Source organism: Pyrus communis, chromosome 9 (assembly GCF_963583255.1).
Source record: "Pyrus communis chromosome 9, drPyrComm1.1, whole genome shotgun sequence".
Lineage (NCBI taxonomy): Eukaryota > Viridiplantae > Streptophyta > Magnoliopsida > Rosales > Rosaceae > Pyrus > Pyrus communis.
The window spans coordinates 25,540,317-25,601,264 of NC_084811.1; the positions used below are offsets into that span (position 1 = coordinate 25,540,317).

At 37.0% G+C, this 60,948-nt stretch overlaps 6 protein-coding genes and 1 pseudogene across 6 annotated transcripts; 4 read left to right on the plus strand and 3 right to left on the minus strand.

Moving 5' to 3' along the window:
* Positions 1-6,501, plus strand: part of LOC137744586 (uncharacterized) — a 6,690-nt pseudogene extending 189 nt beyond the window's left edge.
* Positions 6,502-7,522: 1,021 nt separating this feature from the next.
* On the plus strand, positions 7,523-11,500 carry LOC137744587 (subtilisin-like protease SBT4.15). The gene is made up of 11 exons (XM_068484364.1): positions 7,523-7,624; positions 7,818-7,906; positions 8,000-8,097; positions 8,222-8,368; positions 8,584-8,689; positions 8,983-9,490; positions 9,705-9,805; positions 10,031-10,252; positions 10,461-10,569; positions 10,651-10,864; positions 10,956-11,500. The coding sequence occupies exons 1-11, from the start codon at positions 7,523-7,525 to the stop codon at positions 11,498-11,500; spliced, it is 2,241 nt and encodes a 746-aa protein (XP_068340465.1).
* A 1,181-nt stretch (positions 11,501-12,681) lies between these two features.
* LOC137745714 (uncharacterized) lies at positions 12,682-17,377 on the minus strand. The gene is made up of 6 exons (XM_068485714.1): positions 16,296-17,377; positions 15,450-15,647; positions 15,283-15,360; positions 14,539-14,604; positions 14,191-14,256; positions 12,682-14,109 (listed from the first exon to the last, which is right to left on the minus strand). Exons 1-6 carry the CDS (start codon positions 16,644-16,646, stop codon positions 13,228-13,230), a joined length of 1,641 nt encoding a protein of 546 aa, XP_068341815.1. The 5' UTR covers positions 16,647-17,377; the 3' UTR covers positions 12,682-13,227.
* A 6,040-nt stretch (positions 17,378-23,417) lies between these two features.
* On the minus strand, positions 23,418-26,462 carry LOC137745314 (IQ domain-containing protein IQM3-like). Its single transcript, XM_068485253.1, has 9 exons — positions 25,924-26,462; positions 25,688-25,799; positions 25,360-25,425; positions 25,175-25,263; positions 25,008-25,095; positions 24,759-24,905; positions 24,580-24,672; positions 24,331-24,432; positions 23,418-24,151 (listed from the first exon to the last, which is right to left on the minus strand). Exons 1-9 carry the CDS (start codon positions 26,223-26,225, stop codon positions 23,582-23,584), a joined length of 1,569 nt encoding a protein of 522 aa, XP_068341354.1. The 5' UTR covers positions 26,226-26,462; the 3' UTR covers positions 23,418-23,581.
* Positions 26,463-38,995: 12,533 nt separating this feature from the next.
* On the plus strand, positions 38,996-39,688 carry LOC137744588 (putative UPF0481 protein At3g02645). The gene has a single exon (XM_068484365.1). It carries the CDS (start codon positions 38,996-38,998, stop codon positions 39,686-39,688), a length of 693 nt encoding a protein of 230 aa, XP_068340466.1.
* A 670-nt stretch (positions 39,689-40,358) lies between these two features.
* LOC137744139 (large ribosomal subunit protein P2z-like) lies at positions 40,359-42,321 on the plus strand. The gene is made up of 4 exons (XM_068484004.1): positions 40,359-40,473; positions 40,548-40,641; positions 41,538-41,770; positions 42,100-42,321. Exons 2-4 carry the CDS (start codon positions 40,554-40,556, stop codon positions 42,124-42,126), a joined length of 348 nt encoding a protein of 115 aa, XP_068340105.1. The 5' UTR covers positions 40,359-40,473; positions 40,548-40,553; the 3' UTR covers positions 42,127-42,321.
* Positions 42,322-43,793: 1,472 nt separating this feature from the next.
* LOC137744817 (monodehydroascorbate reductase) lies at positions 43,794-47,252 on the minus strand. Its single transcript, XM_068484620.1, has 10 exons — positions 47,095-47,252; positions 46,655-46,726; positions 46,189-46,240; positions 45,938-46,018; positions 45,617-45,735; positions 45,308-45,527; positions 45,082-45,200; positions 44,873-44,998; positions 44,433-44,573; positions 43,794-44,313 (listed from the first exon to the last, which is right to left on the minus strand). Exons 1-10 carry the CDS (start codon positions 47,143-47,145, stop codon positions 43,990-43,992), a joined length of 1,305 nt encoding a protein of 434 aa, XP_068340721.1. The 5' UTR covers positions 47,146-47,252; the 3' UTR covers positions 43,794-43,989.
* Positions 47,253-60,948: the final 13,696 nt, after the last annotated feature.

Genomic DNA, 60,948 nt, shown 5'->3' on the forward strand with positions numbered 1-60,948 from the left:
GAGCCGGAGACAGTTCGAATCGGGGAAGAAGGCTCGAGGAATGGGCCTAGGGTTATGTTTCCATGTTCGACGACTCGGTGGAGAATCACTTCAGAGTTATGGACACCATTGCCAAGCTCTGCGGCGAGGCGGAGGAGGATGGCGGTGTCGAAGACGGGGAGATTCAACGCTTATCGTCCTCAGTTACCTTCCTAAGGTAATAAGAAATTAAATGCCTCTCTGTTGTTAGTGTTTTTGTTGCTTAGTTTTGCAAAGATACGTTTTTTCTTTTGTGTTCATTGTAAAGAAACGTTTTTGTTTGTTATGATGATTGCAAAGAAACGTTTCTGTTGAAGGGAATGGGCGGATTTTAAGTATGAACCTCGAGATGTTCGATTTGCTTGTGGAGTTGGAAGTCCTGAGGGGGTGGATGTCGTCGGCGGGATAAACTTACGGCAATTTTCTTCTGCAACAGTTCCTAAGGTCATATATTCGTCGAATTTATGGTCGGTTTGCCTCTAATAGTTTTGCAAAGAATAAGCTGTTGCAATGTCTCTCATTTTCATATGAGAAACAAAATTGGCATTTGATCTAATTTTGCAGTTTACATGTTAATGCAGGGCAAGGCACTTTCTGGTGGCGCACCATCTCCGGGGTTGAGGTACGTGAATTGGCATTAGCATTGAGGCACTTTGTGACGATTAAGTTGTTTTGTGCTTGTGTTTTTGCGTTTCCTTTGCTGCCCTTCTTTTCAAAGTTCTTGGAGATTGTTGCTTTCGTTGTTTTAATAAATTCAAATTTAAATTTGATGTTAGTCTTGTATATTGGATTTTCAGTGCCACCTAAACAAGGACTGATATATATCTCCAAATGTCCATTATACATTTTTGCAGCCAAGACTTTGTGATGTATGTTGGAGGGCCTGTTTGGGCGTTGGATTGGTGTCCTAGAGTTCATCAAAGTAGCGATAATCATCCAAAATGCGAGGTACATGGTCTTTTTGAGGCCCTTCCTTCTTTTTATTCTTGTCAAAGTCTGTTACTTTAAGGGTCTACAGCTTTCGCTACTTCTCATAGAAGGAAATGTGATGTGATAACTTTTGCTTTTTACGAAGTTATTTTTGTAATATTTGACTTTAACATTCTTGATCATTAGTGAATCGTGATAACTACTTGAACAGATGCCTTCAGAATATTAAGTGCCTTAAATAGTGAACTCTGAAATTTTAGTTTTGAGCAATGTAGGAAACTTCCCTTGACTAGTTTTCTCTCGAATGGATGAGAAGTCCCCTTTTAGGTGATTCTTAGTATGGTTTTCCATCTTGAGGCTTTCTTGGGTTCGGTTTCTTATGTTTACGTCATTAAATTCACTTTAGTTTATTATTCATGCTAGCAAGTTTGAGGCCAATGCCAAATATGTTAGCTTAAATCTTAAATACACATACATTTTGGAAGAGTTGGAACTTTGATGTTGGACCATAGTGATAATTCGTTTTCCTTATCATGAAAAGATACAAAAGCTTAGGACTAGAGTTAAAACGTTTATGCTACTCTTTGTGTTATTATCAGCAACATGTGTAAAATTAGTGAGGTTTATACAACTTAGAACTTTTACCATATTAAAGTAGTTCAAGTCTTCTATATTAGACAACGTTATCATCACCATACTTTGCAGTTTATTGCTGTAGCTGCTCATCCTCCTGGATCTTCTTATCACAAATTAGGCGAGCCACTGACCGGAAGAGGCGCCATTCAGATATGGTGTCTTTTAAATGTTGGTGTAAATAAGGAAGACATACATTCAATAGTAGAAAAGCCAAAGCAGGGGAGTAAGAACAGTGGAGCCAGACAAGAAAAATCAACCGAACCAAAGAAACCTTTAGGGAGGCCTAGAAAGAAGCCAATAGAAGAAAAATCAACTGAACCAAAGAGGCGTAGAGGAAGACCTAGAAAGAATCCAATTGAAGAATCTGCTGACAAAGAGGCCACAGAAGAAAAGTCAACTCGACCAAAGAGGCCTAGAGGAAGACCTAAAAAATATGCAACAGAAGATTATGTTGACAACTTGGATGAGAGCAATAATTACGTTGAGGTTCCTGCCATTGAATATCCAGAGGGATCACTAGAGTTGCCTTCTACGGATTGTGTTCCTGCAAATACTTATGTACATGCTGTACAAAAAGATCATGGTAAACAACGAAAGAGTTACAAACATGTGGCATCTGCACCTGATCCAACTCGGAAATCACATGTTTGGAGGAGAAAATTAAATAATATCGAAAGTGCAGGGAGTGATAACGGTGATACATATCCACCGTTGTTGAATCAAGATGGGGAGAAAGGATCATTTGGTTCAGATTATCATACACAGCGGAATTCAGGACAGGATCCTCATAACTGTTATGCATGTCCACCGTTGTTGGATCAAGATGGGGAGAAAGGACCACTTGTTTCAGATCTGCAGAATTCTGGACAGGATCCTCTTAATATTTATACAAGTCCACCGTTGTTGAATCAAGATGGGGAGAAAGGACTGCCTGTTTCAGATCATCACACACAACAGAATTCAGGACAGGATCCTCAAACAAGTAAAAATGTTCAAAATAATGGTTACTCTGCAGATGGGATGTTCCTCTTCCTCATGCAATTGAAGTTATTTATTCTTCTTCATGTGGTGAGGGCACTGATCCTCGATTTGTAAAATTAGCGCCAGTTTTCAGATGCTCAATGTTGAAGTGTGGTGGTGAAAAGAGGTACCCCAAAAGTATATTCCGCATTTTTGCCAATAGTTTGGAAATTTTCTTAGATTGCCATGTAATTGAGAGCATCATTTCCTAGTTTTTGACAACAATAAAATCATATCAGAACTTCCCCGGCTTATTTTGATTGCTGTGCAAGATTCCCATTCGCATGATATCATCAGTGGAGAATTATTTCATTTGCTGGATAATCTTGTAGAATATTCATGGTTTTCTCACTGCATTCAGATGTCTTTTTGACCATATTATGTGACATTTTATGATTCACTGGAAATTGGAAATCCATTGCTTTGTTTAACAGCATCCCTCTTACTGTGGAGTGGTCACCTTCACCACCTCATGATTACCTACTTGTTGGATGCCATGATGGAACGGTAATTTTCTTGCACCTCAGTCTTTAATGTTTCTTTAATAGATTTTCCTTGTAGACTTTTATCATGCTTTTGCATAGTTTCGAGTAAGATTTCATGTTAACTTGATGAAGGGTTTCCATTAGAAGGATAAGTAGTGTATTTTGTTCTTGAATTTGCTAGTTTCATCTGCTCCATCCCATTCTGCGTCCAGTTGGAAGGAGTCTGTTTCTTGAGTTATTGTTCTTTTTTTTCTTGATAGTAACTAAATAAGTTTTTTTGATATATTCAGGTTGCTTTATGGAAGTTTTCAGTAAGTAATGCATCCCAAGGTATGGCTAACAGAGAACCTAAAAATTGTAGATATGGTTTTACATTTCTGTTGGAGTTGACTTTTAACTATATTAGTAAGTAATCTAAGAATGTTAGCTTCAATTCTCCACTTGTTCAGCAGATAAAAGGCCTTTACTTTGCTTCAGAGCAGATACAAATCCAATTAGGGCACTTGCTTGGGCCCCTGCTGAAAGGTTAGCTATGTTGGAAATCAATTTTATTTACTTCTTTATGTAGTACTTTACAGTTGAAGTTCCGTGCGGGTATGGGTGTTGTAATGGTTGCCTTGAACGTCACTAAATTATGATATAGGGCATAGAGATTGCTATTTCAGGCTCTTTTTTATTTATTTTATCAATTTTATATTTATTCATTCAAATATGTGAAATGGAACTCTGTGAATTTCAGCAATTCAGAGGGTGCCAATCTTATAGCTACTGCTGGACATGGAGGCCTAAAATTTTGGGACCTGTGGTAAGTATAATGGCTTTTTTTTTCTTACGCTCATATGTAGTTTCTCCTCCTTTATAGTTAGTTAAATGATTGTGATTTTCAGCTTGGTAAAGGCTGCATCCGATGACCCTGTAACAGGAAGGGTTGTAACAAAACAACCAGGCCTGCATAATCTCAGTTGTTTGCCCTTTGCTATCTGGAGTGTTCATGCATCGCTATTAACAGGTCTTCCTTGTGCTTATCTATCTGGAGTTGTATTTCAGTTAATTACAAATGTGTGCATAATGCATATGGGGTATGCTATCCTCACACCCCTTTTACTTCTCACACACCCTCTTAATTTCCAGCCGTTGGGTGGAATGAATTGAAGAAGATCTAAGGACAAAAGTTAATAAGGGGTGTGTGAGAAGTAAAAAGGGGTGTGTGGGTATCATAACCATGTATTGATTATGTTAGAGTTGATCACAATGGTACATATCAGTATGGCCTAACGGGAAATGGCTCAACCGTCTGCAACCTGGTGCTAAGTTCAGTGCACTGAGAGATCCATACTCAAAATGAAAAGTGGCCTTATTTTTCTTTTTAAGGAAAAGAAAAAGAAAATTTATGTATAGTACCTGGATCTGGATCTCTGAGGTTCAATAGTCTCCTTGACTGCTGAATTTACATAAGCAGACTGTACATAAGATTAGATAGATACTATGAAATAGTATCAGCTCATTTCTTCTAATTTTCCTTGTTTGGACTTATTCCTCACGTGATTGAAACTGCATAAGCGTTGGCTACTGAATTCTTAAATTTTTTGGGAAAGTGTTGCTGTGTCTGAAATTCCTATTCTCCCTTGATGCTTAGCCTCCTGTCTGCCAAGAATTTTAAATCATTGTCATTGACCAAAATTTCACACAGCGAGCATGCTACTCATATCTGTGGCTGTGCCTTGCTATTTTTTTTATAAATAAACTTTGGGAGCGGGAAGAGTTGTCTGGATTGACCGTGACAGTGGTGGGATTTCCTGATTAATCTACTTTGTCATATACTTCTGTGTAACTTCTGATTCCAGCATTTTTTTTGTATCCTCTAATTGGAGAACTCCACTTTCAAATCTCAGGTATGGTTGCATATTGTGGTGCAGACGGAACTGTTCTCCGCTTCCAGGTGAGTTTTAACTTCTTCCATTGATATCACTTTATCAGACGTTCCTATCTTTCTTGTAGATACGCTTAACATCACTTTTCAGTTATGGAGGTAAAATCTTGAGTTACGGACACTGTATGACTGTGTCTAAATTTTTAGTAACATCAGACATGCAGCAACTGGTTACAGGAATTTGGGGCACATCGAGTACCTTTTCCTTCCCAAAGGAATGAGGGATCTACTTTGTTAAAGATTAGACGGTTTCTAGTTTCTTCACTGATAGATTTAGTTACATTTGGTTATTGAGAGGAGGAGGAGGAGGGTGGGTGGGTGGGAACGTTTTCGGGATATGCGTATCGAACTTGTCAGTTTAGATTACATGGTCGACATTTTTTTTTTTTTTTTTTTTTTTTTAACTTAATAGCGAGTATCATTAACAACGAACCAAGCAGGTTTTGTCTAGTCTTTTTTTGTTCTCATGAACTCGGTTTCTGCATGATGCTTGGACCCCTTTTTTGTTGCGAAGGCTGATGCTAGGATTTGGTAATTGATACAAATGAACTGCAAGTTGTTATATACTTAAATGTTTCGTTTTTGTTTTCATATAATCAGCTTACAACCAAATCTCTGGAGAAAGATCCTCGACGGAACAGAGCCCCACATTTTCTGTGTGTGTCATTGACAATGGAGGAATCTGATATAACCATCAATACTCCGGTATCAAATTCCCCTTTCCCACTGAAGGTAGTTCGCAACAATGCCGACAAAGTGAAAACTACTAATGATAAGACGGCAAAGGACAACACATCGGAAGATCAAAGTTTAGGTAAAGCTTTGTCATTTGCGTAACCCCCGACATTTTCTTTAATCACCCTATGTTCTTAGTTCCATCTTTTGGAATGTTCATCAAATTGTCTCTTTGTTGCAGCTCCTTGTTATGGTGATGATCCGGGTATTGAATCGGACACTGGGGGAAAATTGGCATCTCTCAAAAGCCAAAAAACGCAGAAATCCAAGTCCAGTACGAAAATGCTAGATGATGACTGGGCAATGGTATGCTTAGATGAAGAGCCGACTAATACGCAGGAAGAAGAAACTGGGGTGGCTTCTCTCGAAAGCAAAAAAGCAAAGAAATCAGAGGCAAGTAAGAAAAAGCCAGATGATGACCAAGTATCGGTATGCATGGATGAAGAGCCGACTAATCGAGAAGAAGAAACCGTGAAAGAGCCTGAAGTTTTCCCTGACAAAATAGTAGCAATGCATAGAGTGAGATGGAACACGAACAAGGGTAGTGAGAGATGGCTGTGTTATGGAGGGGCGGCCGGAATTGTTCGTTGTCAAGAGATTGTTTTGTCCGGCGTCGATAAGGCGTGGGCAGCAAAGAGATGAGAAGCCATGTTTCTTGTATATAGTTTTGTCTGTAAAAAGGAAAAGAGAGAACGAAATTAATTTATGAAACAGAGAAGTAATCAAATTTTGAGTTATTTAATGCCATTTCTTCGAATGCAACTTTTACCATTTACCACCGCAAGCGAGGGGCTGCGCCGTCGACGGAAGTCCCCCGCGCTCGCGTAAGCAACTTATGCTAGCAGATTTCTTTGGGAGCTCTTCAACATCGAAAAAAAAAGTATCATCAGGCTAAAAGTGAGTAGGTACAGGCACTTTTAATTAATTAGAGTTTCCGTTATGAGGAACTAGCTAGTCCTTTAGTTCTGTGCAGAATAACTACTAGTTAACATTCTAGTCATGCGTTAAGATAATACTAGCAATTGCACACGTGTTATGCACGTGCTTGTTAAAATTTTGAACATAAAACTTATAAAGCGAGAAAATATAAAATGATCGCTAAAGCTTTTTGGTAACGACCTTCAAACGATTTTTCGTTGCAGAAGAAGTTTCATAGCTTTAACGACTGTTTTTGGATAACTATTTTGTCAATAAAAGTTTATTTTATGTGGGAGAAAAACATGGAAGAGAAAATGGAGGCAACTGATTTGATTACCTGATTGTGAGGCTTTGAAAAGAAAAAAAATAAACTTATTGTTTTTAATTTACTATATTGCCCATAACTTTTATTTTGGTTATTTTTCTTTAGTTTTGTTCATTTCCGACAAGAAGTGGTAAATATCCTGAAGCTAGCTGTAAGATCATTTATATGCATTAGATGTTTGCAGCTAGCTAACCACCTTAACTACATACCCTCCCAAGATCCAAAATCCAAGCCACCAAACTCTCAGACTTATTTGGACTAAAACAGCGGTCCCTTATTCTTTGTTCAACACAGACAAACCAGCTCATTTCACTCTCACTCCCCTCACCATATTTTGCGCAGAGAGAGAGAGAGAGAGAGAGAGAGAGAGAATGCATTGAGAAGAAGATGCAATGTCAGTTATGAAGCTCTCTCCTCTTCCTCTATTTATAGCAAATTAATCAGTCCTTTCACTTGTGTGTTTGACAAAGAGAGACAAAACACACACACATGCGCACGCGCGCTGATTTAGCAAATTGAAATACAATGAGGATGTTACAAAATCTACTGGTGATTCTTGTATTCAGTACTTATTTAGTAGCCACGTTGGGTGAAGGAATACGTGAGAATGGCGACGATGGTAGGAAGGTACGTATGTTCCAGACGATAATATTTTCCATTCCTCTCGGCAGTTCATCATGATTTTGTGCAACAACGTTATCATGTTCAATTGTCAGAATGTAAATTAAGATAATATGATATTCAAATGTGACAATGTAACAAAGTGATTTGGTCAAATGTGACAATGTAACAAAGTGATTTGGATTTGTACTTTTAACAGCCTTACATTGTGTACATGGGAGAACTACCAGCACCCGAAATTTCCGTCATGAGCAGACACCATAACCTGCTCGCGCAAGCGATCGGAGAGTAATGACCAGCTTCTTCCAACCAATTTTTTTCAAATTTTTATATACGGAGCTATTCTTGAGGATCACCGAACATTTTCCCTTCAAATTTCAGTGTCAAAGTAGCCAGAGAATCAAGAATTCATAGTTATGGAAGGAGTTTCAATGGGTTCGTAGCAAGATTGTTGCCACATGAAGCACAGGCACTCTCAGGTTCTTCGAAATATAACTGAATAAATAAGTAAACAAATGATGCTACCCTAATTAGGTCTCGAATTATTATCCGAATCATTAGGCACTGCTATTTATAATTTTTATGATTTTCTGTGATTTGTAGATGATGATAGTGTTGTGTCAGTGTTCCCAAACACCGTGCGCAAACTTCATACAACAAGGTCATGGGATTACCTAGGGTTGCCGTTGAAATCAAAGAAAAGGAACTCTCAGATAGAAAGCAATACAATAGTGGGTGTGTTGGATTCAGGTTGGTATAATCTGCCATTCTTTTCTCTCTTTTCTTTTATTGATAGAACCGTCGTTTATGAGATTTGAACTCCATACTAGACATCATTGAACTAAATGATCATCAATTCATCGGTGTGTTCTGTTATTCCGATTGAAAGACAATAGCAAAAGAAACAAAGTTGAAAAATTGTGAAACAAAATATTTGTAACCTTTTCAAATTCTGTGTGTATTAGGAATTTACATGCAGGCTCCCAGTTTCAACGATAAAGGCTACGGACCACCCCCAGCTAAATGGAAAGGCAAATGTATGAAGGGTGCAAACTTCACAGGCTGCAACAAGTATGTCTCTCCCTCCCTCCCTCTCACTCACTCTAAATCATTAGTTTAAAGACACAGGCCAACTACATACTACTAACTACACCGATGTTTTCTAAATTCTATTAACTTGCATTTTATTACCTGCACAGCACGACATGTCTGAAGGTTTTATCACGAAAGTCCTGTGTAGTTAGAAGTGCAGTCATTAAATAGAGCTATTTAGTTTTGTTAATTTTCCGAGGTGAGATTCTTGTATTCTTCAACATACCGGTCTCGTGAAAACCTTATTTATATGCTTTTTTTTTCTTGAGCAGCAAGGTGATTGGTGCCAAATATTTTAAACTGAACATTGCCCGTACTTGGGGCATTCAAAGTCCAGTCGATGATGATGGCCACGGCACTCACACTGCCTCCACCATTGCTGGTGCAGCCGTCAAAGGTGCCAGCTTATACGGCGTTGCCAAGGGGACTGCACGCGGGGGTGTGCCATTGTCACGCATCGCCGTTTACAAAGTGTGCTGGAGCACTCTTGGCTGCAGTGACATGGATATTTTGGCCGCGTTTGATGAGGCCATTGCCGACGGTGTGGACTTAATATCGATCTCAATTGGTGGTCACTCGCGGAGGTTTTTGGACGATCCCATTGCCATCGGATCATTTCATGCCATGAAAAGAGGGATTTTTGTGTCGTGCTCAGCTGGGAATGATGGGCTTCCGGCCAGTGTGCAGAATGTAGCACCATGGATTATGACAGTGGCTGCTAATACCCTTGATAGGCAGTTACAGACTGTAGTTAAACTTGGCAATGGCCAGAGGATTTCTGTAAGTCTCCCTCCCTCTCTCACTAGGACAATCTGATAATACTCACTGATACTAATTGCACATAAACGCGGTTTTACTCACCCAATCCAGTGCAACTAACGTCAATGGCTATAGTCATATTTTTTGTAGTGTCTATCTCACGCCCAAACACATAAGAGTACAAAATTATCATGCAGTTTGATGATCAGTTAACTGATTATTCAATCAATTGTAGGGAAATGCTCTCAATACCTATTCGCCGAAGAAACTGATGTATCCTCTTATAAGTGGAGCCCTTGCATATAACACGAGTAATGAATTCGGGGGAAATGCAAGGTATGAGTTTTAGCACAGTCTATTGTTTTCACATAATTGTCACTTGTAACACGTTCGATTATTACACAGTACGATTAGTTACATGTTGTGAGAAGGCAAACATATATGTGCTCATAAGAAATATCCTTCAACTATCTTGTAAATTCGCCTTGATAATTTTGTTGGAACTCAATGCAATTTCAAGAATATAAACCCATCAAATGATTTGAAAAATGATAATGGCAGTGCTTGTGATTCCTGGACTCTAAACGCTAACCTGGTGAAGGGGAGGATTGTGTACTGCCAAGGGTTTGGTTATCAGGATTACACTATTCAACGGTTAAAGGGTGCTGGAACCCTAATTTCACGTGATGAACTTAATGATTATGCATATAGCCCTATAATCCCTGGTACCGATATCCTTGTCCAAGATGGGATCAAGATCGACAAGTACATCAACTCTACCAAGTATGGTTGTGTATAGCTCATTTCAATCTCATATTTCACGGCTGATAAATCTTTTTCAAAAGGAAATGATTTCCGCATACCACTTTTTTCTTTGTGCACAACCCTGTCTTTTTCTGGACAAGACGAAAAGGAGTGGGCAGAAATCAGTTTCCTTCTCAAGTATGAAAAAACCTAATAATCTTTGTGGTTTGGAATGAACTAACTCCAGAAACCCTACGGCAGTCATATACAAGACCAGAACTCCTAGTACGACCGCCCCCATCGTCGCTTCTTTCTCGTCAAGAGGACCTCAACAGATAACCCTCAACATCCTCAAGGCATTTCTCTCTCTCTCTCTCTCTCTCTCTCTCTCTCTCTCTACATAGTTAGTTATACTCAGGTACTATTTTCATGTACAGCCTGATATTTCTGCACCAGGGGTAAACATATTGGCTGCATATTCAAGGATACCATCCATAACTGGTTACCCAGAAGATCTGCGCCACAATGTGTTCAATGTGTTATCAGGTACGTCCATGTCTTGCCCTCATGTAGCAGCAGCAGCAGCCTATGTCAAGTCTTTCCACCCGGACTGGTCACCTGCTGCCATCAAGTCCGCTCTCATGACAACTGGTTAGCCTTCCCAAACCGCACAATCAAAAACAATATAATAAAGTCCATCAAAGAAATGCACTAACCAATCTTTTCACTTCACTTGGCTCAGCCACACCAATGAAAAACGAAACAGCAGATACCCAGCTAGCCACAGGAGCAGGACAAGTAAACCCGACAAAGGCGGTGCATCCTGGTCTTATCTACGACATAACCCTAGATGACTACTTTAGTTTCTTGTGCAAGGAAGGTTTCAACGACAGAGACATTGGAAAACTTGTTGGGGATAAAAAGAATTACAATTGCTCAAACTTTAAACCTCCACGAGGCACAGACGGCCTCAACTATCCTTCTATGCATCTTCAGCTTCTCCCGAATGACAACTCTAGCGTTTCAGCAGTCTTCTACAGAAGAGTTACGCATGTAGGGTTCGGTAATTCAGTATACAAGGCAAAGGTGACGAATTCGAATGGTCTGAGGGTGAAAGTCATACCGAATACCTTGACCTTCACTAAGTTGCATCAGAGAAGGTCTTTTAAGGTTGTGGTGACCGGTCGCCCGACGATGACCGAAACAGTTATGCATGCTATACTTCAGTGGGGTGATTCTAAACACAACGTTAAGAGCCATATCGTAGTCTACAAGCATCTCAGTTAGCTCCAGTATTTGGTAGCCCTTTTTTTTTTTTTCCTATTAGTTTTCATTTGTGCTTGTAAATAAACATTTGTTCATCACTAAGTTTCTTTCGTATCGAATTCATTTCAGAGACATACTTCCATATGTACGCTGTCTAACACCACAACAATATATATATATATATATATATAAACAGCCCATAGATAAAATTCATACGAATTGGATCAAGTTACAAAACAAAGATAAGAGATGTGCTCCAGGCCCAAAATAAAAATGGCTTTACATGCAGATAATAATTATCTCATAAGTAGGAAAGAAAATGTGTATTTTCAATCCACAAGAAAAAAAAGGGGGCGTGCAAAATATGAATTCTCATTTGTTTCTGCAACAAAAGAAGGCGGGGACTTTGTAGCTAAGATCATCCAGGAAGGTCTACCTCAAGGTATAAAATATGTTTTGTTAAGTTGTTCATTTGTTTTCTGTGATGTTGTTTTCATGTGTTGCAGACAAAGGTGTTTGTCTTTTTATTTCTGAAGTCGTTCAAACTTCGAAGCTACTAGCCTACTGCCACAAAGAAAATACAGCAATTCACGCCTCTTTCGAGAGAACGCAACTAATTCGCATACAAGGATGAAAATGGAGCTTGCCAACAAACAACCGGAAACGGTTTCTACGCACAAGAAGCTTCTCAAGTGGCAGCCTACTCCTCTGATCATGACGGTCAAGCAATCCTAGCAGCTTTTTAAGTTGGAAGACCAGAAAAGAAGTCTAAATTCCCAAGAAATTCCTGTGGCAGAACAGAGTTCGGTGCATGACGAGTCTACCAATCGAAGAGAACCCCCAAGTTGTTCATTTCTGCTAGCTCGAGAATTTTCCAGCATGGCATGTTTGCGAGACATAGTCATGCGGGAAACGGAGACTTCTGCACGATGGTTCCGGATTTGCACGTCAAAGAAATTTACCGGCATGACATGTTTGCTTGCAGACACGGCGATGCCAGGAATTGGCACAATGATGTCCGCACGTGAACACTTCGAAGCAACAACACTCTTCACCTATGCATTTTAAAGTAGGAAAGGATGGATTTAATCTCCAAAATCTATATAGCCTCATCTTTTTATTGTAATGCATATGCCTAAACTCAATCGAGATTACACTAGACACCTGAAATCATCATTTTCTTTCTTTTTCCATTGTTTCGCTATCAAATGCCAAAAGATCAAAACAATATAATTTAATAAGGACTTTTTCCTGTACTCGCATCATAAACATACGAAACATCTTGCGGAAGAGTATTTATCTGTACTTTTCTGCGGAATCAGGTTGCCTACACCAATTCAAGGTACCGCAAAAACTGCGGGACTGGTTTGCCAAGCCCGCCATTCATCTTCTCAGTATGGTTTCCAATGATTTGGCTTGAAAAGTAAGCCATCTCGGGCTACATTATCTGGTTCTCAACGATTTTATAACAAAAAAACTACCCATACATATTGAAGGGCCAGAACAAAGATTTCCAGTTTTTCGTCTACACCCCGAAACAACATATAAAATACAAGCAAACGCCTTGAAGATGTACCTACGTTGCAGGCCACATCTTTTATGTCAACGACTCAGTAACCTTCTATAATTAAAGGTTATAATTAAGGTTAGGTGACGTGCTCTGGACTCAAATCTCAAAGGAGTCCCCCTAAAGTAAAAGGACCTGCATGAAAACTATGAGAGAATTTATAGTCAACATGCATCCAAGCTCAGCACTGTGTCCGACACTGCCGGCCATGAAGGCTCTTTAGCTTCGTGAGATTTTTCCTCCTCTTTCTCGCCTCAGCTGCTGCATTTGCATCTGCGAGTTTCCTAGTAGGGTAGATGATTGGTTCACTATTCTTGTCTGGCAAGGCAGAGAACTCGTGATAAGAGTTCAGAGTTGTTACAGTGTAATCTGATTCAAATCCGTTCTCATTCTTGATACAAGATGCAACTCCGGAATGGTTGAGTGATGCCGCAGAAGGGAATATTTCCTTGCAACCATTTTCCATCGGGTGAGGTCCTGTGTGCTGATCACCTCCATCCAGAGGAAACTGAGCAGGGGTCTCGTTAAGATCACGTGACAGTCTGCCTTCAATTGAAGGGGAATCTTCTGTTTTTAATCTAACAGGGAAAGAGGACTGGTGGTTGTCCAACTGCGCAACGGTTCTTGAAGATGAACTAGCACTGAACTGGTTATTAAAAGAAGTCTCTTCTTGCTTACTGTTCAAACACAAGGAAGACGGGGGTTGGAGTCCATTCCCATTATCAAAGTGAGGGATGAACCAAGGACACGGAAACACATATAAAGGAGCTCTCGCTCCATTGATGTTTGAGGGGTTGTCTTGTTCAAGAGAAGAGTCAGCTGCACCATTAGCCGGCAATGAGATGTTTGACGGAATGGCTATTGGATTTTGTGGTATGTGCTGCACCTGAGTAGAGTTTGAAGACTGGATGATAGAAGGCCAGAAAAGTGGTGCAAATGGGGGACGGTTAAACAAGAAGAACGGGGAATTTGTAGATGAAGACGGAGGTATCTGCATCTGCACATAGGCTGACATATTTTCACCTGGTGTTTTATCATCCTCTGCCCTTGTCACCTTAGTCATCTGCAAAATGAGAGAGCATGTCAAACATGCGATACCTTATTAAGATAAGACAGCTCTTCAAAGTGTCAGGCATATCTTTACCTGAACTTTCAAGTGCTTATTTGTTTTCTCCAAAGACTGGAACTCCTTTACCGCTAGCTCCTTTTTCTTTGGATTCAAAGATGTGAATAACGTTAGTACTATGGTTAGATAAGTTCTAGACTCGAAAATACAAACCAAAGGTTATAAATATAAGAATGAGAGAATGAACATACAGATAGATAGATAGACCGATGGTTATAAATACGTGTGTGTGTGTGTGTGTGTGAGAGAGAGAGAGAGAGAGAGAGAGAGAGAGAGAGAGAGAGAGAGATGGAGAGGGAGAGGGAGAGGGAGAGGGAGAAGGAAGCAAATCAAGTTTATAAAATTTCATTTGGGACTAATGCCTACCCTTTTCAGATTTTCATTCTCCAATGCCAGATCGGCAGCTTTTCTGGTTAACTCCTCACATAGAGCCTGAAGAACAAGCAAAGATGAATGATTTACTAAAGTATAAATGTATGATATCCAACAAAGCAATCTGCAATGGACACATACCATGCAATTTGAGAATAAGAAACACAACCGGTCAACATCTATTTTTTCAGAAGAGAGAAAAAAAAAAAAAAAGAGAAGGCTAACAAAAACCAATGCACCGTGTCACGCATTTAATTTACTACTGCAATGGCATATTTATACTGTCATACTATGGTTAGAAACTTCAAATAGCCATTAATTGAACAGCAACTACAATCCAAAATTTTTAAACGCATTCATGTCATTAGTTATTCCCGAGACTAGAAAATGCAAGGAGGCCCTCGGGTGATAAATGATTAGTTCAGAAAGGAGAGATAAAAAACAACCACTTCAGGATCCCAAAGAACAAATTAATTATATATCCTTAAGCTCAAGAAACAGACAACAGACTATCTCTCGATCTTAGGACAGGACTAGATCCATCAGAGGCTCTTGACTAGACACCTCATGGTTCTGTAGGGTAAAAGTATTCTCTGTAACTAGTCCTGTCGTCTGCCTAAACCCCAACCAATACAAAGCTCAGTTCCCTTTATTATTTTATACCACACAAACCTGATTTGTCGAACAAAAAAGAACTAGAAGAAAGACATATTCAACTAGTAGAGTGAAGCAGCCTACTTGACGTCGACGAATTGTTTGTCTAGCTGACTCACGATTTGCCAATACTCTGCGTATTCTCCGCTCTTCCTTTTCCTCCTAAACAGCGAAAATATTGATTAACTAATTAGACAAATGTAATCACAAAACACCACTGTAGAGGGAAGAAGTTTAAAAGTTGTCAGTACCTCAGTTAAATTCCGCCTTGACTTGCTGCAACTAAATGAAGGGTAACTTGTAGTGCATATAGGACTTGGCTTATTTAATTCTGGATCATGCTCAGCCCTCACAACCTTTTCACTCAGAACTTGCTCAGTCTTCACCAGTTCTGTAACGACATTTGTGCATACCGTTTCACATTGCCGCAAACCTGTCACCGCTTGATCCTGATATAGACAAAAATATTTCTCAAATCCAGGAGAAAATATTGCGATTTGGTGACTGAGTCCCACACACTTGGGAGTTGGGAGACTGGGTAGCATAAGTGTTAGTGATTGTGAAGTGTTATGTGCAAATTTGAAAAACAATTCAAGCTAAACTGGCCATGGACTCGGTCCCAATACAATGTACTTCGTTTGTCTCCAATCCTAACAAAAACAACATTAAATTCCGGCCATATGTGAACTAATTATGCATCCAAATTGTTGGCAAAACTCGTATTTGAATCAAGCCTTCAAAGGGCAGAAGATAAAGTAAATTTGACGCATACACAAATCGGAATCCTTCCCCGAAAAAGGGTTATCTTATTTTGCAAACATCTTTACTATTTTTATACAAAGAATCAAACTTTAATCCCCAAACGGATAAGTTGCCATTCTTCCCTAAAAGTCCATCATTTCCTAAAACACTCAAGTCAGCACGATCTTTGAATTTTTCCAATACAAGTAAGAATACTAATTTCACCCAATACAAAAAACAACCATTTCCTTTTTCTTTCAAGTTTCAACGCCTACTTTTTCAAAACAATAAATCAAAATAAATGATAATTTCAAAAAAAAAAAAAAAAAAGAATATAAGCAACAAAGACAACGAACCTGAGGAAGATCCGGACATGTGGGAGCCGGGTCAGGCGGGTTCAAACCCGACTGACTCGGCGGAGACCCACTCTTGACTCGCTTCCCAGCTCGCTTCCTTTTCAGCCCCCAATTCCCAGCGGATTCGGCGCCACTACTCTCGCGCATCGCCAAATGCGCCAAATCCGCGAGCGCCTCCGCCGCCTCGAGCTCCTCTTTCACCATCGGATCCACACCGCCGCCGCTTCCACCAAATCTCTCGACCGCACCGTTCGTCGACGACGAATAAGAACCGGAGTCGGGCGACGACGAAGACCCCGCCGCCGTGGACCCCGTCGAGCTCGAGAACGACCGCCCCTGAGAAGAAACCATGGCTTCCCTCTCTCATAAAACACGAAAACACAACCGCACGCAGATGAAGTGTTTGCGTATTTGCGCGACTGAGAGTTCGTACTTGTTTCTTCAGCATACGGTGAGCTACTGAAGCGACAGAGTTAGAGAGAGAGGAGAGAGGAGAGAGAGCGACACAGGGTTACTGGTTCGAAGGCAAAAGACCCGCAGGGTTAGCGACAGAGTGCCACTTGTCGAGCCACCTCAGGCCACGACGTCTTCGCAAAATCGAGCTCCATATATCTCTTCGCGCCACGTTAGCCGAACGCGCAAACGGGGCCTCGCACGTGGGGGGCGTGGGAGGCACCACACACGTGGCCGGGCCTTTAATGTACACGTGGACTTTTGCCTACTCTGCGCTTTTTCGATGCCGTTAATTCGAGTGGCTGGCTGGATACGTGGCGGTGGATATTTTTCGTTACCGCGCGGTGAAAAGCGTTGGTTTTTACTTTTTATCTTGAGTCGACACCTGAAGTGGTAAGTAAAAAAGGTTGCAGTTGTCACCGTGTTGGGTCCCAGTGCTTGGCTGTTGGTTTGCTGGGTCTCCTTGGTCCTTTGGTTTTGAGTCGACCGCCTATGTCTATGTCTACTGTCTAGGTTACTTTTCGTTAAATATTTAATACTCGTTTGATAATTATTTCATCAGTAGATATACAAATTGTGGAGAATAATTGAGATATAAGAAATGGTGGTGGGAGGAATGCAAATGTAATACCCCGTATTTAAAAAAAAAATGATTATATATGCGTGTTTGTATATGCGAAGTTATTTTATGTAATAATTTTATTAGGTTTCTTTTTATACATTATGTGTACAAGAACTTATACTTTTGATATGTATATTAGTGTGAACGTAAGTTCATTTTTGCTACAGGGTTATTTCAAAAACTAACTAATATTATTTCATGTTCATATGTAATTAGATATATTTTTAGTTTGAATTGGAAAAGGAAATTATGATAAGTTTGGCTTGATTTTTCTCACAAACGCTAAGTGAAGTTTTGGCAACCATTAGATAATAAAGAGGAGTTAGTCAATACTCTAGATAGGTTGAGGTGAGATTCTATATCTTATAGAGTATGGATGTGGCCTTTGGGTATTTGTCCACTTTGCATGATAATATTTGTTTATGACTAACTTAACACATGTTGCTTTGTCATATGAACACATCCTATTATCAATGATTAACTTCACATTTGGTGTGTTTCTATTAGAACACATAACATGGCTAATGATTAGCTTAACATTTGTTTTCTTTTTATTGGACCACATATCATGGTTAATGATTAGTGATGATTCATCCCCCAAATTTGGAGAGGTGGGATTCTATATCCTTTAGAGTTTGGACGTGAGGAACATCTTGCATGATATTCATTAGTTCATGATTAACTTAACACTGGTTGTTTTTCTATTGGACGACATTTCATTCTTAATGATTAGGACAACAATTGTTGCTTTGTTATTGGAACACATTTTATGTCTAATGATTGGCACAACACTTGGTTTCTTTCTATTGGCACACTTGTGGAGGTTTTTGAAGAGGAAGATGTCATGCAATCTTTATAAGGAAAGAGCAAGAACCAACGGAGGACATGGAGAGGAGAGAGGAAGAAGAAGAAAAAGAAAAATAATAACTCCAACAAAAAGCCATCCTCCCTTTCATATTACCTCTTTATCTTTCTTTTACATATTGTTAAGGCTTTAAGCCATCTTTCATTGTATTTGTAAGTTTCTCATATATATAGTGAAATACAATGAAAGTGAAGTGGATGTTATCGATTTGGCTAACCACTTAAATCTTGTATTGTTTATGCATTTACATTTGGAGATCATTGCCATGAAAAACATTTCCACCAAACCATCAAAAATCTCCATTTATTTCCCTTGAGAATGATGTACAAAAAGTGTGAGGCAAATCCCAGAAAAATACATGAGACCTTACTCAACAAATCTCTCCACCTCAATCACTGTCATTTTCATCCATCAAAAGAAAGATATTCAAAAACTAGAAATTCGTCCCGCCTATTTAACAGACCAAAACACCAACATCCATAGATTAAATCATAGTACTTTCTTCATGAGAGTTGTTTGTCTGTCTCTCTACCATGATATATCCAAATTTCAGGAAAATCCGACTGTGCGATCGTCCAATATGTTTGAAATACCAACTCAGTCTCTAATCCCGCAGAAAACTGGACAGCCATGTTATGAATACCAAAACCCCATTTTTCGTAGCTCCGATCGAAACACTTCGTTCACAAAAGTTGTTCCTTATCATCTCCTCTATAACATATCTAAAAAGCACGACAATCCAATCTATGTGCTGACTTGTACCCCAGTTCGAACAACTGATGTTCGGTTGAGCTAGCCTTCTTTGCCAACCTCTTTGCATGGTCAACATCTCTTAGTTTCTTTCGCTCACTTTCATGGAAGTTTTTCAGCAATCCGACTCCTATTACATATGTAGAATTTCAGCTATATTAAAAAAGAGGAAGGGAAAGTGGTGAAGGAAGAAAAAAAACAAGAGGGAGGAAATGAAATTGAAACAATAAAAAAATGAGGAAATTGTAATGTATTATTTATCATTTATGTTGATTATTACTTTGTTGTTAATATTATGATTATATTTTTATTGTTACTAATTAATTTGATTTATGTTAAAGCTTACATGGTTGTTAAAGAAAATATGATTATTGATATCTATGTGAACATGACACATACATATGCATTGCAAAGGAAGAAAGAGAGTTCAGTTGTGTTGAGTTGTGTAAAGTGTTTGAGTTGAGAGAATATTCAGGGGCTGAAGTTTGCCTTGAATATAAAATAATGAACCTTGTATACGTCAGGCATCGAGGGAAGGGCTTGAGTATACAACTGGTTGGTTATAAATTAATGAAATCTTGTATATGTCAGGCGTTGGGGAAATGGCTTGAATATACAGGGAAAGTGCTTGTATAATAGAGTCGAACTGAGAATTTAATTAAAAAAATTGGGTTTAAGGGATGAACGGGAGTTAACTCATATTATAAGGTATTCGGAGCCAAATGGTATAAGCATGGTATGGGACGTGCACGCTTCAATGCCTTAGGTATGTGTTAGCGGGATTAGAAGGGAGTGAGTACATTCATCCACCTCATTTGCATATATTTCATGCATTTGAAAGAATTGTTACAATTTAATTATTATTTTGTTGGTAGTTTTTGTTGTAATTTGTGCACTATAATTATTCTGCTGTGTATTCAATAAGTTTTATGTAGTAAACTCAAGCGTTAGTATGTAAAAGTTGTTAACTAGTGTTATAAGATGTATTGTGTAATCAACTCCAAATAATTTAATTATAATTTTTCCACCATATCTTGGTTGTAGAATTTATTTCTACAGCTAAGGTATGCCTCACACCCTATCTCGTGATTAGTCTTTATTCGAGGGTCAGGGCGTGACAACAACAATAACAATCAAGTCTTATTTTAATGAGGTCGGCAGTATAAATACTAGAACGGCACTTTGCTTGGTTTTGCACCAAGTCTTTCGTTAACTCCATATTCTCCATATTTTTTTTTACATTCTCTTTCTAAGCCTTTTTAGGTCTTCCTTCCCTTTTTGACCTTAGTCTCCGTCTTATAGTCGCAAGCATATGTAGGTCTTCAGTTCACGTGTCCAAACTACCCAAATTGATTTTTTCTCATCTCATCTTCAATTACAACCACTCTTATTTGACCTCAAATATTCTTAATTATATCATTTATGGTGTGTCCCCACATCCAATGAAACATTCTCATCTTTGTGACACTCATTTTTCGCACATATTGCTTGTTGATCATCCAACAGTCCAGCAATTGTCCTATTGGCGGTCCGATCGCTCATTCTTCCAGGAATACCTTCCTACAAATATTGTCCTCTAGCTTATGAAAAATAGCGGTGGAAGGGATGAGGAAAAATAAATGAGACAGAATATATAAGAGAATTACACTGAGTTCTTCAACCTACGCGAAAGCATTCGAATTAGTGCGTAAAATTGAAGCATACAATTCTAGCCAACTTACTAAACTAAAGTCTTCAACTTAAAATAATTTTGGTTTTTAGTTTTAACCTTGTCTACATTTCATTACATATTTCTTCTATTTCTTTCCCACAATCTTCCACCACTCTTTTATATCATCAGTTCTACGATGTATTAACCTCTCTATTTCTAACACAAAAATAAAACTTATAAATATAACAAGATGTTAGTTTTTCACGATTGATGAGATTACACCATAAATTAAAGTAGTTTTAAAACAACATTTTTACTTTACAATCTGATATTTTTTAAATAAATATAGGAGGTATCCAACTATACATTGATGGTAGTTTAATTTTTTTTCTTATAAAACCCAATACTAGACACGCATCAAACAATATATCAAAGTAGAGTTGGTCGCCTCAAAAAATGCATTTATGAAAACTTGAATTCGAATTGAGGGTTCTAAAGATTTGGTTGGTTTTAAGTAGACGAATCACGTGGGTCACAACTTATAACCAATTATAACATAATAAATGGGTAGTACCAATGCATCCCCCTAAGTCTGAAAACAGATCGTGTTTGTCGTTTTCGTGTCATACTAATTATCTTAACAAGTCGTGTTATGTCAAATCCGTTATTTTAACGGTTCTTAATAGATGACTCAATAATTATCCAATTCACTAACGGATCCTGTTGTTTCGAGTTAACAAATCATGCAAGAAATTGTTATCCATAATATCTAGACCTGGCAAACAATATCATATTTGGTTCTTAACGCATGACTAAATAACGACTCTATTGTTAACGGGTGCCGATAACGACTTGACTCGTTAACAAGTTGACCTAAAAACAATAATTTCGGATCGTTTTGTATTGAGTTAACAAGTAGTCCAAAAAATTATCAGCTAATCGCTCTCCCATAATGTTGTGTAGTATTTGGGCTTGGGCTATCTTTTATTGGTCCTCTCGAAAATTAGATCTCTCCTATTTCACATGCTTTCCGACACAACAAAATCACACAACTTGTGTATGTAATCTAAACTGTGTACAACCTTGAACAACATATTTGTGGCGATACAATTGCCCACCAAATCTAGGACGATGGCGCAAGTGTACCTCATTTATCTTCATTGGTTTTATCTGATAGAATTCAACTTGTTCACGAGCTCTAAACATCTCGAAAATCAACTTCTTTTTTATTTATTTTTAAATAGGAATAATTGGTGGCAAGCCACGATTTTAAATGAGGACAATTGGTGGTAAATCACGGTTATTCATTCCTTCCGAGGGGACATTTCAACATCTCACAGCAAGTTTCGAACCCGAGACCTCTAATTTTTAGTTTGAATAAAGCCTCGCAATCCGTCATTTACCATTGGACCATCAACTAATGGTTTTTACTATCTTGACTTGAATTTATCCAAAATCGCTTCCCAAAGTAAGGAATTAATATATGATTTTCTTTTTTGCTATCTCGAATCTCCATCTTTAAAATTAGGTTTGATTTTGTTTTACTGAATCTAAAATTGTGATTATCATGGGATTACCAGGACTCGAGGCACAAATCAAAAACTTTGTACGGTCCATGCTTCATGAGGTAATTAACTCTTTATTCTGGTTTCTTTGGTTAAATAATTATGCACATATTAAGTCTTTTTTTTTTTTTTTTTTTTTTCATTTTAGATACGAGAAGAGGGTATTTGAATACAGAACCTAAGGTGCAAGGGTCGACGCTCTGAACAACTTGAGACACAATCCCTTGCTACAAAGACATGGAATATGTACTGGATGTTCTGTGACAACACAAAAAAGGTTAACAGAGTTGAACAAACATTTGTAATCTCAAAAACTCAAATCTCTTGGATGCAATAATATTCTTACTTTGCATTATTCAATTTATATGTATCTACAAGAAGAAAATGTTATGTGTAACCGGTTGTATACATTTATGTTTTTATGTGCTTCGTCATGTAACCAATAAGGTCAATGAGATGTGATCAAAGAACTAATAACATAATTTATATGAGGATTTTTTTTTATTTTTTATCTTTCACTTTTTTATTTTCTTTCTTTCAAGATTAGTGCTTTTATGGTTCCAAGAGCTTCCTTTTCTTTCTTTCTTGTGCATTATCTTTGGAGTTTATTTTTCTTTTTGGTTCAAAAACTGCATCTAGGAAATGATTTTAGTACGTTTATTTTCTTCTTTTGCAAACCCTGATATTTTTGTATATTGATTCCTCTTTAATCTATTCGATCTAAAGATCAAAATTAAATAAGAGTGCGTGGGAAGATATTCGCAGAAACCACTTCCCAGAAAAATCAGGCAGTCATGTTGCACACGAGCTAATAGTTCAAATAATATGTGCTTAAATTTACCTAAAGAGCAAATAAAAATGCTAACAAATAATGGGATACCCTTAAATATCCTGGAACTTTTGTTAATTCATTCATTCTCAGGGGGTTAGAAACTTAAATTACGTCTTTAAACTTGATTGGAAGGAGTTATTGGGGCCACGTGGCTTTTTTGAGCACCAATCTCACACTAATTGGTCTAAGTTCCCGTACTGATTGAGTCAGATAAGCCTGCGTCAATCCAAGCATTCGTCAGGGACAAAAGTGATGACTTTTCAGCGTCAGAGACCGTTTCTAACAAAAATCCGAAGGCAAATGTCAAACTTCACCTTACTACAGTTCACTTGTCACATAATGGATAAATAGAAGCGGTAGTGACTCCGTAAAAACATGACAAGATTTAAGAAAGACAATGCTCTTGACCATTACTCACAAAAGTTGAGTTTGACAGGAAGTTGATGAGATGCAATTATTTACATTCTCTAAAACATCCATTACACATGGTGCATAAAACTAATGGTGACGACGATGATTAGTGCAGTTCAATCACCATATGACGCTGTCTAAACACCGTTATTGACATCCGAGGTGGACTTCAATGTAGGTGATGCGAAACCAGATGTAGGTGATACGAGACCAGAAGTAGGTGATGCGAGACCAGAAGTAGGTGATGCGAGACCAGATGTAGGTGAAGCGAGACCAGGGAACCGCCTGTAGGATGGCGTTGGGGGAGACCTCGGAGATAGGTTAACAAACTCTAAGGCCTGCGTTCTCAGCTCTACCGGGTAGTCAGCAACACAACCAATTCTCGGGCCAGCTCCTGTTGACCACTTGAGTGATAGTTGATGCCCGAGTTGGTATGATTTCGCTGAGGTCTTGGAGTTGATCCTCTCCAGTATCTTATTCTTAGGCACCTCAGGTCTTGGACTATGAAGACCTCCGGATAAAGTCCTTTGGTAATCAGGTTTGGCATCCGGTTGGGGAAGTTCCGTTGGTTCTGGGGATTGGGTTTTCTCAACTTCGCTTAGAATCTCCGGTTGAGGAGTTTCAAAGTTGGCTGTCATTTTAAATGTAGTCCCGCCATTAGACTTGCCATCATCGTAGCTATCAGAATCGTCACTTGCCTTGCGTATCTGGGGAATAAGAGAGTTTAAACACACCATTAGCCAAATGCCGATTAATGAAAACACAGAAGAACAAAATCCCCAAATGTTCACCGAAGTGCCAAAATTTTGTGGTAATCGTAGTTTTATTTTCAAGGTTGCTAATTTAGAACAAAAGCGCTAAAAGAACCATATGTTTTCTCAATTACCTTAACTTCATCAAGGTTCACCCCGTTTTCCTTGAGAACTGATAAAAATGTATCAAGCCTGTCATCTGTTGGCCGGTAATGCCCGCTATATGCAGAGATTGACTGAAGAATCAACGATATAAGGATCAGATGCTATATATCCAACATAGTTCATCAGTACTTTAATTTGGCACTGCCAAAATATTGCTTGTGCATGTTAAGTTCGTTTTTGTTTGCCAAAAGATCAAAGATAACCGCTATAAACAGTACCTTCAGAATTCCTTTCTCTGCCTCTAGCCTTCCAGCGGCTATCGTTGCCCCTCCAGCCAAGAAGCTAGAATGATGGAAAACCCCTTTCTTTTTCTGAAAGAATCAACAATGTATTAGCGACTTTCAGGTTGACAACAAAAAAATTGAAACACGGGAATATTATATCGTTCAATTCTTACCACGCCAGCATAGAGTTTCTTAGATGTGCTCATAACGAATATCCACTTAGCTCCCGGCGATCCATCCTTTGTATCAAGAAGCTCTTCGGTTTGCGAGTGAATAAGTTTCCCTTCCTCAACAATGTACTCATACTGCATTCTCTCTTGCTAAATTCATCAACAGTATCCACAACCATAAAAAGCGTTAAAAGAAAGAACATAAAATTTCATAAATCGTGTAATGGTGAATTGATTCATAGAAGCACATACAGGTCCAAGATACTTGATGCATTGTTGTCGAAGCTTCGATCTCGGGCATTCTTTCAGGTCAATATCTTTTCCATCTCCTATATCCAACCTGCAAAGAAAAATTAAAATAAAAACCAAAACCAAAACCAAAAAAAAAAAAATTTAAGCAAATGGTAACTTTTCCTTACCAGTAAAAAAATGGCTGACCAGCATCCGCTTTAGACCACTCTTCATAATACACATGCAGGCTATGACCATACCTATGCCTTGGATCAATCTGAATTTTACACACGCAAATTACCATTCAGTAAAAGCTTAAGATTGAAAAGAAAAATCCAAAGAAGTAATTTAAGAAAAATAATTACAGGCTTACAGCTTCAATCCAATGCTGAAAAGCCAATTTCTGTGCTTTGGAGTCTTTGGACAGCCCCTGGCCAACCTGCCAAAAGGCCCAACATTATTGCACTACATTTCACATTTTTACCACACAAAACACCTAAATTCGATAACTAAAGTGATTTCCGCACGCTCTTTTGTTTTGTTTTCACGCACGCCTTTTTTTTAATCAAGAGACTGAAGTAAACATAGGAGTGCGCGGAAATCATTTTCAAAACGAAAAACAGCAACTACCCACAAATTATATATCTTTTTCGATCCAAACCCAGAAATTAAAACGTAAGTTAAAAAATACAAAATTTTACCTTAGAAGCATTCTTGCCGACACGGTTCCATCGTTTAGTGGCAGATTCAATTCCATGATCAAAGAACGAAATCGTACTGCGGTTCAATCTCCAAGCATCTATCACTTGCCACCTTCAATAAAAACCCCTCATTTTTCAGTTAATTACATAATGTTCGTGCTTCTGTGTGAGCAATGAAGACTGAAAGAGTTGAAAGATAAGGACATAGCACAGAGATTTGGTACTTTCTCACTCACCAGTACTCTTCGACGACAACGGCGGAGTCGGCTAACCTGCGCCGGGTGCGGTAACTCCGATACACCTTCTGAACCTTCACCGCGGCAGTCGACTCCGACCACTCGCCCCCCGGCGCGTCCGTCTCACTCGCCTTCGCCCCGTTGTCTACCAACGGCGCTAGCACTTCGTAGGCCGCGCATTTCGGGTCAACTCGGGGCATTTCAGAGCTTCGGAAGTCGCGGGAACCGAGGTCGTGGGAGTAAGAAAAGGAAGGGTTGTCGAAGGCGGCTGGGAGGCTCTGAGTCTGAGTTTCCACCTCCATTTTTTTATCAGAGAGAGTTCGAGAAAACGGCCGGAGTTCGGAAGGGTATTCTGATGGTGATGGGCGAGTCCGAGCTGCGGGTGGTTTTACCGGGAAACCTACCTGTCAACCTAAAGCAGTAAGTAGCTGGGTTTCTGAGAGTGAGAGGGTGGGGTGCTACGCGCTTGGGGTATAGATTGGGAACTGTACTCGCTGGAGTGGCTCGAACTGCGAGAGGAGTGTGAGGAATCAAGTGCCTGCTGTTCCATGAATTTATAGGGGGAAATACAGGATAAATTTGTGTGTCACCACCGACCCTACCCTAAAATATTTCTACCATTTATCATCAAAGATTTTTCAACGTGTCGGAAAAACAATTAAATATATCAATATCACAGTACAATTGAATGAAATAAAAAAATATTTTTAACTAATTGTAGTATGACACTTGCTGTACTAAGCGGTGTTTCTAACATATTGAAATTTTTCTATCAATGTCATAATACAAGTGAATAAAATTAAAAAATATTTTTAACTAATTATAGTATGACATTGCTGTACTGAGCAGTGTTTCCAGCACATTGAAACTTTTCTCATCTCTAATAGAGATGATAAGTGTTAACAAACCCTACTTCTATTAGAGATATGGTACAAACGTAATATGAAAATTTATGATAAGTCTAGCGTTGCTTGAATTCTTATAATTAAGTGTTAAGTGGCGGCTCGTGATTGGGTATCAAATTCATGGTTAATAATTTATTATTGAATTCGTTACTTAGATAAGTTGAAGATAAAAATGGACAAGGATACCAATAAACTTACAGTTTATTGCAATTAATATAGACACATAAATATTGACTCACTTGCACATAAAATGAGCGTGATCATTATGTGACCTTAATTATTGATTGGCACATGTTAATAAAAATATATATTTTTAATTTTATTGTAAAAAACTTAATATGTATCAGTTTATAATTAGAATCACGTAAAAACCACACCCATTTTAAGTGCAAAAGTTCTGATCTCTTATGCAGAAGGAGCTAGCTATAATAGAGATAGACTATCATTAATATGGTCAATTTGACTACTGTTGTTATTGATGATTATCGATGATTTAAAGGAGTCAATTCTTAAGTTTCTTACATTAAGATCTTGTATTTAATAAAGATCAATGATTTGCTAATATTTAAATCGCTTAAAAGTATGATTTTTATGAAAAGATATTTTTTATGGATTACACAAAGAAATTTATTTGGTAGGCAAATCAACTATTTAAATGGAATTTTATAAAATACATGACGTGATTGTTGATGATTCAGTTATTACTTAAATGTTAATTAATATGTTTTTTTATTTTTGACGACACATCATATGATTTGAATTTAATTTAAATTGTTGATCTAACCAACGTTACTTTTTTTAATAACTAATGGTAGAGAAGAGATTTGTATTCTCGAGTTTTAAGGTTTGCTATTCAGAACATGACACATACTTTAGATGTTAACATATGACGTAACGCTCTATGCTTTATGCACAGTGAAAAATCTCACAAAGTTTGAGTGTGATTCACGTGTGTGGCTCTCTGCATTCCAGCTTTCCAAGTCAAATTGTATATGGACATGTGGAATGGCACGAAAACCATGTAAAAGATAGCCCCCAACATTGAATAATTAATGTCTCAGACTCTTCAGTCTGCTTATAATTTTTGTTTTTTTTCATTTTTTTACCGGCCACAATTATTTTGCTTTTTTTTTCTTCTAAGGTCAAAGTGGTTGCATTGCGCGTTTTGGGCATTTTCCTGAGTTAGGAAATTTTTTTTTCCTTAAACTCTAAATTTGTGTCCGTATACCCATTTGGAATTCGTATATAGGATATCGAAAGAGTTTTCAAGACAAGAGGTTTTACTAAAAAGTCTAAAATCAAGCTTTCTACCGTCCAAATCAATTTGATTAGTCATTTGTAAAGAACGAGAAATTTTTCATTGTAACCGGAATATAAGTAATATTATGCATTTTAATATAAGTGGTGTGAAATTTTAATATATAAATTATTAATTTTTAACAGTATATTTCGTTATTTGTATAGCAACACGTGGTGTGACATCCCGTATTCTGATCACACTAAAAAATCCCTTGTGAAGAACAGAGGACAATGTATATCAATTTCTATGCAAATTCTCTCATTCCACGAGGACTCGCATAGATGGCGGATTCACATAGGGACTTAGGTGGTTTTGGAAGTCTCTAGTGGTCGGAAGAGAAGTTGGTGAAGGCCTTTTAGGACTCGTTGAATGCTTGATACGAGATCATTGTGTCCGTTAAGTGTTCGATGAAATACAGGTTTAACACACCAAATGGTGAATTAAATGCAATTTGAAAAACATTTGTGAGCGAAAAAGCAATCTTTTACTCTAGGACCCCTGCAGTTAGAATCTGAATCCGCCAGTGCTTGCATCTATTTGATCGTCTAAAGGTCATTCTTCCTGACATAATTTTTTACCACCAAAACGCCTTTGTCCGTAACCGCCAAATCAAGGGCAATCTATTTGTCGCCCATGCAGGCAACCATTATTTTGAACTCGATAAGAAATGGAAGACAAGTGAGATGGCTATGAAACTGAATATGAATAAAGCCTATAGTAGAGTGGATGTGACATTTTGGACTAGACAAGTTGAGGATGGGGTACGATGCTACTTGGGTGGCTTTGGTGATGAGTTGTGTGGATTTGCATTCCATTTAGATCAAAATTGTTGAGGATCCTCACATCTTAACCATTTATCATGCATCGTACGGTCAAAAATCATTTAACTTTCTTTATTTAAAACTAAACATAAATAGTACATGATGAAAATTGATCACATTATGTACAATAAACAATTATGATATGGGGATCTCCACAAAGTAAATTCAAATTGAGGATCCCCACAAAGTGGATCCGGAGAGGATCCTCAATTTGAATTCACTTTGTGGAGTAAATTTTTATGTATGTTGGAAATCCTTATATATATATATATATATATATCTCAATATATAAAGGGTCAAGAATTAGAAAATTCTAGGCCCTCACTTTAAAGGCTCGCCTTAGATTCTCCAAATTCTCAAGATTGGCTCTGGTAGAGGTTGCCCCTTGCTTTCCCACATCTTCTTTGAGAACGATTCACTTTTTTTTTTCCCGCGGACCACCAATAAAAATTGTCGCAACATATTGAAGATATTTGATGATTACAACAAATAATAAACAAACACTAGAATTATAGTTTTGTAGGGTATATGTTTGGATGAGGATTTTACAAGATTCAATGAATTAATGTTAAACTAAGACGAAATGGACCGTAAAATGTAACATGGAAAGGACATTGATACTATTTTTTGGCCACTGGATTAAATAAAGAAAATTTTAACGAAAACTCCAGGTACTGTTCAATTTAACGAAAAGCTCTTACTAAAAAATCAATCCTGATACTATTCACTTTACCTTTTATTTTGACCTTATCGTTAAAACTCAAAGTTTTCAAACTATTTTCATTAGTTTTTCTTTAAATAAACCCAAGAAAAATTAAATGATACAAATTGACAATAGTGTGCAAAATGAAAAAACGAATACATGGAAATTATTTCTCATCTATGTTTATACTCAAGGATATGTGTTTGGTTCCTTTTATTTTCTCTCAGTATCGCTTGTGTAAGAAAAATTAAATAAAACGATGATCATTCAATACAAAATGACATTCTACTTTATGGTCCATCGTCATGAAGTTGGCAAATGTTGTAAAGACACAAAAAGAGATGATGCCAATACAAAATCAAGTCTTGCAAAATTGAAATATAAAACAAATTCATGAGAGGACGGTTTATTTTTTCGAGAAATGTTAAGGTAGAATTTTTCATGGATCCTTTATCACCTTATAGTTTTTTTACAATATTTTATAATATTAATATAAAAATTTACGTTAAACTATGAAATAACAGAAAATTCATATACAAAAGAAAAAGAATTAGCTTTTCTTGAAGGTCTTTGGAAATCGTCGCATGTAACATTTCTCTTTCCAAATATGGATATCTGTATTTGTTATTTTCCTGATAGAATCTCCTCCAAAATCTGTACTGACTTATGGTGTGGCGTTTGATCCGCGGCTGTACGACAACTTACGCGCCTCCAATGGCGAGGTAAGGAAAGGGATACATCTGTGCGTTTGGTCGTGCGCGCGTCCGTGGCAAGGACACTTCCAAATTATGTCGTCGTATTTTCACTTTTATTTTTTGTCTGTACGTTATGTCGTCGTAGTATAATTTTATAAAACGGTAGACCAAGTCTTCAAAACGACACCAAATCTGATGACGAAAAATGGTGAATCCACAGCAATCGAGTGCGTTGTGCCCTGTAGGTTTTGGTCACACGTTGTGCTGGCAAATGAAGACCAACACTCCCTCTTAGTCTTCGTCTTAGTCTTCGTTTGTTGCTTTATCTTCCTGGAACAAACTAAGATTTGTCAGTTGAGGTGAATTGTGGAATTCGATTACACTTATAGCATGTTTACTAACCCGTAATCGAAATGAGAATAAGAAATTTAATTCCAATTACGGATTATACATGTGTTTACTAAATTTGAGAGGAATCAAAAGCGCATGGGGCCCACACAAAAAATGGAATCCAATTCTTGAAATTGGAGGATTTAGATTCCCAACATATACAAGGTATTTGGATTCCGGATTGCACAAGCAATAGGAATGATAATTTTTTTTCCCTTTATGCCCTCACTTACTTTCATTATTTCCAAAATTATCCTTTTAACCCTACTTATTTTTCTGAAAATGCTCCTAACAATTTCTTTCCATGTCCTGCTAGCTCATTAAGCATAATTCTATACTCATTCACATTATGCACAACTCCATACATATGCCGAAGAGAAAAAACTACAACTTGAGCAAGAAAATTTAAATTTTAAAGTCAATACTTAAATTTATAAAAAAAATAAACAAAATCATTTTAGTATGTCTATGAAATAAAAAAGCAATTTAATTTTTTCTTACTAGTATATACTATATCAAATTTTATTAAAAAAAGTATATAAAATATTTGATTTGAGACAAGGACATTTTAGTAATCATACTGGTTTATATTCCTATTCTGCTGAATTAGTAAATAACTTATAGAATTATATTCTGATTCAGGACAGTTTTAGTAAACCACTTCAACAGGAATCTAATTCTGATTACACCTCATTTCAATTCCTCCTCAATCCAATTCCTCATCAATTCAATTCCTCTCAATTTGATTACGGATTAGTAAATGCACTATTAATATATTATATGAACATGGGATCATCAATCATGGATCATGGAAATTGTGGTGAAACATGATACACGGGTTGTTAGGGTTGGCGACTATGAAGTGTTGCAGTCTTATTTTTGGAGAACACTGTAGAGGATTCAAAGGCGTTGTTACGTAGGATCACTAGAACATTAATTTTTTACCCAGTTTTGTCGTCAAGCCAACGATACGACTCACTGTCTAGCTAGCTTGCTCATCATTTTGGTTCCTGTTTTATAACTAGTTTAAGGAACCTCCAAACATCATCTTAGATTTATTGTTGGAAGACTGTATTGAGTCATGGGCGTTTCTTGCACCCATGTTGTACTGTGTTACTACTCCGTTAACACTTGTACAACGCAGGTGGAATTTAGTTGGTATGACAATTGTAGTATGAACTATAAACTTAGATACGAGTTCTACTAATCTCGATTATATACTTATCCGTTGCACATATTGAGCATGCTTCTTGTGATTAGAAACGCCTTCTTTGACCTTTGATATACATGAGGTTGCTGACGAAAATAAATAGATGGATTCATTCTCGATGAGATTGTCATAACTTTTTACTTTGATACATGACGATGAAAAATCGATAGAACTGGCCCTAAAATTTATACACCGTAAATCATTTTAGTCGTTTTTCCATGAAAAATCTGTTGAAAATCTCCGAGAAACTTCCCTTTGGCTAGTGGCAAAATCATGTATACGTAGTTCAAAAGTAGCCACTTATATGGACTGGAAACAAAACTTTAATGGGGTTCTTTCATCGCTAATCTTGGTTGAGACTAATATATACTTCATTTCTTTAACGTCAAGTGAATATGGTTAAGTGGATATAGATGTCACACCACTCCTTTAAGTGTGCCAAATCCACCACAGGGAATTAATATACAGATAAGCCAATGCACAGAGGCTTTTCTTTTGTTTAGACAGATATATTTGTCATTTACCAATGATCAAGCAGAATTTAATTAAATTGAGCTTAAGCCAAAGTAGTTAGAGGGTTTGGTCCACCACTACCGAAATATAAATTTTCTTGTCCATTAATCTGGAACATGAACTAACCTTATTTATGATCTACTTTCTATTAATCACAGCAACTTAATTAGGCTGTTCACAAATAGTTGTGTGGATCACACAAGGTTTCTGAAATTTGGGGGAGATCATTATAGTATAGGCAATGGTTAAACATAGAAATTCATGCTATTAGTTAGTTTATTGGTGAAGTCGAGTTTATTGGTAGTTCCCTTTTCCGTTGGTTAGCTTTATTGTTTTGTGATTTGTGGCTTAGCGGTTTTGTGTTGTGTTGTGTTGCTTCGACGAGTGTGGCCTTGTTATTTCAATGGTGATTGATGTGGCATCGCTATATTTTAGCAATGGTTTCATGTGAGCATTCAGAGCCAATCTTCCACGTCTATTGTCTTTATGATTGACTTGTATCATTTGCTCTGGTTGTTGTAATTCTTGTGGTAGTCATGTATGAATTTTATCTCTTTTGTTATTATGCATATTTCTCTCCAGATCAAGAAATTTATTTACTTGTAAAAAAAAAAAAAACAACTAGTAATTAGGTTACTAACTGAAGGTGTATTAAAACCAAACTCTAAAACTAAAATAAAGGAGAGACAATAGGAAACCCCAGCTCCAAACAAAGAGAGTCAAAATCTTATCTTGGCATGCCTTTGACCTTATAATATATACAACAAGGTGATTGGTCAATGTGGTGTGCTTCCCTTGTACCAACGTACGTTGTCTGTTCTTGCTGCTCCCACATAAACAACTGATATATCTCAAAAATGCAAGACATTCCTTATTCCCTAATCCTTATGGAACAATGCATTATTATATATAAATGAATGCTAATGCTCCATTTTTGAATGTTTAATCCTCTTATGGGATCGCATAAAGCAAAAGCAGGAGTGGAAAGAACAATGTGTGTTCCATTTCTGTAATCCTCAGTCAAATTATTGCTATAACCCTAATATTATAGAACTTTATATATGTGGCCTTTTTGCAGTCTTGTATATTAAAATTCATTAATTAATTAGTTATACCAACATAAATAGGAATCAATATCATCATTTAATCAAACCAATTGGTATTTAAAATTTTAGAAATTAATTTTTTTATGCTTATATTGGTCTTTGTAATCTTGCAGTTCTTGGTGATATCGACATTCCATGAAGTACTTGAAGTCTGCTTATTGCTTTGCAATTAGTCATACTTTATTGTAATATTTTTTTTAAAAATATAATTTGCAGAAACTCGTTTGAAAATAAATGGTTTATGAATTTCTCTGTAATGCCCTTTGCTCAATGATGAAATATTGTACTTTTACTAAAAAAGAAGTTTTTTATGCATGCACGTTCCCACTCGACATTAGCATGTACTGTCTAAAATGTTCTATCATACGCAAGTTACGCATCATAGATATAAGTTGAGTCATGGCTTAATAAGCTGATTGATGCGTGAGGTTTTATTTTAAAATTGTAATCTAGGGAAAATTACTACTTATAAAAAAGTTGGTTCTCTTGATCATTTGAATTGAAATATTTATAATCATTACCATTGCATTTAACATCAAGAGCGAGTATTGAAACATTAAAAACACATTTATTCGTTCTCTACTCTCAATATCCAGTCCAAATGTGAATGGTTTTGTATTTTTTAATCACCCAGTTACAAGGAGAACATTTCTTCTACTTAATAAACCTTTTAAATTCATGGACAATCATCGATCTTTCCACTGTAGTACAATTATATTCGATCCAGCTCCTAATGGAGCAAAACTATACAAGGTGTTGACTAAAGACGAATAATTCTCTGGTGCTGCACAGGAAAATGTAAGTAGGTGAACTTATTTAATTCATCACATGTTTTTGGTGGCCTCGCCATTGTGACCAATCCATGCATGCACTTACTCGAATTTTTTCAAACTTGTTGGGTAAGACCAGAAACCCTAGTGCTCTCCGATCACTTGATCGCTTTCCACATCGATCACTGTGTACATGCACTATGCACATATTATAATTTTCCTATACGTGAACGTACCACGGGCTCATCCTTGGCCTCTTTTGTTTATTATTAGAGAGAGACATGACAAGTAAACTAGTGACATTTTATGTTAATAAAATAAATATATATATCGTTTAGATATTTTTTGTTTTATTAATATGGGACTTTAAATGGCACTGTATTTGTATCAAATAAGGCGTTATAGTTATTGAAAGCAGTGTTTCAAATATCAATCGATGAAAATCTCGATATGCATTTGTGAAAATATCGATGAATATGTCGATATTTGTTGCTTTCAAAGGAAGTTTAAAATGAAACTTTAGAAAATATCAAACATTGGTTTAAATGAAATATAAGAGTTTCTCTGATATTTAACTGATATGTCGAAAATATTAACAAATTTGTGTATTTTAGCTGGAATTTAAAATTTTCCTTATATGAGGTGAAATTTAATTTCAAACACTGATTAAGAATCATGTATATGTGTATAACTACTACACCATGTGGAAAAGTAGATATTGAAAAAAATAAAATAAAAGGAAGACAATGAAAGAAAGTGAAAGAAAATGATGGTTCACAATTTTTCTCTCCATGCAATCCATTCGTTGATTTTTTTAAGGGTGTCAAGAGATAGCGACTCATTGGATAATCAATTTGTAAGTGTAGATGAGCCAGCCAAGTGTGTGCTGTATTTTTTATATTTTAGTTATGAGACCAAACTTGTTCTTAATTTTGTTAGGTTAACAATAGTTTTGTGACAAATTGATGAAGTAAGAACATACGTGGTTTATGCATTTATTTATTGTACAACTAGAAACCTACTACGTTAAATGTATTGTTTTTGTTTGATTTATTTATTTTTACTTTCAAAGGGGAACAACTAGTCGCAAATCACGGTTATCCACCCATTTCAAGGGTCGGGAAGACTCATAGAGGTATTTCAGCCTCTCCCTTGCTACAAATTTGGCTTACAAACCAGCCTTGTTTTTTTTTTTTTTTGATTTATTTAATTTGATAGTAACAAGTAAATAAAAATGTCTGAAAAGTTAAAAAAGACATGTGAAAATCAGTTTTCTTTTCAGATATTGTATATATGAGCTCTTGCACACCTTACAATCTAGTTTTGTTGGAGCAGGTTCTACGTACAAGATTCCTTTACACATGTGCGCGCAATTCCAGTCTGTGGCTCAAGTTGGTGCTGGAAGTGACTCATTTATCTACTCTATTGGGGATCCTCTTAAACAATTTGGCAACTCATTTGTCTACTCCATCAAAGAGATTCTAAGTATACAACTCGTTTCATAATATTCATGTATTGAACTAAGCCACCAACAGTTATTAACATTTCAGAAAATCATTATCACTACGATTAATTATTTGGACTGTCAATGTATTGTTGAGTAGGTGTAGATTGTAGGGTTCAATCTGTATGTTTGTAATGCTTCGCTCTACGTACAAATCAATCACTGATAAACTGCCATACATTGATTCTAGTTGCGCTGGTAGAAATTAAAGATAAAAGATGATCGAACAAGTGAGGTTTGTGTCTAAGGTTTGAGGTAATTTGGATTGTTGAAGATGGTTCACGTAAAATCGCTTGAAATTGATAACTTCCAGCACCGCACCTAAAGTATTTAGGAAGTTTGGGCCTGTAGTGGACCTTGCCTCCACGAAGCGTTAGCTCCTCAGTTCTTATAGGGACTCGGCTGTGCTTTTTTTTTCCCTGGTTATGCTTCATCTTCAACCTTATATTGCTCCAAATTTTAGTATGTTGAGTGTGTTTCCCTTGCATCCGTTAGCTCCTTCATTTACTCCTGTTTACTGGCAACTACCACTTGAGATTGGGTGAAGGTAAATACTAATGGTTCTTTCAGAGATAATGGTTCGGCAGGATATGGTGGAGTGTTTCGAAATTCTAATGGTGTGTGGGTGGGGCCTTTTAGGGCAAATGCACATGTTGCTAGTGCTGTTGAAGCTGAAGTTCTTGCAGGTTTGGAGGCAATCCGTGTGGCATGGGTGCGTGATTGGCACCATGTGTGGTTGGAAACAGACTCCTTTTTATTGTAATGTTATTCATAACATGTTTTTGTACCACATTTTCATATCATCTTGTGTGACATTTGATGTGGACAGTCACATCATTTGAATTAATTAGATTTTTTAATTTAGTTCATTATTTAATAAACTAATAATTAAGAAAAACTAGTTAATTAAATAATGATTGTGGTATATAAGAAGTATTTCTCATTCATTCCTTGGATTTTGCGAATTTTTCAAATGATATGGTTGTCCACATCAGATACCACCTAAGATGATATATAAATATAATATAAAAACATGATACGAATAACATTACTCTTAGTTTTTTACATCTCCTTCTCCTTCTATTTCGTGGAAGTTACGTAATGATTGGGCAAATTGTATGTGGCGTGCTTCTAGGTTGCATTTCCATATCTCACATATTTTTTGTGAAGGTAACAGAGTAGCGCGAATTATGGAGCTGACCACTCCGATTACTCATGGTGAGATTTTGTTCTTAGAGATCCGGCCATATTCAATTAGAATTTTAAAGAATATAACATTTTAGGTATATTCAATTATGAATTTGGAGCGAATTAGAGAGATTTCGTCGTGTATTTTCAATATTCACAAATCTCACCTCTTTCAAAGAGATTTCGAGGGAATTGAAATAAAATTTTACATAGAATCTCTACAAACCAATTAAACTCTATCAAAATCCATGATTTATAAATTCATTAGAATCACTCAAAATCTCAATGGTATATACCCTCCTTAAGAGTAAGGTTAGAGTTGTAGTCCAACGACCAAGCTTAATTGTGTTTACTCTCAATAGGACAAGCAACAACAATAGAATGAGAGAGATTTGAAAAGAGAGATCAAGCCACTTATACGATGCAACTGCTCCCCATATCATGGAGGCAATCAGTTTTTAACGAGTTTGTAACCAACACCAATTCAAAGTTTCGAGTTCCAATATTTCGCTTCATTAACCAATTATGTATATAATGTGTATTAGCTCTAAACATATCACAATCCCTCACTTACTTGTCCGACATACCAAAACCAATAGCATGTGAAACACTTTGAAAGAAATTTCAAAGTTGACATACATTTGTTTAGGAAAACTGTTGCCCCCTTCCATAGAGGAAGTTCAAGAATTAATTGGTTTCTATATCAAAAGAAAACGTAGTTAATTAACCACAAGTGTATCACTTATAAAATTATTCTTAATTGGTCATTTTTCTGTACGACGATATTTACATAAGTTTCTACCTCAAAAGTATATATCCCAAACTTGAAACGAGGTTAAAGTCGAATAAAAAAGATTCTGCAAAATAAAAATACATAAATACTAATCTTCAAGTGTAGATAAAGTCATTATCCACGTTAAAGCTAGAGTTAAACATCTTTTACTGTATAAAAGTGCAACGAGTACTGATATGTAGAGTCATCAAGGTTCTAAAAGACACTAGGTGCTGGTTGAGCGGCGGGCTGAGATCTAGTGCCTAGGCGGATTTAATTAAATATATTATATTTCGTGTAAATAAGTGTTTATTTATATTTAAAATATACATAATTTCATCATAAACTTCAAAATAGAATGACATATATATTATGAGCTATTGGAACATAATGAAAACATGGGAAACAAGCATATACTGTATGTTTATTTAAGTATTCAACAAGTCTCTTACAATTTATTGAAAAAAATAAAATGCAAAATGAAAGTCATCTATTTTCTGTCTAAGTAAGTCGCAATCTAGACAGGTCTTGGCGGGTTAAGTGGGTGCCCAGGTGTTCTAGGCGGGTCAGTAGGTCTAAGCGTCATTTCTTAATTTTCAAATGCCTAGGCATTAATCGGGGCGGGACCTAGGTGGCGCTAGACAAAAATTTTTAGAACAGTGAGAGTCACATACATACATATATATATATATATATATATATGTATATGTATATATGGAAGGAGATAAGCACTTTGTAATTAAGAAGAAACCTAGCTTCCGATCCAGTAAACTACAATGGCTGATTCTTTGGAGCAGAGGTTTAATAGATTGAGGGATGCAGGAACAAAAAATCAGGATAATTCTACAAGTGTTGTTCCAAGCAGGTCACGACCGATCATCCAAAGTGTTTCCAGAACTCTCCGAATTAATAAAAATTTGGAGAAATACTTTGAGCCAAGGGTACTAGCAATAGGCCCTATCCAAGTATTCTACCCTGGAAGAGTTCGAGATAAAGAGAGACCAAGTGTTCTTTGCTGAACAAGACTTGTTCTTGCTAGAGAACCAAATCCCTTATGAAATCCTCCACCTTTTGATGAGCTCAAGCATAAAAAATAAAAAAAAAGGACCTTTGGAACGGAATCCAGGTGTTTCTCGATCTGCATAGTACTGCAGCTTGCGCATCAGCGAAGCCGTTCAGATGGTATAAAAGGATGATGCGACAAGATCTGAAATTTGAATGGCGTTTGGGAGTATGTGTGGAAGATTCATGGCCTACTCACCTTCTCGAGCTTCTTCGAACAAGAATGCTAGGTCCAAAAAAAAATGGCAGGGAGGCAGCTGATAACGAACTTCTTCCACCATCATTTCGCAACGCGCAGGAGCTTAAGGCAGCGGGGATCCATTTTAGGTGCAGTGAAGGTATGCGTGACATATCTTTTAAATCACTATGCTTTGCAGGATTTCTCTTTCTTCCACCAATGAACGCGGACGCAATGCCTTTGTTCTTGAATTTGATTGCTTACGAAATGTGTCCCGATTTCCAAAATGATTACGCGGTCACCTCTTACTTAAGCTTCCTGAGTTCACTCATTACTCATCCCGAAGATGCAAAGCAGCTAAGGTCAGCCCGCATACTTCACAATAAACTCGAAACTGACGAAGCACTCGCTCAACTCTTCAACGAGATAGGCCCTGATTTGGTATCAAACCCTTCGATAATTCACATCAGTAGCAGATTAGAAAAGCGCTACAAATCCAAGTGGAAGGCATGGATGGCTCAGTTCTTTGAAGATCATTTCAGTAGCCCCTGGGCCATGCTGGCGTTCATCGGTACTCTAACGGCACTTTTCTTGAGCGCCATCCAGACTTGGTACTCAATCATCAGTTATCATCATCCTAAATCTTAGGATTCTCTGTTGGTATTTTAAAAGCTAATATCCAAGAGAAAATCACGGCCTCGTCCACCTTCATACGATCTGTTTGTGTTCATTCTTGCTATTTCGATTTCCTTGTAACCAACTCATTAAGATTATTTTCATTCTATTAAGTTGGCCTTCGAGGAGGCTTAGCGAATCCTTTGGTTTGTTGATTATCAGGCGTGGCATTGTTGAATTTTGCCAACAGAAATATGTATTGTATCTAGAATATATCATATGAATATTAAAATACTTGCATCACAAGTAATAAAACTTCTTTCATAAGGGATTTTTGGCTTAAATTTTATATTATATTTTTGTTGTTTGATGTGTATTTTTATTACATGTCTCAAAGTTAAATTTTTTTATTTTATTAATATGCACATTGTAGTTCTTCCAATTATAAAATGAGGCTAGGGGCTCTTTACCACAATGGTAGAAATGCGTTAAGTTATTGTATGACAACGTGGGTTTGAATCTCACCAATGACTAAACCCTAATATCTAGTATCGTTTAATAAAAAAAAATTTATAAAATGAGAAAATATTGAAAGACATTAGTGACCCATAAAAAAACATCGAAAATACAATAAACCTAAATGGGCTGGCAGTTACTTTAATCCGGCCCAAACCCGAGTCTGGCTGGGTGTTGTTGTCCGATCAAAACCCTAGCAGCTCTGCATAAAACCTCATTTCGCTATCCTCCTTGCTTCATTTTGCATTCGGCTGCAAATTTACCCTCTCTCTCCGCACTCTGCAGATCCAGAGCCCTCTCAAGTACTCTCTCTCTCTCTCTCTCTGGATTTGAGAGACTAATAGCCATTTTTACTGATTAAATTTGTGTTTGACAGGCAGAGATGAAGGTGGTCGCTGCATACTTGTTGGCTGTGTTGGGCGGCAAGACCACCCCTACGGCCGAAGATATCAAGGACATCCTTGGCTCCGGTAACTTTCCCTTTACCCTCTTGTGGTTCTTTTGCTCGTTCTGTTTATAACCCTAATTATTAACCGCATCGAAGATTGTGACTTTGTGGTTTCGTAGTGCGATATTGCGTGTTGATTTGTAAATCCCATTTCTGTATTCGTATTTTCTATGTGGGTTTTGAATTTTGATCCCTATGAGGTTGAGATTTTATTTTTTGATTTTTTGTGAACCTGAATATTTGGAAGTGACAAGGAATTGGGTTATGTGGATGTGTTATTTTTCGGTGTTGAATCATGGCGATAATGATTTCCTTTGTGTATTAATGTACGTATGGAATTGGATGGTTCGACTTTAATAGTTTTGGTTATTGTTTGTTTGTATTTTTATGTACTGGAATAGCAATCCATATGACATATCTCTTTTTTGGTAAGATGAAGCAATTGAATGCCGTTATAATACCCATATTTCCCGAAATTCTGTTTGGTTGCATATGGTTATCGGTCTGACGACTTCTAGGCCTCGTTTGGCCTCTAGGATTGGATTGGATAACACCTAAGTTAAATGTATATTGAAGGTAGAAAGCAATTATTAGAAGAGGATTAGACATGGAGGAATCTTGTGCCTTCTAATCCTACCATTTTGGATGATTGGAATGACAAATTTTCCTAATGAGTAATCCTTCTCTCTAAACATATGCATTTCGATCTTCAACATACCTTTATTTAAGTGGGTTATCCATTCCAATCCAATCCTAGATACCAACTGAGGCTCAAGAGGATAGCAATTTATTAACTGTATTGGAGTTGTTGAATGCTTATGTTGTCTGTGCTTTCAACTCTGGATGTTAACATTAGGAATCATGGTGTTGTGTCTATACAAGGTATTATTGAGTCTGAAAATTTGGTATTGTTTACAGTTGGTGCTGAGGCTGATGATGACAGGATTCAACTTCTGCTCTCCGAAGTCAAGGGTAAGGACATCACAGAGCTAATTGCCTCTGGAAGGGAAAAGTTGGCCTCTGTGCCAGCTGGTGGAGGTGGTGCTGTTGCTGTTGCTGCAACTGGCGGTGGTGCTGCTGCTGCTGCTGCCCCTGCTGCAGCTGAGGCAAAGAAAGAGGAGAAGGTTGAGGAGAAAGAGGAATCCGATGATGTAAGTTACCTGGATAATCTCATTAATATTGGTTTGCATGCTATAATGACTGCTAATCCAATTCTGTTGCTATTATTTCTTAAGACGTATATGTTTAATAGCTTCCATCTCAACATGATTTGTATATGTGCATGGCGGCAACCTTCTGTTAATATGGTCATGTAAATTCAGTAGACATTTGCCTTTGTTTGAGTTGTGGAACATTCAGATGCACGTTTTCTTGACCGCTACTAATAGTCTTCATACTCAGATTGTATCAACATACAATCTCGGACACGGCAGACTACGATATAGTTATCTTATATTTCTCGTTTTTTTCCTTGTTGCAGGACATGGGCTTCAGTCTCTTTGACTAGAGCGGTTGGAGTGCACACATCCCGGTTTTCTCTGTTGGAGTTAAATAGAAATTTTTATTCCAGTTGAATGTTCGGTTTTTGGATCTTAGCCAGTAGAAGACATGATCACAATCTAATATGTAGTTGGTTATGGTTATGCAATTGTGGTGGATTTGAATCTTCTTTTCTATCCGAGTTTATGAATCTTTTGTCTTCCTTCTATGCCAATTTCTCTTGCAAATTGGTGAGTAGCTTTATTTATTTTGTTTGCAGTTGAATGACTTACATGGCATGAACACACGTGTCATTGTAATCTTGTGCCAATAGTCTAACGACGTTATTTTATTATTGGCACGAGATGCTACACATGATGTCATTATACAGTTTACTGAGACGATTGGAGCGAATTCGATGGCCTTAAACGACTACTATTTTGACTTCAAAAATATTGGAACTCAAAGGTTGAATTTATAGGTATAAGCCCAAATCGAACCAATGTTTGTTACTACACCCTCTCATTCCCAACATTTCTAACCACCTTTGTCGCAGTAAAACAGACTGGAAACAGAAAGTAGTTTTCGGAAAATTGAAAAACCGAAAACTGTTTTCTTACTTTCAGTTTTCAATTTTCAAAAAAAGAAAAAGAAAATTGAAAACGAAATGATTATCAAACAATCCTTATGGCGTGAGGCCGGATTCTGTGAAGCAAACAAAAGTCTACACAAACCAGTTGTTTGGATGAATGTGAACTAGATGAATATAGCAAAAAATTAACCCTTAATTTCAAAAATGTCACTTTTTATAAAAAAAAATTCAAATATATTCAAATCTCACTTAGGTGACAAATACCCTCAAGTTGAATTATCCAATTAACTAAAAAAATCAAAACCCTATTAGATGAAGAATTAGAGAAAACCCTAGACTCAAGATATGGTGGAGATCTATGCATAGGAGAGTGATCAGTTGATAGTAGGAAACAGTGGAGGCTTGTGCAGCCTTAAGTATAAATGGTTTTTTTATTATTATTATTTTTTTTATTTTTTTTTTGGCATTGTTCCCCATCTATGTATTCTTTTTGTTTTCGTAGTTTTTCTTCAATTGAATGTTTATTAAAGAATATATTGTCAATCTTCGTAATGTTATTTATCTCAATTCTTTTTTGATAAGAAACAATCTCTTTGGAATCTCTAAGTCTTCGATTGTAATTGTTTCATATTAACATATGCATTTCGTCATATACTGAGAATCTTCTATATATGAAGGCAGTTCGTGCATCACGGTTTTGATTTTTATTGCTCCTTGTGAGTGCAATTATCTATTTCTATAATTACTTGTTTGTGCAAAGGTTCATGTTCCCTGCTAAACAGTAAAAGATTATAGCACAAGAAGTTTTAAGCCTAACAATTAGTTATTCATAGAAATTGAGAATAGTTGTGTCTATTTAAGTGAGATTTTGAATATATATGAAAGTTTTTATAAAAACTGACATTTTTGAAATCAAGGGTTAATTTTTTGCTATATTTGATAAATTCTAGATTGGATATGAATCACGTCTATCATTTGGCAATGTAGACAACATTGGTTTCCAAGCCAATCTAATCATATCCAATCCAATTCAAGTCACTCAGCAGAATCACATCGATATTATCATCAACTTGCATATCACGCTCACAACCAATCACACCCACTAGCACAAGAGGCAGAGTTTATTACAAAAGATCTCGGTGCGATTATATATTGTTTTTATTTTTGTCAGAAATTCTTACTTTCGTTCAACAACTACAATAACAATAAACACTGTAAACACTGAACATATGACTCACGCCATTAAAATCCCAAATCAACAAGCTATAATCCATTTATTTTTCCCACCACAAATGAAGGTTAAATCTTACTAGCGAAAGAGAGACCTTCCGTAGCAAGCTGATCTAAACTGGCAACAGGAGGTTGGGCCTTTGCAAGTTTGGCAATAGCCTGGTTTTCCTCCGGTGTGCCGCCCTCCAGAAATGCTCCGACCACCTTCCCATCTTTAATCCAGTATGATCCAAACTTCGCCTTTGGTGTGGCAGGATTACTGTCGCCGAAGAGCACAGTTTCACCAACATTGTCACCATAGAATTGCCATGAAAGATCGAAGGAGCGGGAATAGAAGAATGGAAGGTAGTCATACTCCTCAACTGTCTTCCCTTCCTCGCTTGCCTTGATGGCCTGCAGAAATCAATGACAATAATATAATTCACGCGCCCACGTGCAGAAGCCTTTCAACCCGAAAACATGACAGATTTGACAGAATGGTATAGATGGGTTCGTAGTTGAAAATTCCATACCTTTACAGCCTGCTCAGCAGATTTGCGTGCATGGTCAACATGCTCAACTCTCCTAATCTCATTGTACAACTTCAAAGGAAAAGTGGCGACATCACCCACAGCATATACATTTGGAACACTTGTTTTGAAGAATGCATCAGTCTGCAATCAACCAGCACATATTAAAACGGATGCCATGAAACATTCACTACAGAAACGGGATGACTAATCAAATGTTGAAACTGAAAATACATATCCAATATGATGAAAATACAAACACGACGAAATCCTTAAACCTTTCTTTCGCTATTGTTTACTTAATATGGGCTAAAACAAGTGCTTATCTGTGTGATTAACCAGTAAAGGCTATGAAGATTGATACTGCTAAGGACTCCAAGCATCATAAAAATAAAGATACCGGAAAAGGGGAAGGAATCAAGTGATTTCGGAAGTTGCACGACCTTAATGCCACCTTTCTCCTCTTCGACTTGTCCCTTGAACAATGTTGTCAGGGGCCTGCCCCCAACACCAACAACAACGATGTCAGCTTCAAGCACGGTGCCATCCTTCAGGTGCACTTCCTTAACCTATATTATGACAAAAGTCAATATTTGGAAGGGCAGTTTCATCGAAGCATGACATCCAAAACGACAAGCAATCGTGTATGTACCTCTCCATTTGAGTCAGCAGTAAATCCAGTCGCAACTGTTCCCTTGATGATTTGAACTCCTTTGTTTTTATAATAGCCCTCATAAAAAGCAGCAATATCAGAAGTGAAAAGCCGAGGCACTGCAAGGACAAGGAAAGATTAGAGGAATGAGGCACATAGAATAGAAAGAGTGGGCAAACTCATATGCATACAAAACAAAAAAAAGCTTGAAGCACTATTCACTTACTGCACCATGGTTCCGGGTAAACCATTTTAACATCTAAATTGTTAATTCTCAAAACTGCACCAAGCTCGAGACCAATGTACCCTCCTCCTACAATCACAGCCTTCCCATTCTTTTTTGCTTTAATTGCTTCGTTGAGTTTATCGGCATCATCAATTTCTCTCAAATAGAAGATGTTTTTGGCATCAGCTCCTTTGACACCAAAATCTGTCAGTCTTATAACCTACAAAAACATAAAATCCATTTGATTTGGTATACAAAGCTAGTTCGCTCAGAAAAGCTGAGGCATGGAAAATTCCTGGAGTTGCTTACGGTTGAGCCGGTGGCAATGACGAGAGTCTCATACTTGAAGGATTCCCCAGTTCCACTGACAAGAGTCTTCCCAGGAAGATCTGCTTTAACTATTTCAGTGCTAAGAATCAATTCTATTCCTGAAATTATAAAATTATGCCTCCATCAGAATACTGCATTCTAAAAGACCCAGAAAATGGAAGATCAGACAAAATTGTTAAAATGAATTCGGGACAATAACAAGTAATAGTGGTTTTCACCGCGTCTAAATACTTGGGAAAGCTCTCAAACATTCTCCAATCAAAATTGGTGTACGCTGTACTGTGAAGAAGAAAAACATACCTTTCTCCTTGTACCAGTCAGGAAGCAATCTTTCTCCTCCACTTCCAACGCAGACATGAAACCCAGGAAGTCTAGCAGGAGCTGCAAGACCAATCCCAACAGTAAGTTACAATGTCACAGAAAGTGATGAACTTAAAAATGAGGTTGCTCTATGTTGACGTGTCAGGTGCAAGTAAGAATCCAGAGGTCACAAGACACAATTCCGCTTAATTTAAGCACTGGAAATTTGGAATAAAAGTAACACAACTTACACTCGGGGAAGAGATAAGCCTTGCTGAGTGCAGGACGTTCATAGGGAGCCACCTGGAAATCAAAGAAATAAAATTTAAGAACATTTGAGAAGTTAACTACGTAATCAAACATAATTAAATTCTACCGCCATTAGAGGATAACTACTTCAAACAGCAGTAATAACATTTAGTACAGAAAGTATACAGGCAGCAAGCAACGAGCATCGACATGAATAACACAAAAGAAAGTATCTTAACCAAAGTTTAATGTGAAAACTGAAAAGCACATCATCAATTAAGCAAGCAGTCGGCAATACTCATCATACTAGATGTAACACTACCACAATTCACATTTTCTAACCTCGTTACCAAAATTCACTACTGATTGCATTAAAATCCGAAAAGAATATAATTTTGCTCAATAATATCTCAAATATTCAGTCAACTGGATACAAAAACACGTGAAAGCGATCATTGGAAGACATACCGCCTCTTTGGAAATGACCGCTAGTTCGCCTGGCTTAAGCCCCTGCTTGGCAAACTCCCGAGCTGCATAACCCTATAGATTTCGAAAACAAACGCATATAAAACTTAAATATTGATCAAGGCTTCCACAGTACAGCAAAATCATCACAAAAAACAGTTTTTGAAGCGTGATCAAAATTATAAAAGAATTTATTTGTCATAATTACCATAATTATGTACTAAAACAACTACAACAGAAACGCATTGACTTCAAGAGCATCAAGTACTCAAAATTTCGTAAATAAAAAACGGAAATTGAAAAAATCAGATTCGATCTATGCAGATACTTCAAATTCAAAGACAGAATTATGTACCTCATCAGGATCGACAGAAAACTCCAAAAAAAAAAAAAAACGAAAATAATGCACAAAATCAACAAAATTCGATCGCAAAGAAACTTACAGCCGAGACTCCGCCGCCGAGGATGACGTACTTGAAGTTCTTCGCCGCCATTGATGGCTGATCGGACGGACGAAACGCGCGTTTCGATTCTTCTTCTTCGCTTTGAATTTAGTTGGTGAAGATGTGAGAGGGATGCGATAAGGTTTTGTGAGCTCAGTGATTGTCAAACTATTTATGTGGCGACCGGTGCTTCCTTATTGGACAGTCTGAACTAACCTATGACGTCCCCTGTGTTAACGGAGTTTTTCCACGTGGCGAATCTAACACCGTATATCTCTGTTGCCTGTGCAATCGCCACGACAACCGATCCGTTAACGGATTCTGTCGTTTAATATTGCCCAAAAAAATATTTAGTTTCTAAATAATTAAAAAATATAATTTTCTGAAATTTCATTTTAAATAATAAATATATAGTCCTTATTAGCCCCGTAATAATATCTCCTTTGATGTCGAAGGTTGAAATGGCTGATACTCTAAATTCAGTGTACACTGAATAAAAAATGAATATCTATTTTTAAATTTTATCTGAACTTATTCCTTTCAATTCTCATAAAAACTGCTGGATAAGAATGAGAAAGTTTACTTCATGTTTAATTCATTGTGAACCTTTTAACTGTGGAAAAAGAAATTAGAAGTTGATTCGTTTCTTTCTTCAACAGATATTGAATCTAATGAGCGATTCAAGTCACATTCATTTATAAAACAAACTAAGCCTAGGTGATCTCTAAATCTTCATATATTTACGTATCGTGAGGAGGAATGGTTGATATGAAGAATGAGGTATGAGTTTAACAGCCCTCCCTCATTGGTAATAAAAGACCTTGATTTTTTCAGGAGCCATTCGTTTTTTTTTTTCGTTTCTTGGTTGTTAGTATACAAATGAATGAGAATGATATTCTTTCCTTACAAATTGAGACATTATAAGTAAACAACTCTTATTTTTATTGTGTGGGAGAACTGAGTGGAAAAACAATCCAAATAAAAAAAGAGTGTTTGAAAAATAACATCTATGGTGAAATTTGGATAAATAACTTGTTTTATTTGGATTATGATATTGCTAAACAGTGTTACGTGGTTGCCCTCTTAGAGATTGAGATCCACTTTGTATCTCTGTGTCCCAAGCTCGCGGATTGAGAGATCCAGACCACTCAATCTCAATCCTACGACCCCAATCAGCCTATTTCACTGGCCCAATTCACTAAAACTCAAAAACTTAGATTGCTTAGATCTCTATCTCTCTCTCTTGAACTGTTCAATATTTTTCGGTTCGCCAACTCTGAATACAGAAATCCGAAGTGGATCTCTTTCCCCCTTAGCAAGCCCATCAAGTTTTGGTTTAGTTTGTCCCTTGATTCGTTAACCAATTGCTCATCGAATTGCGAGGTATGGTTAGTCGATTCGTGGTTTGTTCTTTTTGGAAAATTCAGGGTCAATGTGGCTTATGAATAGCCTCCTCGATGATTTAAAGTGTTGTGAATGTATTTTATTGGCATGTGACTCTTTTTCCTTATACGAAATTTTTCATGTGATCTTATCTATAGGAGGTTATTTCTAGTCCATCTTTTTTGATATGCCTCCTTATAAGCTCTATTAACGTTTTGAAGTAGTGAAATTTGAGGAGGCAGAATGTCTGCCCTCCTGTTTGGGTGATATTCTCATCTCCTTCTATTTTGTACAATCACGGTTAAGTCACGTCAACATTTTATATTGATTTTTTTATCAAGATAATAAGACAAAAAGTAATAGGAATATAAAATGTTGACGTGATTTAACCGTAACTGCACAAATAAGCGAAGATGAAAATGACATCCAAACAGAAGTGCAGATAACCTGGCTCCGAAATTTGATTCTTAAAAATAGTGTTACGTTAAAAAAAAAAAGTTACGTGAAACAACACGACAATATTTCTTGGACAAAGAAAATCTTACACAGTAAGTGCATAGGGTTGTCCAGTGTGAACCGAATTTGATCCTATTTTCAAAGTGGGCACCTAGTTAAAAGTTCTTTGATCATGGCCATTGGATTTGTTCTCCTAAAGCCTATTTAACAAAAAGACAAAAAACCAAAAAAAAGAAAACCATAATCCCCAGAACGAATTTGATCCCACATGAGCAGAACGCAATTGTTGCTGCTGCCGCTACCATTAGGCCATCTCCAATCGATAGTTGGCTAAATGATTTGTTTTAACTCTCTAATCCTTCAAGATATTAATATTTTAATAAACAGTACACAGTCATATTTGCCTCCATCTCCAATCGATGGCCAAAGGACCAGAGGGCTCGTTTTAGCCACGTCACAAAAAACCGTCTCCAACTGAGGGCTAAAGGGTCATAGGGCCAAACATAATTTATTATTTAAATTTAAAAACAACTACAACTTAAATTAAAATCCAACGGCTAAGTGACATTAAAAAAATATAGGAAAAAAAAAGAATTAAAAAATATATATATGAACCAAATTTTGTAAAATAGAAGTTACAGAAAAAAAAAATAGAATTTAAAAAAAATATGAAACAAATTTTGTAAAATAGAAGTTATAAAAAAAAATAGAAGTTATAGGAAAATTTTTGTAAATGAAAAGTTAAATAAAACTGTAAAAAAACAAAAAAATCAAAATCAAAATTAACGGCTAGTTGACGTCAGCTAGCTGTTGGATTCAAAATTTTGTTTAAGGATTCCTGTTGGATATAATCGACAGGAAATCCGACACAAAAAAAAATTCTAGCCAGCTCGGGGTTGGTTAGCTGGCTGGAAAGGGCCAGCCCTTCCCTTTGAGATTCCGTCGGCCCCACGAGCCGTCTAGCCTAGTTATCGGTTGGAGACGATTTTCGGGCTATTTTCGGCCCTCTGGACCCTTCGGTTAGAGATGGCCCTACCACCTCGCCAGCAAACACAAAGGTAGGTACCCTAAAAATAGACTTCGCGTAGAATTTGATGAAGTCATTGCAGCATAAAAATTCAACTTGAAAAAAGAAAATAGTCTTAAACAAATTTCACCACCAAAACCGCCACACTAGAAGAAAACCACCAGATCCAAGCCATCTTCACATACCATTGCAAAATGAACAAAAAAACACATATAATTGAGAATAAGATGGGGTTCAGGGGCATTTAAAACGCCGTTGCTTTGGGTTATGCCGCAACACGCTTGGCCCCCATATTCCAGCATGCCAGTCGGGCAAAGATTAGTGAGGGGATGATTTAGATCCGACGACCAAATCAAGTTTACCAGTCGTAACTTTGAGCAAAGGTTGTGGGAGAAATGGTGTGTGAGAAGGGGTGCTTATAAAAATGATGGAGAATGATGGGTGTTGAGGTTTGAAGAAAGGTAATTTCAAGATAGGAATTAGGTAATGCCGAAAATAAAATATGGTGATAAACACTAAAAATTTGACAATGAACAATGGAGTAATGGTGACGCAAGTTGGAAACATAAGCCATCCACGAAGGGCATAAAATTTGACGAAGGACGCTAGTATAATTGTCACATCCCGGCCTGGGCCCCCACCACATCCCAGGCTCGACTCCACCGTAGCACAATATTGTCCGCTTGGGGCCCCGACCATGCCCTACAGTTTTGTTTATGGGAACTCACACGAGAACTTCGCAATGGATCACTCATCCTGGGATTGCTTTCTCGCTAACTTGCTTAACTTCGGAGTTCCGATGGAACTCGAAGCCAATGAGCTCCCAAAAGGCCTGGTGCTAGGTAGAGATGGGAATACACATATAAGGCTTATAGGATCCACTCCCCTAGGCGATGTGGGATGTTACAATCCATCCCCCTTAGGGGGCCGACGTCCTCGTCGGCACACCACAGCCAGGGTTAGACTATGATACCAAATTGTCACATCTCGGCCCCGGCCCCCATCACATCCCGGGCTCAACCCCACCATAGCACGATATTGTCCGTTTTGGGCCCCGACCAAGCCCTCACAGTTTTGTTTCTAGGAACTCACACGAGAACTTCCCACTGGGTCACCCATCCTTAGATTGCTCTCGCTCGAACTCGCTTAACTTCGGAGTTCCGATAGAACCCAAAGCCAGTGAGCTCCCAAAAGACATCGTGCTAGGTAGAGATGGGAATACACATATAAGGCATGATCCACTCCCCTGGGCGATGTGGGATGTTAGACTCAAGGTAGGTGCACAAGCCTGTCGTACAGACCACTAGAAGTGGTTCCGACTCTTTGTGCAGGGATGTTTGATGAGCTATATATTAAGTCGTACAGGTCACTATAGGTGACTCCTGACTTATATGCTGGCATTGATTGATGAGATATGGATAAGTCGTACAGGTCACTATAGGTGACTCTCGACTTATATGCTAGCATTGATTGATAAGCTATTGGTTCAGCCGTACAGGCCACAATAGGTGGATCCAGTTGACATACCATTTCATATTGATTTATTTCACCTGGGTTACATATTTTTGTTGAGATATTTGACACGGCATAACTGTGAGACTGTTGTTTTGGTTATGGTTTTGAGTTATAGTCACTCATGTTATTTCTGGGAAATTATACAGGTGTTATGGCGAGGGGCTATTGCCTTTGGTAATTGAAATTGGTTTGAAAAGTTTCGTTTCACTCACTCACATTTTCTATTTTTGCACCCCTCTAGGTTCTAGCAGCAGAGTTCCGTATCGACAAGGATTCGTGGCACTTTTCAATACAGATGTCTTCTTATGATGGTATAATCATTATCTTACCTTACTGTACTATACATATGCTCTGTATCACGTGTGAATGGGTCCATACCCGCTCACCGCACACTCGTGTCCTTAGGCACTTTAGATTTTATCGACAAGGATTCGTGGCACTTTTCAATACAGATGTCTTCTTATGATGGTATAATCATTATCTTACCTTACTGTACTATACATATGCTCTGTATCACGTGTGAATGGGTCCATACCCGCTCACCGCACACTCGTGTCCTTAGGCACTTTAGATTTTAATTTATTCACATTTTATACATTATCACACTTTATGGCTTCGTCACTTTTCAGGTGTCGCCCAGCATGGCTCGATTCAGGGTCCTAGTAGACATTCCTGGTCGGGGTGTGTCAATAATGGCAAAGCACATTGAGAAAATAAGCCATCCACGAATGCTGGGATGATTGTGAAGCACGCTGGGAAAATAAGCCGTCCACGAATGACATAAGATTCAAGATAGGAAAAGGAAAAAGCAAATTGCATTGAAGAAATGGTTGCCAACCAACTCCAACTTAAGGAATGGGGTTGGCGGAGAGATGGTCTTTTGTTCTTTGCGAGAAAGGGTTGCCAACCAAACCCAAATTGATTGTGCACCTCTAAATTTTATATATTTATAAAGAAAAATATTCTTAATAAGAAGTGAACAACTAAATTTTTTAAGTGTTAATAACAGTTATATCGTCTAATTTCCAATATTAATATTGAAACTTTTAAAGTCAAATTTCGTAAAATTAAGTTTATTTTCTGCCCTTTTCGTCTATTTTATTTTTTTAATTTATAGTAATGCCAATTTTAAGCAATATTTTTTCTAATTAAAATAGTTTATTGTCCCATATAAACTTGAAAATTACGTCGACGACCGGCACTTAGCGGCATGAAACGGAGTTTTGTAAACGGAAGCATTGACGTCAGCAGTGATGATAACGACCATCATCTTTGTTAATTGTCAGTCATTACCCAATGGATAAACATTTGATTAGCACAAACAAAGGGACCCACATCTCTAACCACCAAAGGAATAAACAAGAAAGAAAAAGGAGGTCTAGGGTTTAGGTAATAAACAAGTGTTTTTATTACGACAATTCATACATATTATTAATTAAGAAGAAAAACACATTTATATTTAATAAGGTTAAAGTTTATATAATTAAATGGTCGTTTTTTTTTTTTTTTCACAGTGCATATTTCATCTGAATTTTTGTTCGATAGCGTCACGTGTTGGTCAAGTGTGGCACTTGATGAAAATGTAAATTGATTTTTTCTGAACACAAATTTAAAATGTAAATTGTTTTTGTAAACGGAAACGTTGACATCAACCGTGATGATAACGCCCATCATCCTTTTTAATTGTCTTTCATTACCTAATGGATAAACATTTGATTAGCACAAACAAAGGGACCCACATCTCTAACCACCAGAGGAATATTTAGTAAGGTTAAAGTTTATATAATGAAATGTCATTTTTTATCACAGTGCATATTTCATCTGAATTTTTGTTCGATAGCTTCACGTGTTGGTCAAGTGTGGCACTTGATGAAAATGTAAATTGATTTTTTCTGAACACAAATTTAAGAGGTAAGAAAATACGTACTGCATAAGGTGTACAATCTGATTGTCACGTCAATTTATGAATCTATCTTATTAAATGACGGTTCAGTATTTAATCGCGTCATCACTCACTCCATAACCAACACCGACAGCACCATGATTGAAGAGGGTCATTGGTTCCCTCTGAAGACGCCACTTGAATAAAATCGTAAGCCGGAACTGCAACCATTAATGTCAACGGGATCAGATTGATGAGCGCGAGTCAAAGCCCAGTTAGTTCACTCAAATATAATCGGGCTTTCAACAAAAAGTGTTTGAATCATGTTGGGCTTTTAGGTTATCCGGGGTCAAAAGCCTTCTTGTGCAAATGAAGGTGAAGGATATGGGAAATAAGAGGGAAATAAGAGGAATGGAGAATGATGAAGGATTGTGGTTAAATGAAAGGAGGGAGAAATGAAGTAGAGTATAATAAAGATTTTGGTTTTAATGCTACGTAACATTCAGTGTTAAGTAGAGATATTTTAGTGTGACTGGAATACAGGCACATACATTATATGTCGTTATATAAGTGGAGGAATACTTTGAAAACAAAAAACTTCCCTCCACTTGTGTAATGCTATATGGCGTACCGGCTCGTATTTCAGACACATTGAAAAATTTCTCAATGTTTTAAATGTTTTAGCTGTTAAATTTAGATTCCACAACTTTTAAGTTTTCTATTTTTAATCTAATTAATTTATTTTTCATATTACTCATAATTAAATAAAATTTTAAAGGGCAAATGGCACATAGTGGAGCTCAACCATGCATTAAGAATGTTTTTCGCTTTTCAATTTAATTAGGGAAAGGGATCATCTCTAGATCCCTTCCTCCAAATCAAGGAATCCGGATTTTTGAAATTTGATCCAATGACTATAAATAGGGGGCCATTTTAAAAGTTATAATAACTTTAACCGTTTGATCAAAATTTTAAGGACTCGGATGCCTTGATTTGATGAATTTGATAGAAGGGATCCGGAGAGGATTCCTTTCCTTTAATTAGGGTTACTGGGTTTTCCAAGCCTGTTCAACGTGTAGGCAACTCTGAGCACAAAATTAATATTTGATTGACCTTCAAGGTCGGCGAGCCATATGGTACTATAATGAATCATGGCTTGAATATTTTAATCACTTTCCTTTTTCAGTACAATAATACATATTACATTAAAAAGTGGAGAAATTTGACTTAGTCACAAAATGCTACCAATAATAAATTAGTATCGAACTTTTTATCTAACGAAGTTTAAATGAAAGTGAAAGCCAACAAGAATATTTTCCTAGTAGATGGTCTCTACCCATCAAAGAACCAAATAATGTTGATCAAAAGAAGAGAAATGATAATGCGACTTTCTCAAAGAACCTCATGTTTTTTACTCAATGTTCTATAATGTTGGCACGAGAACGTTAAAATGTGAGGTGACAGAAAATTCATAGAGAATCTTAGTTTGAAAGAATCTCCCTAGTATTTATCAAAAAAAGAATAATAAAAATGGGATCCTAAGCTTAACCATTGTTATCATGAACTAATTCATGGCTCGTATGGAACTGTTTTTAAAATGACTGAAAGTGCTTTTAGAAAAAATGTTTTTGGAACCTTAGAAAAAATGTTTTTGGGTTCCAAAAACACCAGTTATGTGCTTGTTGCAAACAACAATAAAATGGTTTTCCAAAATTCACTTGTCATTTTACTAAAAATTATTTTCATAAGCATTTTTACCAAAAACGTTTTCAACTATTTTACACATTTGCCTATTGGAAGTTAAATTAGAAGGCTATTTTCAAGTTTCAACAACGTCATTCCATTCAAAACCTTTGATATCCCAAAAGAAAATTGCTTTATACCTAGAAAGCATAGAATAAGGAGAAAAAAGAAACAAAAGAAGATTTTACGGCTTCACTTTAGGTGCCTAAGGACTTGGGATTAACAAATTAATAGGGCACTTTATATGGCTAATCATGCCTTCCCATGTTTACTGCTTAAGTTGAGGACCGAGGAGGGGCCAATACAGACACCAACCATCCCTTTCGGCCGGCCAAGGAATGAACTTGGCACATACACCATGAGAGATGGATTGTTCCACTTCATAATGTACATTGTATGCGGTTGTATTTTGTACATTCATATATATATCGATAAATACAATTGATCGCGAACGTTCAAATGAAAAATATAATTATCTATTATTAGGCACAATTTAATCGCTGAAGACAATTTTCTCTTCAGATTCGCCATTTATTTCACAAGTACAGAATCAATGACTAAACACGTTCTATGGAGCACAATTTTAATTTATGACAGTGGTCATGATTTAGGTTTGCAGTTTCGTTTAGGGTTTTGGTCTACCAACTATATGACTAAACCTTTAAATAATGGCCTAGCACTTTTTTTTTTTTCAGCTTTAAAAAAATTTATCATTTCAAAATTATTTTCAAATCCAGGGCCCACGAATCATTTTTTATGTTATTTCATACTATACAATTTTTTTGTTTGTGGGATCATTTAGGTTGAAATTCAGCACCTTATTTCTTAAAGTATTTATTTACTTGGATAATAAGCGATTCCAATTATCGTATCACTTAGAAAGATAAAAATAGAATGTTAAAAGTATTTTCTGTAACTGTATAATGAAAATGAATGTTTACATACCTTTCAAATTGATATTATTAAATATATTATGTTATCAAACTGTAAATTTAAGCGTGATAGAAACTTGTACCAAAACATGATAAAGCATGGGATAGTTTTGGTGGTTATGTATAATGTGAAGAGGCTGAACAAGGTGGGGTCCGACGCTGTCAAATCAATCACATGGTGAAACCATGTCGTGTTTGGACCGACCCATTTCAAATTTCGTTTTCAATTCCAAGAAGAAAGATCTTTTATTAATTGGACTTAGTGTGTCGGGGCATTCAATTCGATAGCAACCAAACATTACATGGCCACACAACAGTGTGTTTCCTCCCTCTGAGTCTCCGTTGATCGCAGTACTTCTACACCTCCTGTGTAAGAATGAGGACCCTCTCTGGACCCTTATTGGAAAGATCCTGAATTTTTAAATCGCGTTCGTTTATCATATATTGTATTATTAGTCAGTCAGATGTTATTTATATTTAATTTTAAATAAAAGTATTTAAAATGATTTCTGACCGCACAATGTACTATGAACATACACGATTTGAGGATTCCCAGAATCCTCACAAAAAGAATTCGGAGAGGATCCTCATTCCTTGTATAATATCGTTTGGGATTTCAAATATTTTAACTATTAAATTTGCTTGAAAATATAAAAAATTACAATCTAAATGATTAATATAATATGATTCGGTATTTCGAATAATTTAACTATTAGATTTGTTTAAAAGTATAAGAGTATAAGAATTTAAATTTAACGGTTAAAATATTTAAACTATCCGATACTTCGGAGCAGTACTCATTGTTAAAGGGTAAATGTGACATACTAACGTTTAATTTGGATTGTTAAAGATATAGAGCTTGTTTGGATGTGCTTTTAAAATGACTGAAAGAGCTTTTGGTGAAAATATTTTTGAAAACAATCCTTAGTAAAAATGCTAATAGATCATGGAAAAGCATTTCACTTAAAATGCTTTCTGGAAGACGCACATAACTGGTGTTTCTTATAGAAAGCACTTAAAGTGCTTTTGAAATCTAAAAACATTTTATCTGAAAGCATTTTCGGTCATTTCAAAAGTATATCCAAACGAGCTCATAGTTATTCGAGGACTTCTTGATCAGAACTTGAATTCTCTCGAAATCCTTTGAGCAAAGCTCAAATCCTACTCGAAACCCTTCAAGCATTAAATGCTCAAATCCCTCTCAAAACTCTTTCTTATTTTCCTTTTATCGATCAAAGAATAGAGAAGGAAGAGTTTCGAAACAAGGTGCAATGAGTATTTATGCAAAAGACCCAACCACCCTCTCGAAAATTCATTTAATTGCTATATTTGATGTGAGACATTTGAGCCTTAGGGCTGGTTTGGTATTGCTGTTCTTTGAAAAAAACTATTTCTGCTGTGCTATGAGAATAAGCTCATTTTTGCTGTTTCACGTATTTAGTTTTTTTTTTTTTTTTTTACAAAACTGTGAAAATAAACTGTTTTTAAGTGTTTATCAAATATTTTTTTAAAATTAACCTTTTTGTAAAATTAACCTTTAAGTGTTTATCAAACGTTTTTAAGTGTTTATATCTATTTTTTGTAAAAGCACATCAGTACTGAACTAGTACTTAGATTCATCGTTGATAGCATGATGAAGATTGAAGACCAATGATGCACTATTTTGGTGATGACTGTGAGAGTGTCCATATAATACATTGCGTAACGTCAAATCCATCACTCTTTTATTTTGTCTTGGTGTTTGCCGTGTCCTTTTGACTGTGCATCCAGGACAAACCTTTGTTGAACATAATCATGATATACTAATTAGGTGGTTAATTAGCAGGTAAATTATGAGATGCGGTTTGACATATGATAGTCCATTTTTGTCTCATACGGTTGTATTTCAAATACATACGATATTATTTATATTAATAAATAGATGAGTGAGATAAGTTCAAAGTTTATAATATCGATATGGAGAGAAATATTAATATGCAGATTTATGAAAATATTGATATCGGTTGCCTTTAATGAAATTATGAAAATTTGCAATGAAGTGGGTATATCAACTCACTCAAATTTGGTTGAAATCAGATAAAAATTTCTCAAAAGAATCCAAAAGTTCTAAATCTATAATGGGTTTTGGCAAAATTTCTGTATGAAATCATTACATATCGTTGATATTCATTGATTTTCTTATATCTCTCCGATATATAGTGAAAGGACATTTTGACGGAAATATCGACAATTTCGTAGATAGTTAAACACTGTATAAGTCTCACAACGAGATAACCATAATAATTTGGTCAAATTTGGCTTTAGCGATAATCAAACCGATTACCTCTTATTTACAAGTAAAGATGAATATTACTAAACCGTAATTGTGACATCCCGTCCCGGAAATACCGAAATGTACGTATGAAATTACAATTTTACCCCTAGTGTGCTTTCGTCACGTTTTGGTTGTTTGTTGTGTTGTGGCATGTGTTTGGAACCTCACACACTCCCACACACACACAGACACTATCCTTCTCTCTCTCCCTCTGTCTTCTCTCTCTCCCGAGTCCTCTACCCTTCTTCTTCTTCCTAAAAACGTACGGACCAACACATATACCCCTCAAACCGTGACAGATCGAGGAAACTAAGGACACCATTCGACTCGTGAGGTCGAGGCGAGCACGACCATAGCATTTTCAGGTAAGAACTTCGACGTTTTCACGTCGATATCGCGAGGTCCGTTTTGAGCACTGTTCATGCAACATTAATTTACTTAGTTTTTGGACATTTGAAGCTTGTAGGTGTGTTGGTGAGGTCCTAAGGAGCGTCGGAGTAGCTCGTTGGACGAATTTGGACGTCGGGAAGGCCTATTTCGAAGTTGGCCGGTTTTTGAGTTTTGAGACAGGTATGATCGCGTAACTTTTAGCCTTTAAAAGTGGTCCAACGTGATTCTACTAGTTTAGGGCTTTCTTTTGGTCCAAGAATCATAGAAAACGGTTGAGAAACGAAGGAGAATAGTTAGTTTAAAGTTTTTCCCAGTTTCCGGCGACCGGAGTCCGGCGAGGGTAGGCCGGAGAAGAAAGGGGAATATTCCGTCAAGTTTGACGGAATATTCCTAACGGCAGTGACGGTATCCGGTTAGATTTGACGGAATATTCCGTCAGTTTAACGGAATATTCCTGACGGCGTCTGTTGACACCGTCAGTGTGCCTGGCACGTGGCCGCGCGTGGGGGGCGCGTAGGTCCGTGCCTGTGCTGGCGCGTGGGGGCGCGTGCGGGGTCCAAAAATTATTTTAAAAATATGGTTGTGATCCTGAGGTTGTGTAGAGCACGTTGGTATATTCATTTGTCCATTTTGAGCAATGTATGAGAAGTTATTACGAGAAACGGGTTATGTGCTTTAAAGTTAACGTTTTTATAGTTGTTTCGCATTTAGGTGACACGTACCCAGAGGACGAGCGTGCACACGCGAGACAGGGGGGCTACGACCCTTCTACATACCAGTGAGTGGGCTTTTGTTTTCCGTATATACCTATATACAATTATATTCTCAGAAATTGATTTAAAAGGGTTATTTGCCTTATGCCATGCATGTTATTATTAACGTTTATGCATCATCACATTCATTAGTAGTGGCATGCATATACATATTTATATGTGGGTGCTGTGGAGGCATAGGTAAGTGCCAGGTAAGCGTTATTTAACGATTGCATTAAATAGTGGTTAGAGATGCTTAGAGAGCTCATAACCTGCACCCCCGGTGTTAGTGCTCCCGCCCAGAGTAGGGCACAGTCCTTCACGTGTTGTTCACCTCCCGCACCATACGCTCAGCTTGGATCCAAGCTAGGTGCATAGGCCTGTCGTACAGACCACGATAGGTGGTTCCGACTCGTAGGTGACCCGCGATTATTCGCACAGCCTTCACGTGATCGTAGCACTAGAGCGTATATATATGTTACACCCAGGCTTGTCGTACAGACCACTTTAGGTGGTTCCGACTCGTGGGCAGGTTTAGATATTGAGATTGAGATTTGAGCTCTAGATGTAGCCGTACAGGTCACGTAGGTGACTCCGGCTGCCTGATTACATGATATTGATTATGATTATACCTGGGCACTTGCATATCACTTTGAGATTTTGGCATGGCATATCTTGAGCATGATTGGTATACCCTTGAGCATGTTTTGCATGTTTACACATACGTACATATGTTTATTTTCTGGGAAGTATACAGGTTTTACGGCGAGGGGTTAGAAAGTATTTTATGAAATGGTTTTCAAAGAGCTTTGTTTTTGCCCACTCACGTTTTTGTTTTGCGCCCCTCCAGGTTCTAGTTGCTTAGCCGTTGCGGTGGTTTCCCTTGAGAGCTTTTCGGCGTTCTGACAGACACTCCCCATTGTAGGGTCGCCTTCGGGCGTACTACCGTTGTTGTTTTAATTGGACTGCTATAGACCTGCTCTGAATTTGTATCGCACTAACTAGCACTCATTCTAGTACTTGTATGCTAGTTTTTAATTATTCGTACTTTCATATTACTACTTTAGCTTCCGCACGTGCACATGGCTACGTCACCTTTGTGTGACGGCCAGCACGCTCCGATCTCGGTCGGGGTGTGTCAGTAATACCAAATGATGTCTCATATAATTGTTAGATTAAATAATTTGAAAAATATAAAATAAAATGTTAGGTAAACCATCAATTTGGTTCATCCAATGTTAATATTACTATGTTTAAATAGTTATTACTTGGTTACTCAAAGATGAGTATGAACTCCTACTCAAAATTTCTCAAAATTGTTTGTTGTGAATTCATAGAACTTCGTGTTTATAATCAAAATCATTCATATTATAAATCACCTTGTAAAGATTACCTCTGCAAAAAATTAATTAAAACTAAGGTCGTTTAGTCATCAAACTGTTTAAAAACAAATGAATGGA

What these genes read in the sequence shown, in the direction of transcription:
- LOC137744139 (XM_068484004.1), top strand. Translation starts at nt 40,554, where the DNA reads ATGAAGGTGGTCGCTGCATACTTGTTGGCTGTGTTGGGCGGCAAGACC. An exon ending in CAAGGACATCCTTGGCTCCG is followed by an intron (nt 40,642 to 41,537) that starts GTAACTTTCCCT and finishes TATTGTTTACAG; the next exon opens with TTGGTGCTGAGGCTGATGAT. An exon ending in AGAAAGAGGAATCCGATGAT is followed by an intron (nt 41,771 to 42,099) that starts GTAAGTTACCTG and finishes TCCTTGTTGCAG; the next exon opens with GACATGGGCTTCAGTCTCTT.
- LOC137744588 (XM_068484365.1), top strand. Translation starts at nt 38,996, where the DNA reads ATGCGACAAGATCTGAAATTTGAATGGCGTTTGGGAGTATGTGTGGAA.
- LOC137745314 (XM_068485253.1), bottom strand. Translation starts at nt 26,225, where the DNA reads ATGGAGGTGGAAACTCAGACTCAGAGCCTCCCAGCCGCCTTCGACAAC. An exon ending in TCGGCAAGAATGCTTCTAAG is followed by an intron (nt 25,426 to 25,687) that starts GTAAAATTTTGT and finishes GCCTTTTGGCAG; the next exon opens with GTTGGCCAGGGGCTGTCCAA. An exon ending in AGAAACTCTATGCTGGCGTG is followed by an intron (nt 24,673 to 24,758) that starts GTAAGAATTGAA and finishes TGATTCTTTCAG; the next exon opens with AAAAAGAAAGGGGTTTTCCA.
- LOC137744587 (XM_068484364.1), top strand. Translation starts at nt 7,523, where the DNA reads ATGAGGATGTTACAAAATCTACTGGTGATTCTTGTATTCAGTACTTAT. An exon ending in AACTTCACAGGCTGCAACAA is followed by an intron (nt 8,690 to 8,982) that starts GTATGTCTCTCC and finishes TTTCTTGAGCAG; the next exon opens with CAAGGTGATTGGTGCCAAAT. An exon ending in GAATTCGGGGGAAATGCAAG is followed by an intron (nt 9,806 to 10,030) that starts GTATGAGTTTTA and finishes TGATAATGGCAG; the next exon opens with TGCTTGTGATTCCTGGACTC.
- LOC137744817 (XM_068484620.1), bottom strand. Translation starts at nt 47,145, where the DNA reads ATGGCGGCGAAGAACTTCAAGTACGTCATCCTCGGCGGCGGAGTCTCG. An exon ending in TCATTGCCACCGGCTCAACC is followed by an intron (nt 45,528 to 45,616) that starts GTAAGCAACTCC and finishes ATGTTTTTGTAG; the next exon opens with GTTATAAGACTGACAGATTT. An exon ending in AGGAGAAAGGTGGCATTAAG is followed by an intron (nt 44,574 to 44,872) that starts GTCGTGCAACTT and finishes GGTTGATTGCAG; the next exon opens with ACTGATGCATTCTTCAAAAC.
- LOC137745714 (XM_068485714.1), bottom strand. Translation starts at nt 16,646, where the DNA reads ATGGTTTCTTCTCAGGGGCGGTCGTTCTCGAGCTCGACGGGGTCCACG. An exon ending in CATGTCCGGATCTTCCTCAG is followed by an intron (nt 15,648 to 16,295) that starts GTTCGTTGTCTT and finishes TGTCTATATCAG; the next exon opens with GATCAAGCGGTGACAGGTTT. An exon ending in CAAGGCGGAATTTAACTGAG is followed by an intron (nt 15,361 to 15,449) that starts GTACTGACAACT and finishes TTCGCTGTTTAG; the next exon opens with GAGGAAAAGGAAGAGCGGAG.